Below are 69,869 nucleotides of genomic sequence, written 5' to 3' on the forward strand. Positions count from 1 at the left end.
GTTTTTCCTTAGTGATGGCTCAACCTGCAAATCTGAGGCTTTCTCCAAGTTTCTGCTCAGCCCGTTCTCCTCCCACCACTTCCCAGCCCCGGCTCAAACATGGTGAATAGTTGGCACTGCTGGGAACCAGGTGAAGGGAAGAGGGGAAAAAGTAAATCCAAGGGGTGGAGGGTCCAAGGGTCCTGGCCCCTGTCTTAGCTGTATCCATTCCCGTGCTGTCAAAATAAACTCACATAGATGGAAAAGATGGATGAGTTTGGAGGCACCCAAGCCCTTTAAGGGGGTCCATCTTTTCCCATACTTGCTTTACTTGAATTCAGAGTGGGAAAATAAGTGTCTTTTCCTTCTGCATGTCTCCATCCTGCCTGTCAGGCACCTGGCAGGATGCAGACCCACCATCAAGCTGCTGATTTAGCCAAGACAGCCCAAAACACCTAGCAGAAGCTCTTCCGACAGCTTTCTCCTCAGCGCTTTTTGCCATGCCCAGCAGCTGGTACTCTCGGATCTGCTGTGGCCACCCTAAAAAAAAAAAAAAAAAAAAAAAAAAAAGACCCGGGTGCACCGTAAAAAAAAGCCCTGGGCCTGCCTCTCCAGGGGTGCCAAGGTCTGGAGCTGGTGGTCCCCACCAGCTGGGATGCTGCCTCTTCCCCACCAGGACGGATGGGATCTGCTTATCCTCCTGATGATCAGAAATTTACATCCAGTCATTTGACATGACGAATGCTTATCAAACACCAAGGAACAACGGGGTACATCCCCAAACCCCTCTCCAATGCCTGTTTTCCCACCGGATGCTGCGCTTTTGCGAAGGCACCTGCACAGTACCTGGGCATCACAGCACCCACCTGCCTCTGCCTCCAACAAACCCTCCCAGGAATGACCCCGAGCCTGGTGTGAGCCCTTGGAGCCTTATTCTGACAGCAAAACTTGGCGATTTGTCTCGTCCAGTCCAGGCCGAGCCACACAGCCCCACGGTGCATGGGGTTTTCCCATACCTGGGAGGGCAACTGCACTCTCCAGGGGCTCCTTCAGCTTCTTTCCCCCCTCCACCAACACAGCGTCAGCTCAGTGAGCCCGGGGGCAGCCCAAGGCAAGCGCCTCAGATGATGAGCAAGGCCAGGGCTGCACAAAACCCCTGGATGTGGGGGCAAAATGGCTTGTCCCCCCTTCCCCGGTGCCCACACCAGCCCCTCGGGGGAAGCACACAAACCTGCTGGAGACCCTCCGCGGTCACTGTGACCCGTCCCTGCTGTGCCATGAGCCATGCCACTCCAGGGGTGTTTTACCACCCGCGTCCCCTGCAGCAGCGGGTATTGACGGACTCTTTTACGCCATCCCCTCTGGCTGCCTTTTTACCAGGCAGCTCCCTCGAGCCTTATTCTGGGGGACAATGCACAGAATCCCTGCAACGTCAGGAGAAAAGGCTGCCGGGGTTAGGGATTGGGGGGCTTTTACCAAAATGGGAGGTTCCCTGTGGTTTTGGCTGCCAGGTTGTGTTGCAGTTTGGCTTTTTCCTCCAAGCCCTGTCTCCCGGAGGGCCGAGACTGCAGAGGGGTTGCTGCCTTTAATGGGAACAAGTAGAGGTCAGCTTCTAGCCCTGCAACACCACACACGCTGGAGCGGCCCGGAAAGGAAAGGCTCCATAAAAGGAGCACTAAATACTGGATTTTGGTTCATTTCATGATTTTTCCAGGGTCTTATGACCATGCAGTCAGCATGGTGCTGTGAGCAGAGAGTTTGCAGGCAGAGCTGCTCCACCAGCCAGGGTCAGCTGGTGGATCATCAACCAGAAACACAAGTGGGTTAGTGATAGGAGGATGCTTGGGAAAAAATGCATCTGCCCAGACATGCTGGCACAAGGCAGGAGGGCTACTGTCCCCGTCCCACCACCCTGTGGGCTCTGCAGTCCCCGTAGTCAAAATATAGGAAGGATAACCCCAGTCCTCCCTTCCAGATGGGGTCAGCTGGAAAACACACAAGGGTCCTGACAACCCCCAACCCACGGTGTCCCATGAGGGACAGGGCAGGTGGTGCCCGGCTGTCCCCTTCTGCATCCTGGGAGGATGATGGGTCCAGCACACAGACGCTCCCGAGCCGGCATCGGGGCTGTGGCTGGTGTCACAGCAGTTTCCCACATCTCCTTGGCCCTCCATGTCCATCGTTAAGGACCCCCAGGAAAATGGGCACAAGCAGATCCAGGGTGCCTAAGAGGTCACCCCTGCAGCCCACGAGCAGCCTGGCAATAACCAAGACAATCAGCGTTTCAGGGTGGCTGTAAAGACCAAGTTCTGCCAAAAATTCCCGACCGAGGATTTCTTGCTCTTAGCCCAGAGCAGACCTTGGCACTCGGCGATTAACCGTTGAGTACCGTCCTTGGCACAGGCACAGAGAAACAAATCCTTACCGCTTTCTACAACGCCGTGCGGCATGCACAGCCTGTGTTTTGAGAGAGACTTAAATGAGAACGGTTTGTGGTTATTTGGTATAGGATCTTTCGTATTTTTGAAAATAAGCACGTTCCTTGCAAAGAGAGTCTGAGGAGCATTAACAAGGAGCGGGCAGGGGATGAGGGCGAGCCCCGGAGTTGGTCCTGCCACAGCATCCTTGTTCCGTGTCCCTCTTATCGCTCCGAATCGTGGCCGACCGCGGCTCCCCCGGCAGCGGAGGGGCTCGGAGACGGGCAGCAGGGAGGGAGGGCACAGGGACCCACCGGAAAGGATACTGCGGGCTATTTTTATTCCATTTTTACCGACAGATTTTAAAAGCCTTGCTTTAAAAGCCCAGGAAATATCTTTTGATTCTGTGTTCCTACAGCACCGGTGAGCTCTGGCTCCTGCATCCAGGGTCCCACCAGATGAAGACTGGTCCTCAGCGGCGTTGCTCCCCCAGCCCGGCCGCAGGGTGGATGGGGCAGAAGCTTTTGCCCAAGCAAAACCTCCTTTTCCTGATGCCAGAGCAGAGCCTTCACATCAATAAGAGCTGGCAGAGAGCTCTTTAAGGCTCGAGCACGATGCACCTCTACCCAAAGAGCTGCCCACTGGGGCACCTCATGAACCAAACTCAGCCGCTTGACGGCGTTTTTAGCAGGGCCTTTCCGACTATAGTCCCTTCAATGACAAAAATTCACCACTGAAAGGATCCAGAGGGAAGCCCCTCTTCGAGCAGCTCCTGGGAACGGGGCAATATAGACTGGCAACCCCCAGCAGGGCAGTCAGACGTGGAGGAAACCACCCCAACCACGTTTTGGACAAGCCCCTCTCAACACTTAAAAACTCCCCAACACACGGCACCCTGCAAACACCCAGGAAAAAAAAAAAAAAAAAAAGCGGTGGAGATTTGAAAAGCAAAAGATTTGAGGAGGCTTTAGAGCCAAGGACCCCCCAGAGCACCCATCTCCCCACGTCGGGGACCCACAAGAGTTTTGCTCCCACCAGGCTGGGGACTAGGGCGACATGAATCTCCAAAAACCCCTGACAGTCTCCCATCACCGCAAGACCCTTTGAAAGCACACAGTGCTCTTCCCTGCAACTTGCCAAGACCACGTGGCATCGGTTTGCTCCTACGCCAGGAGCGTGTTTCCGGCGTAGTGTGACATCGGTATGATTCACAACTGGTTTCACTGGGAGAATCCGTCTCCAGGGGAAAGCAAAACCCAGGCTAACTGAAAACAAACGCTGGACGCAGCACCACCGGCATTAGCCCTGCCTTGTGGGGAAACTGAGGCACGGGCTTGCCTGACTCCTTGAGCACAGGTCTCATGACACTGGTACCGCTAGGTGCCCTGCAAACTGCGTCACGGCATCTCAGCAAGCACCCCTCCCCTGCTGACCTCAGCACACAGCTCGCTGGGTGACGTCACCCAGCGCCACAGCAGCCTCCACCCAGCCCAGGCCAGAGGTGGCCGCTCGGCCACTCCAGATGTGCAGGTGCCGCGTCAGCGGCGGGATGAGGCAGGGCCTGAGGGCTCAGCACGTCCCACCCCATGGGGCTCGGCAGCGAACCACGGAGCGAGGAGAGCGCCCCAAAACTCAGCCTGTCGCAGCGGCAGAAAGCAGGGCAACTTTCTGGATAGGGGACAGGGTGTCCCCTGGAGACGGGGTGTCCTCAGGGCACCGTGGCATCTTTAAACCACTTTAACACAGGCAAGAGGGAGGCGTGATGAAAACGGCCCCTCCACTCCCAGCAGGGCGATGGGCGCCCAGCGAGCCCTGCTCCAAGGACTGCCTCGCGTTTATACATCCCAGTGTCATCGAAAGGGGCTAATAACAGGAGGCTACCGAAAAGCACTCGAGCCGGTCACCTCCGCTGCGGCTGGGCGCGCTGAACACCCTGCCACGGTGCTGCCAGGAGCTGCCCCACAGCTGGGGGGCAGAGCAATGGGCATCGGGGCTGGGACCCACGCGAAGCCCCAGCCCAGTTTCAGGGACTGGTAAAGCTGGGGGCGGGGCGCAATCTCCCCACCAGGACACCGGGAATGCGGTGGGTCCCTGTCCCTCCATCTGGGGACAGAGCAGAGGAGGGGAGGGGATGGGGAGGGAGGGAATAATTTCGGGGGCGGAGGGGGGGTGTGCAGTGAAAAGCAAGAGGGAATCGCAAGTAACCCACACAGGCAAATCCCCCTTGATTTCCTAAGGCTGGGGAGGAGAATAAAAGCGAGGGGCAGCGATTTGCGGCGGGGGAGCACTCACCGCTCGTGGAGGAGGTCAGGCAGTGGAAGACGCTACCGGAGGTGCAGTTCTGCCAGAGGTGCGCCGTGTGCCCGCCGTTCACCAGCCATTGCTGCAAAGAGACGCAGCCCCGTGAGCAGCGCCCTGGCAGGAGGGGGCAGGCAGCCGTGTGCCCCCCGCCAGGGCTTCGGCACCCAGCAGCCCCAGGGCGTACCGGCCGGGGGCTCCCAGGCACATGCTTTTCCACAGAAAAGGGGTTTGGAAAGGAAATACTGATAGTTGCTTTTAGCCGCTTTCACCCCAACGGCAGAAAAAACACAGAAGCTCTTTATTCTCTTTAAACACGGACCAAGTCCCGCACGGGACGCGCGCTTCCCTCCCCTCTGCCGTCCTCGCCCAGCGCCGGGCCGGGCTATTTGAATGGTTCCACGTGATTTCTAACGACTCGCAAGATTTATTTTTTTTTTTAACGTCTTCTAGTACTATGACCACCCAAAAAAAAACAAAATAAGAAAAAAAAAATTAAGGGAAAGAAGAACCTGGTGAAGCAAGCCTGGAACTCACCAGCTCTACAAAACTGCTGCCTTAAAACCAAGGCAAACCTCTTCCTAAGTAGATGACGTGTTAACTGGGCTCTGGACCGAGAACGGTGCTGGGAACCCTCTGTGCAGCATCCAACCCTCCATCTTCCCACTGCTTGCACAGCTTAAGCCTTGAACATCGCCAGGAGGAGCCCATGGGGGTGGGGAGCGAGAGGCTGTGCCCAACGCACAGCCCCAGAGGAGCAGAGCTGGAGAGCAAAACTGCTGGTGCTGAGGAGCCAGTGCCCAAACCAGTCCCGTTTCAAGGGGTTTTGCTCAGACTGGCTGTACTGGTCCTGTGGCCTGAAGCCCGTTAGCAGGTGGAGCTCCTTTATGAAAGGGGAGTGTGGCGTCACCCCCACCGAGGGTCTTTTGGGTGCTCTATGATGTGACATGGGGACGATGAGGAGATGGCCTTCAACAGCCCTCTCCTCTGGACTGATGGGGATGTCCTGAGCACCCGCTGCCGCACACAACCAAGCGACCCCCCCCATTACACCTGACTGACCCACCCCCCCAGTGACACCTGACAGCACAAATACGGAAAAGAGCTTTCTGTGCAAAATTCTCCAAATCCCACCGTTAGGAAGACCAGCAGCCGGCAAGTAACAATTCCTGCTAAAAGCCAGGCTGGAAAATAAACCAAAAATAAAAACACCACCTTCTGGTTTTGCCATGCCCTAACCCCCCCGGCGGCCGCTCCCTGCCTCGCTGGTACCCCGGTGCCGCAGGAAAAGTCCGTACTTACGCTGACGATGGTGGAGACGAAGAGGAGCACCAGCACGGTGACGTGGAGCACGATGATCCCCAGCAGCAAAAGCAGCATCTTGGCGGCCCGGATGCCCCCGGGGATCCCCCAAGCTCCCCCCAAGCCCGCTCACCGAGGGGCTCCCTCAGCCCCTCTCCTCCGAAGGGGGGGCTCCCATCCCTCTCCCCGAGGGCAGCGTGCTCCTCGGCAACCCCGGCGGGGGGGTGTGTGTGTGTGTCTATCTCGGTGCATCTCAGCCGAGGGGCTACCCCGGCCCCCCTCTGCCGGGATGGAGGGTCCCCTGCCCACCTACCCATGGGGACCACCGGGGGTCATTCTGCCGGTCCCTCTCCCCAGGGGGGGCTTTCCCTGGCCCATCTCCCCTGGCGACCCCCGCAGAGGACGGCTGCGGGAAGGAGGGGGAGCCACCTATCTAGGCCCATCTCCCCCCGGGTTGGGGGGGGTGTTCTTCTCGACCGATCTCCCCTTGACACCCCCAACAGGGGCTTTCTTTGCCCCTCTCCCGCGCCGGGGTGTGTGTGGGGGGGCTTTCCCCAGCCCATCTCCCCTGGCGACCCCTGCATAGGGTGGGAGTGGGGGGAGCGTCTATCTCGGACCATCTCCCCCGACAGCTGCTCCTGCCCCTCTTCTGCAGGGGGGGTCTCCTCGGCCCATCTCCCTCCGGCCCCCCCAGCAGGGGCTCTCATTGCCCTTCTCCTCCCGGAGGCGGGGGGGGGGGCCGCTTTCCCCAGACCATCTCCCCTGGGGACCCGCGGAGAAGGAAGGACGGGCTGCCCTGAGCCCTCTCCCTACAAGACCCCCGTAGGGGGGGTGTCTCCTCGGCTTATCTGCCCTCGACACCCCCAGCAGGGGCTCTCATTGCCCTTCTCCCCCGGGAGCGGGACGGGTGGGGGGGGTCTTTCCGCAGCCCATCTCCCCGCGGAGAAGCAGGGAGGGGCTGCCCCGACCGCTCTCCCTAGAGGACCCTCGCAGCGGGGGGACGGGGGTGCGCTCCCCCCTCCCTCTCCCCTGTGGACCCCCCGGAGGGTCTCTCTGGCCCTTCTCCCCATCGAGAGCCCTTCCCTTCCCTTCCCTTCCCTTCCCTTCCCTTCCCCTTCCCCTTCCCCTTCCCTTCCCCTTCCCGGCGGAGCCCGCAGCAGCCGCCCCCCTCCCGGGCCGGGCCGTACTCACGTCGCGGCGGAGCCGAGGGGCGCGGGGCGGCAGCGGCGGAGCGGAGCGGGCGGCGGCGCTGACAAGTTTCCCCTTTAACCGGGGCCACGGCCCCGCTGGCGGCTGCGGGACGGGGAGGGCCCTGCCGCGGCGCCCGGCCGCTCCTCCTGTAAATGCGGCAGCGCCCCGGCCCCGCCAGCACCCACCCCCCCTCCGCCGGCCCCCCCCAGCCGGGGGTCACTCCCTGCCCCATCCCCGTCCCCGCACACAGGCGCGGCCGATCCCGCTGGCTCAGCGGGGGGATTTTTTTGTTTGTTTTTGGGTTTTTTTTGGGCGGGGGGCAACCATCCCTCTTTGCTTCCCCAGCCAGGACCCCCAGCTTCCCCATCGTGGACGGACCCCCCCCCTCCCCGCCCCGGGGGGGCTGTGCCGGGGGGCGGCTCTGCCCCGTTCCGCTCTCCGGAGCGGCCGCGGGTGGGGGGCGGGGGCGGGGGGCGCAGCACGGCGGGGTGCGGGGCTGTAGGAAGCCCGGGGTGCCGGAGGCGGCCGGTGGCCGGCGGCTGCAGCCGCGTGTGTTGCTGAGCAGAGAAGTGAGTTCTGGTGAGGGCTGGCAGGGAGCTTCCCTCCCCCGGGGATGCTCGGGGAGGGGGACGCGGTCAGCGAGGAGGTGACACGCAGAGGACAGAGAGCTCCGCTGCACCGGGTGGCCCCCCACGCCCCGGCGGAGGCGGTTCGTGTAGCCTCAGCCAGGGATCCGTGGGGCGGGATTTGGGGAACGGGCTGTGCTGCAGTCGGGGGCAATGTCCCCTCTGGTTTACACGGTGCGGCTGCGGCCAGGAAAGTGACACCTCTGCAATTTGCTCCCGCGATGGGCAATGGGCTTCTGGCTCCGGGGGCTGGGGCTTTTTTGAGCGCTTGAAAAAGCCGAATCCTGTGGGACTGAGCAACCTTTCACTAAATGGAGATTTTCCGAAATGCTGGAGGACTTAGGTGCTGGGAGCAGAAGGGGTGGCTGCACTCCGGTACGGCAGCCTTCGCTCATCCCTCAACCCCAGCTAATCTGTTGAAATCAACCTCACGCGCAGACCTCCCCCATAGTCCCCGCAGGAGACCTGCGCACCCCTGGGAGCCCTGAGCGCTAGCACCTGCCTCCCCGTCACCTTTCCCCATCACCTCTGCCCCTCTTCACGCACCAGCTCCGAACTAGTCCTGCTTGCTGAGACGAGAGAACTCGGCATCCAGCCACCAAAACTGCAAATCCTGGGAGAAAGAGGGAGAGAAGCGTGCTTGGCTCCCTCCTCCTGGCAAGCACAGGCGCGTTCCCTGCAGCATGGGCTCTGGCTCCTCCGCGCTGGTGTTAAGTGGTCCCGTCACACACATCGGCCAGCAAGTGGGAGTTCGGAGCGCTCTATGGGGATGGGGGGGGAGATGGGCCAGCGGCTGAAATGAGCCCCCCCCCGGCCTCCCACCGTGCTCGAGCCCCTGGTTCCGTACATGCCTGCCCGCCCCGCCGCGATGCTGCCGAGCCAAACTCTGCTCTAGCAGCGCCGGCTCTGCCTTGTGCAGGTTTGTCCAGCCTGGTTTCGAAGGAGGCAATTTGCCCTTCCCTCTGAAAAATACCCCACCCATTTCTGTGCCACCCCCCCTGCCCCCTGTGACACTGCTGCCTGCCATCGCAGGCATCGCCGGCAGCCAGTGCCATCCGTGACTGCAAGCCCCAGAGGACTAAAACATCTGGACCAACATCAGTCCATTCCTCACTAACGAGGCTATTTCGGGCTGTCTTGCCTCTGCGGGTTGAGCTGTCTGCTGCTTTCAGAGCAGAAGGAGCCGCCGCGCTTGGGGCTGCGCAAACACAGGGCGAGAAGGGTCTTGTCCCCAAGGACTGCCACCCAACCTGCCGTTAGAGACCATCTTCTGAGTCGGGTTTGTAGGGCTGAGCTCTCGGCGGCTGTGTTTCTCTGGATAAATTATCTGACCCGCTTCCCCAAAAGCAGAGCAGGGAGATGCACAGCAGTGACAGGCAGCCGGGGGGCGTGGGGGGGCACGTACGCACCCGAGCTCCTCCGTGAACGTGGGAGAGCAAACCCACTTTGGTTCCAGCTCTGAAAACGCTGCCAAAAGCAGCTTTTTAAGCGCCAGAGAAACACCTGAAACTCCAATCAGGGCAAAGAGTAGCCTGCGGGTAATGAAGCCTGTCTTGGCGGAGAGTTGCGGATTAGAAACGGAGGAGGAAGCCCAGAGAGAAGAGCACATCAATCCCGTGCTCCTCAGACACTCCTCTTCTTGGAAAGGTGCATCATCCAAACGGAGCAGGGCTTTGGAAAACCATCTGCTGAGTACGTGCCATCACGGCAGCTCTGGTGCCGGGGGACCGGGATGCTCCAGGGAGTTCATCTGAAAACACGGGAGGCAAATCTGGAGGTGCCGGATGGCGCCTCTGGGCCAGAAGGAGGTGAGAAAGCAGGGTGTTCACAGCAGAACCCTGGGCATCAGACGGCATCGCCTTCCCGGCACAGGCCAGGGAATTGCACCCTGCTTCCCATCGAGGGGCTCGACGGCTGCCCGGCTTCCCCAGCTCCGTCCGAGCGTGGCTAGCAGTGGTCACCGCCTAAATACAGGCAGGCGCCACAAGAAATTTGAAAAATCTTTTGTGTACAAACAAGATTTGCCACAGGCTGCGCTGGGAATACTGGAAGATCAACGGGTTTTATAAACACGGGGTAAAAACCAGAAAAAGTGGATTTCTCACTTTGAATCTCTTCCACGGGATCCCTTAAAATTCTTGCAATGCTTCAGCTTGAATTTCTAGAATAAAATAATGAGAATTTAGGAGGGAAAGTGGGTTTTATAGCAATTCAAGGGGCTCGGATCTAATCTGACAAGGCAGTGACGGACTTTGAGGGCTTTGCTGAAAAGGGTCGAAGCCTCGTTTAACCGTGTCTGCGGCATCACCTGAACCAGCACATCATGGGCTCGGCCGCCATCGGTCCAGCGTACACGTACACCACCCCCTTCCCCAGGCCAGGCGAATGAAACCGCTCTGAAAACAAGCATTTTCAAACGACACCAAAGGACAACTTTTTCTCCGTGTGTCTTCTCGGGTGCCCCATCCCTGGAGGGGTTCAAGGCCAGGCTGGACGGAGCTTGGAGCAACCTGGGCTGGTGGGAGGTGTCCCTGCCCAGGGCAGGGGGTGGCACTGGATGGGCTTCAAGGTCCCTTCCAACCCGAACCATTCTATGGTCCTACGATTCTTGTGGATTAACTTCTTTAACCCCCAGATTTTGCTCTGTCATCACAATTTTAGGGACTCGCTTCCAGTTCCTTACCCTGAGACCATTGGCAACAGAGGACTTGAAATGCAACGGGCAAAAGGGCAGAAATCTGGAAACGGGGAAAATAAAAATAAAAAAAAAAGATCCTGGTTTCAAACATCTGTGCTGCTAGGGAAATAAGGAGAGCAATATACGGTTTGACTCGCATTGTACGGAGAACCGATAGTGCTCCCCCAAACAACGCAGTTCCCATCCGTCGCTGAGTCCAGTCGGTGACTTTCCCAGTGCCTGCTGGTGACGTGATCTCATCCTCGGAGCTTGATACAGTTTATATATATGGTATATATTTCATTTTACTTTTTTTTTATTTTATTAATATTTCATTAAAGTAGTTTAGTCCCTTCTAAACTCCTAATTCTCTTTCTTTCTCTCCCTCCTCTCCTTGGGGGTGGGGGAGAGCATCTATCGTTCATCTCACCGGCCCAAACCACGATAATAATTCTATAAAAATACAGAGAGAAATAACTCTCTGAATAAGTCTTTCCAGCCGAAGGCCTGGGGGAAGGCTCTCCACCCCGAGAGCACGTCCCCAGCTGGCAGCGAGCGCGGAGGGTGCCAGGATCTCCCCCTTTGCCCAGCTCCGGGAGGTGCCGGGGGGGAGGCGGGTGCCGTGCCCCGGGAAGGATGCTGCTGCGGGTTACCAAGCCCCACGGCTGCCCCACGGCAGGGCTGCGTGGGGCATGGGCCTTTGCTGCAGCATGAAATGCTGTTTGGATCAAATTGCACTGAGGGAGAGTGGGTTTTTTTACCTTTTCTGGTCAAACTGGTGGAATGGCGATCTGAAAAGCCATTTCAAGGAGAAAAAAAAAAGACAGAAGGGGAGACATTCAAGTTCAGCAAACTTCTAAAACAAGAGCCCTAATACATCTTGGAGACATTTACTTACTTTTCCTGACATTTGTTTTCCACCAAACCAAGACGAATTCATAAAATGTTGGAGTCCCGTCTGCATTCATGCCCCAAGACCCGACTTCATCCAACTTTTTCCCTTTCACCTCCAAGCCAGTTGTCATCACTGATAGAGTCAGGCTGAAATCCCTGGAGAAAATCCCACTGGCTTCAAGGAAACCAAAATTTACCCACTGATTCCAAAAGCCAAAAAACCAAAAACCAACCGAGGTTCCCAGCTGGGACGTGACTCTGTGTCAGGACACACTCAGATACTTCCAGAAACTGGGATTTGTGCTCGTCTCCTGCGTGTTGACAGCCAACCCCCTGCCAGCTCCTTTGTTGAACCTACCGAGGATACCGATCTAAACCAGCTTTTTGCTCAAGCTCTTGAGTTTTAGACTTTTGGCTTCAGCAGTGCCAGGTCTGGCCCCTTTTTCGGTCTCCTCCAGGGTCCCGAGAGCGGCCGCCGATGCTCCGAGGGTGACGATGCTCCGTCCCCTGCAGCTGCCGGCTGAGGGACACGGCGGATGCTGCAAGTCTGCACGGGCTCGAGGAACAACTGGAACAAGCTCATGTGAAACAAATCCACGGGGGGATATTAAATTCAAGGACAGCCCTGGCAGCTCAGGAAGTCCTTGAGATGCTAACTGCTGGAAGCTGGGAAAGTAGACTGGGAAAGTATCACAGGGTGCTTGCCTTCTTTTGGTGCTTTTATCCAAGCATCTGCTGTTGGCTCTGTCAGAGGCTGAATGTGGGGCTCGCTGCACTTTGCTCTGAGCCAGCACAGCCATTCCTATGATCCTACACTGCCCAAATTTTCCTTACCATTTTGCCAAAGTTTTCTCCCTTTTTTCTTTTTTTTTTTTTTCATAAAAGCAATGAGTTTGGTTATTTTTTTCTTAACCGCTGATACTGTTTTGGGAATTCTCTCTCCCTCAAGCCGGATAATATGCCTTAGTTATGCAATATCCTGTTAACATGTTTTGTGGCAAGCTTTGATTTCACCCAAATTCATATCAGACTCCTCCAGGACATTCTCTCCTTCTTCGTTTCTTAGGCAACAAGAAGAGGTATGGCCCTTGGATTACTACCCATTCCTGTTCTCCCGTGTGGGTGGCAATGAAGCCACACGTGTAATCCAAGGGGTCTCGATCATAGGATCATAGGATTGCCTGGGTTGGAAGGGACCTTTAAGATCATCAAGTCCAACCATCAACCTAACGCTGCCAAAACCATCACTAAACCATGTCCCTCAGCATCCCATCTAGCCATCTTTTAAGTACCTCCAGGGCTGGTGACTCAAACACTTCCCTGGCAGCCTGTTCCAATGCTTGATAACCCATCAAAGGAGACTTCAGGGCCTTGGGATGGTTGGTAAGGGAATCTGGGAGGCAGGTTATTTTTTCCTCTCCTCCCAGTTGCGGGCAATGACATTGGAAGGAACAGGTGGGACCAGCCTATTAATACGTGGCTCCGTGGCTGGTGTCATCAACACCATTTTGGGTTTTATGGTAATGGGATGGCATACACGGCACCAGGCTTGCTGGTGTCAGATGGGGTTCACCTCTCATAGAATCCAAGACTCATAGAATGCGTTGGGTTGGAAGGGACCTCTCAAGGGCATCTAGTCCAACCCCCCTGCAGTCAGCAGGGACATCTTCAACTAGATCACGTTGCTCAGAGCCTCATGCAGCCTGGCCTTGAATGTCTCCAGGGATGGGGCCTCCAACCCCTCTCCGGGCAACCTGGGCTAGTGTCTCCCCACCCACCTCCAAGGGGGAAGAGGGTCTTTGCTCAGGAGGTAGCGGGGCTCATTGACAGAGCTTTAAACAAGGCTTGAAGGGAGAGGGGGACAATATCGGGCTGTCCCTGTGGGACGAGATGCCAAGGTTGGAGGGACGGGGTGCCAGCGAGGGCCTGTTGCTCTGAGATGCGCTGGTGATGCTGCCTCACACTTGAAGTCTTGGAGAGATGAGCCGGGGGCTCCTGAGGTCACAGGAGCCAGGAGGGAAACACCAGTGCAATACCCCAAAGGAATCAAGGGGTGTTCCTGGAAGAAGGTGGTATTTGAAAAGTCATGGCATCAGGTGAAGTCCCCGGGGACTGGAAAAAGGGAAACATTGCACCCATTTGTAAAAAGGGTTTAAAGGAGGGTACGGACCTGTCGGCGTCACCTCTGTGGCTGGGAAGGTCATGGGGCAGATCCTCCTAAAAGCCACGCTAAGGCCCATGGAGGACAAGGAGGTGGTTCGAGACATGGCTTCACCCTGTGCTTTTTCCACATCAGACTCCAAAGGAGGAGGACACGACACTTTTTCTCCTAAAATCACAGACCGAATGGGTAGGAATGAATCCCCGTGGGTGGATTTACTCTTAGTTGCATCCAGGATATTTTCAGTTACTTTCTGGCACGCCGTGAAAGAGCAGTGGAAAGAGAAAAACCAAAGGGAAAAAAAAAATACTCCTGCTAGACCATGTGACATGCAAAGTGATAATTTAATTTCTAGCCAGGCTTCCATCAGGAAGTGGAAAGTTAATCATGTACTATTTAAAGCATATTGACAAAACTGATAACTCCGGTAAGGGATGCCGTGGGGTGGGCTGAGCCCAGCCTAGATGGGACCCAGCAGCCGCGCGGTGCTGGGAAAGGTCTTGCGCATCGCCATGCACTTCTCCTCATCGATGAACAGGGAGTTGGCTTTGACGGCCAGGTCGTGCTGCAGGACGGCCTTGGCGCGAACCAGCATTTGCAAGGTGTCCTGGCTGTCTCTCAGCTGCTGCTGAAGAGTCTGCACCGTCCCATGGATGTCACGGACCTCGTTGACAAGGCTGGAAAACAGCAAGGAGCCCTCATTAGAAGTCCTCTCACGTGAGTGGTTTCTAGCATGGCGTTGCTGATGGGCCCCTGGGGCATGGGTTTTCCCCCTTCACCGCGCTCAGTGAACATCTGCTCGAAGGCTTCGGCAACGCGCAGCCGCGTCTGCCAGAGCAGGTGGTGCCACCAAGCAGAGGGACGAGCAGCTGTGGTTTCCCGTTCCTGTTTGGTTTTGTGGCTTTCTTGGCTCCCCCTCCTGGATTTCCCCGGGCAAGGGTCCTCCCCACACCCACGGGTGCACACGCAGCGAAAGAGGACAGCTGGGAGAGGCTAAAAGCGAAGGTGAAACAAGTGGAGGATGGAACATAGGACGGCGTGAGAGATGCTAAACCGGCTCTGGGGCTGGGTTTAAATTGCTTTGAAAAGGCTTCCCAGGGAGCCTCACCCAGCGGGCTGCCAGGAGGAGGTGTGAAGTTCAGGGTGCCTGATCCTCCCCAGCCCCTCGGGGTGCAATGCCAAAGAGCTCCCTCTGTCCTTGACAGGATTTCCAGTGTCCCCAGGGGAGGTGAGCACAGCCCTCACTGCTTCTCCCTGTGGTGCACAGAATCCCAGGCTGGCGGGGCTTGGCAGGGACCTCTGGAGATCACCCAGTCCAACCCCCTGCCAGAGCAGGGTCACCCAGAGCAGGTGGCACAGGAACGCCTCCAGGCGGGTTTGGGATGTCTCCAGAGACGGAGACTCCCCCACCTCTCGGGTCAGCCTGGGCCAGGGCTCTGCCACCCTCACAGCAAAGAAGTTCCTCCTCCTGTTTAGGTGGAACTCCCTATGCTCAAGTTTGTGCCCGTTACCCCTTGTCCTGTCCCCGAGCACCACTGAAAAGAGCCTGGCCCCATCCTCCTGACACCCCCCCTTTCAGTATTGATAAGCGTTGAGAAGGTGCCCCCTCAGGCGTCTTTTTTCCAGCCTGAAGAGACCCAAATCCCTCAGCCTTTCTTCACAAGAGAGGTGTTCCAGTGCCCTCATCCTCTTGGTAGCCCTTTGCTGTCCCCTCTCCAGCAGTTCCCTGTCCTTCTGGAACCGGGGAGCCCAGCACTGGACACAGCACCTTGCACAGCAGCTGCACCCTTGCGGTTACCCAAAAGGAAGGACCTAAGAGCTCTCAGCATGAGCCTGTTGGAGAGTAAAGGGCTTGTCCTTCAAACCTGAGCCCATCCAGCCGCCGGGAAGCAGGCAGGAGAGAAGACGGGGTTGACGCAAGTAGGAAAAATCCAGCCCCTCATGGGGTGGCATCAGGCCGCCCCCGGCCATGGGGTACAGCCTCCGTTGTGGGCGCAGAGCTCTCCCAGCACCCAAAGGCTGGGATACCCGCTCATTGCTTTTGATTATGTCGATGGACTTCTGGAAGGACTCTTTAGGGAAAAGAACCAACCCCCCATGATTAATTTTGTCATCCAGCGATGCTCCCGAGTGCTACCACCCGTGAGCCCTCGAGGTCCCCGCCGGCCCCGCGCTCCTGCCTTACCGCAGCTGGGCAGTGTCCCGGCACAGCTCCATGTTTGGCCTCCGAGTGCGCTGGTCCAGCCGGGTCTGAGCCACCTTTAATGGAGGCCCCTGGTCCCTAATGGCCTTTTGGATGGCTTCTATATTCCTCTCCGTCTGGAATATTTCCTGCACTGTCTGGCGTAAGAAAGAAACACATGCATAAATTTAAAAAATATATTCTCCAGCGGCAACGGGATTTCCCTTTTCTGCCATCCATCTGCAGAAAAAAACCAAGTTCAATTAGCAGACCCCGGGCTCAGACTGCTCTCACTCTGCCATAGATGGAGGCACAGATCCAGCAGCCATTTCTCTGCGGGGAAAAGCCTCTCTTTGCTCTTGCTGTTCCTTCAGAGGAGGTTTTGGAGCAGTGATGGATCTACTGAATTACCCGCTCCCCAAAATTACTGCTTGCAGGAACTGATCATCCATCACTAGCAACTAACAGAGGGCAGGTTTTTGGTGGATGCTCGCTGAAGGATGTGGCACCAGCCCGCGATGCTGCAAGCCCAGTTTCTACTCGGTTAATCTGTGCCGAGCACTTTTCAGGCAGCTTTCCATGAGAGCCAGTGGTGCGAGCCTGCTGCCCATGGCTGATCTCCACTTCATCTGCTTGGCGGAGCAAACACACCGATACCTGTGCAGCAACCACAGAGTGCTGAGACCGAAAACACGTCCTTGGAGGAGCAGCAAAGCTGCAAACCCCACAGCAGACACCCCAGCAGAGTCCCAGTAAAGCCCTTCTGCAGGGCAGCCAGCGCCTCTGAAGTAACTAGCGCTGATGCAAGTAGCGCTGGCATTTTCTGCTGGAAATCCCTGTGCTAGCAGGCTGTCAGCTGGGATGAGCAACGGGCAGTATTCCTTGGGATGAAATTACACTGCCAACTCGTCCTGCTCCAAGAAGAAAGTCCCCAAGAAAGCTGGGCAGGGGCTGTTTGCAAGGGCATGTAGTGAGAGGACGAGGGGCAATGGTTTAAACTAGAGCAGGGCAGGTTTAGATGAGACATTAGGCAGAAGTTCTTTGCACTGATGGTGGTGAGACACTGGCCCAGGTTGCCCAGAGAGGTGGGGGAGGCCCCACCCCTGGAGACATTCAAGGTCAGGCTGGATGAGGCTCTGAGCAACCTGATCCAGTTGAAGATGTCCCTGCTGACTGCAGGGGGTTGGACTAGGTGGCCTTGAGAGGTCCCTTCACACCCAACACATCCTATGACTCTATGATTCTAAATGATGCTATAACCAGGTTCTTGTGGTGACCGTTCCTCTGCTGGGGCCAGGTCTGCGTGGAGGTTCGTGCTTTGGAGGTGTCACCGGGAAGTGACAGTGTCACACCAAAAGGGAGGGGTTGAGGCTACCTTGGCCAGGTGGGTCTGAATCTTTCTCTTGGCATCGGCCGTCTCGGCGATGCGGTTGGTGAATGCGACGTTCACGGCGTTGAACTGCCGCCACATCTGGCTGTCCGTCACCGCCAGCAGGTTCTCGATGTCATCCCGCAGCTTGGCGGAGGCCGCCCGCTCGCTCTGGGAGCGGAGGATGTTGTCGTTGGTGAACTTGGCCCAGGACTGCGGCACCGAGATCCTGGCGGGGAAAAGGAGAGGCCCCCGGTAAGCTGGATGTGGGCAGGCATGGACCCTGCCAGGGAGCAGCGTGGATTCACTATAGCTTAAATCTACACTTTTAATTGGACTGTATGTCATAGTTTAACCCCAGCCAGCAGCCAGGACCACGCATGCGCCGGTGCAGTTCTCCCCCTTCCCCCCAGAAGGGAGAAGAGGGAGAAAAGGAGGGGAAAGGGAAAGGGAAAAACACGTGGGTGGAGATAAGGACAGTTTAATAGAACAATAATAGAAACGAACAGTAATAATAATAGTAATAATAATAATAATAATAATAGTAATAATAATGAGAGAAGTCACTCTCACCACCCAGTGAACTGGCACCTTCCCGAGCCCCGACCGCATATTCCCACCCCGCACCAACCCCCATTTATATCCTGAGCATGGCATCTATGGTACGGAATATTCCGTTGGCCTTTCCCTTGTTCTGCCTATGCTCCTCCTCACTTCTATGGGAAGCTGAAAAGAGTCCTTGCAAAGTATAAACATCGCCTAGCAACAACTAAGACACATCTTTGAAAATATGCATAAACTTAGTGAGCTGTTTCAGCAGAGGTGCTCCGCTGAATTAATTGGCAGGCTGATCTCTCAACCCCTGGTAGAATGTTTAATGAGGTGGGACTGGCTTTCACCCTCTGGATGTTTGGCATCCAACTGTCAGCAGAGGGTTGTGCTCCCTTTCCGGGGAGCGGAGAGAAATGACCGCTCTGAGGGAGGTGTCTCCAGACCGGATGGATCTGGGTTGGGGACAAGCAGCTCCCTGCCAGGGAGAGGCACCGCGTATCCTGGGGACAGCTTGCTGCTGGGGACCGACAGCGTGCACTCACGTGGCATCGACCTGCTCCACCCCTCGGTAGTAACTGATGCCGTGGGAGGTGTTCATCAGGTGGTGGCACCTGTCGTCGATCCGGTGGGCCACCTGCTTGTTGGCCAGATCCTTCTCCAGGTTGTGCTGGGCCGCCCGGTTGGACCTTCAACATGCAAACAGCAGCCATCGGTGGGGACGTACGGGTGGAATGGCTTCCTCCCCGTTCCACTCCCCACAGCAGCTCCCGCCCGCCCGCGCAGCTCTGTCCTCCCACGAGCATCACCGCCCGCATGCCATGGAGCCTCCATGGGCTTTATGCCTGCGGGGTGTGGGGAGAGACAGGCTTCTTCTGGGGGTTCACATCTGCTGGGGTTCTGCTGGGCTTCTGCTGTGACCACAAATGCACATCAGCCCTACGACATGAGAGAAGGAGCTCGTCCTTACGTGATCTGGGCTTTGGCCTTGTCCAGGACCTGCTGCATCTTCTCCTGGCACGACCTGATGACATCGACTTCCTGGGCAAAGGCAAAAGAGGACCCCATCAGTGTCCATGCTCACTCGTCCTGGTCACACTCCTCCCCTTGGACCTCTCCAACCCTGCACACAGCAAGAACTTGCCTGCTTGCCTTCCTGCCCAAAGCAAACAGGCAGGAAAACTCGCAGCTGAGCCTGCGCCCAGCGCCCTGGAGGGGACAGAAGGGTGCTGTGGCTGCAGCCACGGCCTTTGCGTTCCCTTTCAGGGTGGGTCAATAAGGATTTTTTCACCTTGACCTCAGTGTCAAGCGGTGGTTAGTCCCACTGCACGGACAGGGATACATCCTGGTGTGGAGAGGCAGAGCGGTTCCCTGGACCACTACACACCTCCATCCCCAGATCAGCACCTGCCCTTTTTGCTCCCAAAATGTTTTCCTCCCCAGGAGGAATCCCATCCGTACGGGACAAGAGGAGATGGACTTGACTTCGGTGTAAATGCCCAGGCTGAATTTCTGAGACACATTCAGCTCCACCGGAGGAAGTGTGTTGCTCTCAGCTCACTTGACTTCAGCACAAACCCATTGCCTTTGTGAAGCTCCGGCTGCTGGAGGCAGGTGATCAGTGCTCCAAATCCCATAACTTTGAAATACGGTGAAAATAGCTTCAACGCATGATCTGAGTTGCCCAACTTACTGTTAAGAGCTGTTCCTCCACGTTGTCATGGACCAGGTCGATGCCCATCCTCTTCTCCCGGTGAAGTAAGCACTCCTGAGCGACCTGTTGGGGACACGCCATCACCGCTGGCTGCAGGGGCAGGGCTCTCTATGGGGACCGTCCCCATCTCCAATAATGTAAGAAAAGAAATTCTAGCTGGGCACGGAGATGACAAGAGGGGGAAAAAAGTGGCCCGGGGCAGCTGGTTTAGCTGACAAGGAGCAGGCGAGCTGCAACATCAGCATTAAACCATCATGAGGGAGCAGACGTGTCCCTGGTGCAGCCACAGCTGAAACGGGGGACCTGTGTCAGCCTTGACGCCCACCTCGCCAGAGCCTCGTGGTAAGACACGGGCTTTTGTCTCCCAAATCAGGACTCTGGATGTACCGCGTCTAAAAATATTGAGTTAAGCAAACGCAGCTCTGACGTGCTCAGCCTGTGCTGATAGGGGATCCAGCAGATGGCAAGGGGGGTTTGGTTACTACTAACTTAACTAATGGCCTCTTAATAACAACTTTCTAGACGTTCCGGAGCTGCAGTGAAACTTAATGAGACGTTTGAAGGGCTGCAGATGTTTCAGCAGTAGGCTACAGCTTGCAGCGCGCCGGGACGGGTGCTTACCCGGAGAGGGGCGTCCGCCTCGGCCAAGGCTCTCTCCAGCCTGGTCTTCACCTCTGTGAGCGCGTTGGTCTCCCCGATCACCTCATCTAGCTCGTGGCAGAGCTCCGATTTCCAAAACGCGATGTCATTGGTGCGCACTCCCAGGTTTTTGCTGCTTTCCACTTGCGTTTTCTTGGTCTGCTGATATTTGTGGTCAATGATGCGGGAGGTATCGGCTCTCAGGCGCTCCGCGTTCTTCTGGGAGGTCTCCGACTCCCTGTAATTGGTCACGTTGGACTTGTACCAGTCTTCAGGGTTGTAGCGGGTGAAGACGGTCGTTCTGGTGGAAACAGATGGAAGCTTCTCGCTGGCAGTTATCCCCTGGGAACTCTTGGAAAAGGCAGCCAAAGTTGGTTTGCTGGCAGCCGTTTTGTAGTAGGTGCTGGGCATCCAGGGGAGGCTGTAGCTCTGAGGCAAGGGGCGGTAAGGAAATCGGTTCTTATAGCTTGACGCCGTGGTGTGGATGGCAGGGAGAAACCTGGTGGGTATGGCTCTGGGATGGGCGAACTTTGCTGGTAAGGGAGAGCCGACAGACTCCATGCTCGACCGCTGCTATTCGTGTGTCCCGTCCGTGTCCTGCACAGAGGAGGAGAGAGAGGACAACCTCAGCAACCTCCTGCACTTGCCTTACTTCTTACAGCAACACCCGCAACTGCAAACACAAACAGCGACGCACAGAGCGCCCTCACAGCGCCTGAACAGGCCTAAACCCCTTGAAAACAAATCCCTCCTGACAGCATCCCAAACATTTGTATATAAAAGCGTTTGACTTTGTTGTTAGTATCTAGCATCAGGTCTTGGAATGCGGAGAAAAACAAATCACGGCCGTAAGGAGAATGACAGATACCGTGCCTTCCTTTTCCTTAAATCTGTCAATCCAGTCAAACTGGAGTTGCTCCTTCTCTGCTGTTCCTTTGTTTCTTTTGGCTGGCGTATCTGCTGATCTTCTGATACTCCAGAGGTCATTTTCTCTGTAAAAGTTCCATTCCCAGCCCCGAGAGCTGCGTCCCTTTTGGACACACATCTGCTACCGGCCCAGCGCCATTTGTGGGTGGGTGAGGGACTCCATCCTCACCCCCTCTATCTTCCCTTGCCTTAAATGCTGGAGTGAGGAGCCTGCAGGTGAGCTGAGCTTTGCAGGACTATATCCAAATTTGAGCCCCCCACACCCCTATTTCAGCCTCAAAAGAGGGGCCGCCTCTTGCCTTGCAAAGGAGGAAAGGTGTCGATGGCTCACCTGGTGTAAGATCAGTGTGCGTGGGAAGGAGATGGCCCACAGTCTTTTCAGAGCGCTTGGGAAACACCAGCCTTGCAGTAGCCCTAGGAGGAATGGCCACACATGAAGATTTTGCTACCAAGAATTGCATATTGTCCTCTCCAGCTTGAGGCTGTCAATCGATGGTTATCAGCAAGATAAGGCAGGGGGCCACCAAACACACCTCATCTGAGGACAAACACTCCGGAGGGGTACGTGGTGCTCGGTACGAAGCTCTTGTGAGGTTACAAGTGTCACCCACGGGCAGGAATAAGTCCCTCAATACGGCTGTTGTAGCCAGCCTGACGTGTCCTTCCCCTAACACCGTCCCGTCCCCACTGCTCCCAGCCTGGCTCGGAGCCCCAGGGGAAGATGAGGACACGGGTGTGCTACAGCAAGATCCCTGATGGGAGTGGCTGTGGCACAGGCAGCGGGAAACTCACACCCTCAAATTTAGCAGAAAAAAAAGCTTTCGGAAACACGACCCTCCGAGGCAGTTTGGCAGAACCGAGGACGAAATGTCTGCGCTCAGGTCCAACAGAAACCACCGTGTGTGCCGCTTCCCACAAACCGCTCCCTTCAGCCCTTTTCTCCCGCCTAGGGATAAATGACGGCGCTTTCCCTAGCTCCGTGCCGCTTTATACCTGAGAAACGGCCTTGGGAGGGTGGGAGGCAGCTTCCCTGGCTCCCACCCCCACAAACAAACTCTGCCCTTTCAGACACTGACAGACACACGTTTAGGAAAGGGAGGGAAAAACCCACTTTGTGCCATCCCTGAACACGGACACACGACAGGAGCCCCCGACCACCTCATCCGGGTACATTTAGAGGACAGAAGAGATATGGAGGGGGATTAGGAGAATGACCTGTTTTTTCCCTCCCAGTTCAGGGACATACTCACCCTGCAGAGGCTTGGGGGTGTGCGGGGGGGGCTGCTACTCAGTGCTGTGCTGTCAGGTTGGGTGGCAGCACTGCCAGACACTGCAGCATCCCCAGTGCCCTCTGTGTCACAGAACCAGGGCAGCGTTGCCGCTGGCGCAGGGTGCTCAGTAACCGGGTTCTACGCGGGCAACTCCCTGCAGCCGCTCTGGCAACCCGATGCAGCCGCTGGGCAACGCATTGCTGTGGATGGGCAAGCCGGGGCCAGCCCTGGGCAAGAAAATACCCTCACATGGCATCCTAGATCCTGCCCTGGACAACCTACTGCCCTCCATGGGCAGGTTTTGCAGCCCCTGGGCAACCAGGTGCAGCTTTTGGGCAACTGTTGAGTGGCTTAGTCATATAATTTGGTTTTCCGTAGTCCTGCAAGAAGCAGGGAGATGGACTCGATGATCCTCATGGGTCTTTCTCGACTTGAGACGTTCTATGATCCTATGAACTCACGGCCCTCAGTGGGCAACCCAGTGCCACCCCTGGGCAAGTCAGTGCAGACTGCGTGCATCCTAGTGCCTCTGCTGGGCAACTTGATCCCTTGCCTGGACAACCCCCAGCACCGTCAATGGGCAACCCAAATCTAGCTTGCTTACTGATGTTGATAGCATTCGGCATGCTACGTTGCAAAATCGAGCGGCTGTTGATTTTTTGCTGTTAGCTCAGGGTCATGGATGTGAAGGTTTTGAAGGTATGTGTTGTATGAACCTTTCCGACCACTCATCATCCATTCATAAGCAGTTACGGGAGCTGAAGGATAACATGTCCAAATTAAAAGTGGTCAAAAACGGTTTCGATGATTGGTTAAGCTCGTGGGGTATAACGGGATGGTTATCAGATTTACTAAAGCAAGGGCTCATGCTATTGTTGGTTATATTATTATTGATTATGGCAGCCTCGTGTGTTCTCCGCAAAGTGACTGACATGATAGAAAATGCCATGCATAAGGTCTGGCTGGCTCAAGAAGAAAAAGGGGGTATTGTAGGAATGTATCTGAGAGAAAATGGCCATGTGAGCCAGCCTCCCTACGGTGAGAGATTAGATTAGGAGCAAAACAGGCGGTAGAAGATGGAATTAGTACATGGGAAAAACGGGAACTGAGAAGGTAGAAAACATGTTGTGCTAATGACTAAGCAATTTACTATGCGAATTCTTGTAACCAATCTGATGTGTGAACGAACTGCATGCACAGCGCGTGGACAGTGTAACTCGCTGATCAGAAATAAGTGAGTCACATGTACGGCTACAACACAGGGTATAAAAGATGATGATCGGTGCTTAATAAACGGCTTCTGTTGATTCACATTGGATCGTCTGGAGTCCAGTTATTTCTCCTCAACAGGGTGCGGGAGGAGAAGCCATGCTCTCTGCTAAGACACTAGGGGAACCCACTAGCAGGGTTTGACCAGCCACATTTTAACCAAAAGAGGCAGAAAATGCCAGCGACGACACTGTGAGCACCCGGAGATCTGCGGAAAGGTCTGAAAGTCCATTCAGTCCCTGGCCAGATGAGAGAGAGCTTCACCTGGAGCTGCTTCTGGACTTTCTCATGGGATCTTTTGAGAGAGGTCCCAGCCCTAGCTCTGTCCCAGCATCAGTGACACCTCCAGCATCTGAGCTGATCCCATCCCTGCTACGAGTCCCTCTTCACCAGCAGCAGCCGAGGGAGCACAGCCGCCAGCATGGCCACCGTCAAGATGAGCTGGACGGCGAGGGCGATGGGCGACTGGCAGCATTTCACCCCCAGGGCTGAGCTGGATGACACCGAGCTTCATGATTCCGTTCTGCTTCTCCTCCCCAGGGAGCTGCAGTCCACATCCACCAGTGGCATCCCATGGTCACTGATGACAAAGATGTGGGCTTCCCGTGCCAGCTCTCCTGGGACCCCCTGCGAGTCCATGGGGCTGTTCCCCGTGCTGCAGCACCGGCCGGAGCTCTGCACCGGCATCACAAAATGGCTGGGCACCACCAAGGTGTTGCTGGCCTCCAATTTGGTCAGATGGGACAAGGAGGAAGGTGACAGAGGCATCTCCAGGGCCCGGAGGTTGGTGCCTGCCTTGGGCGGCCATAGAGCCGCCTTCTTGCTGAGGAAAGTCACGTAGCGGCAGATGGGCAGATGCTGCTGCTCTGGACCTGGCCGTCAAGCTTGGCGGAGAGCAAGCACTTCACCAGGCAGTCGTGGCAGAAGGTGTGCCCGCAGCTGAGCTGGCGGTGCATGGCCTCCAGCGGGTGGAACTTCTCGTAGCACACGGGGCACTCGGCCGGGGGTCCCTCCTTGCTGGACGAGGCCTCAGACATCCCTGCTCTGTCGGCCACAGGCGCTCCCCAGCTGCGAGGAAGAGGCACGATGGGTTAATAAGGTTGAAATGATAAGCATGATCCATCTCTTCATCTCTCCTCCTCCTCCCTGCTCTCTTGCTTTTGCCCTCTTGCCCCTAACAGATGCAGTTGACAGCTACTAGGCATCCTCTCAACAAGACAGGCCATTTTCAGGAGCATTACGCCTCTCAGTGTGGCCCTTGGGGCAAGAGAGAGATGATGGGAGGACCCCAACTCCAGAGCCAGCGGGGGCAACAATCCCCGGCTGCAAAATCACATGCATGAGCCCCTGGATGGACGTGCTCAGCACGTGGTACAGATAAAGCAGGTTCAGCTTGTGTCAGGAGTGCCTCCGTGCACTGCTGCCAGCTCCAGGTGCACGGGAGGTGGGAACTCCCATCCCACAAAGAAACCTGCCATGGAAAGGGAGATGCTCCCATCCCAGGGGACACAGAGGGGCCAGCGGGAGCAGGGGGAGGCCAGGGCAGTGGGACAGGTGGGAGCACAGGACCCCCCGGGGATGGAGAGGGGGCGTGCTGGACCCGGGGCAGGCAGCGAGCACCCACGCCAGGCTCCTTCCAGGCTGCTGGAGGATGTCCCAGGCTGGTGGCCAGGCCACAGCCATCTCCAAGCTGTGCTCCTCACGCCGGAGCATGGTGCGGTCAGCAAGCCCCGGAGCCCGGCGTCTCCTCTTAGTCAGAGCGGGGAGGGCAGAGCCCAGCCATCCCGCCTGGCCCCTGCCCCAGCCTGGGGCGCCAGGGGGAGCGCGGGGCCGCTGGCATCCCCAGACCCGCGTCTGGGCTGGGTCTGAAGCTCTGCCGTGCGTCTCCCAGGGCAGGGAGCATTCATGCGGCGGCTCAAGGAAGGGAGAGGGGAGCGGGAAGAAGGGAGAGAGGAGAGGGGAAAAGGGAGAAGGGAGCGGGAGATGGGTGAAGGGCGGAGGAAGAGAGGAGAGGGGAAAGGGGAGAGGAGAGAGGGGAGAGGGGAGGAGGGATGCTCAGCTCAGCTCCTTTCTCTTAAAACTGGAGCTTCATAAAACCTGCAGGTTTTTCCAGACCTTGCAGCATTGTCAGACCCGACCCAACCTGCACCCCTTTTCTCACGCATGACTGTGCCCATGGGCATCCTCACAGCTGTCTCTGGAGGTTTTGCCATCCCCTCCTTGGCTGACCTCCTCTTCCTTGGGAGCCATCCCCTGCGCCAGGACGGTCACAAGAACACAACAAACCATCCCCTCCCAATCAAAGAGAAGAAAGATGCAGGCTCCTGCTCTGCTTTAAGAGGGATCAGGGACTTGGTCCCCCAACGTGCTGCAGAAGGAGACCCTGACCCTGTGCACCAGCTCCTCTGTGCCCCCAAAGCCCCCTTACCTGCTGCAGGGCACCAGGGCAGGAGCCCCTCCATGCACTCCACTGCTGTCCCCAGAAGCAGGGCTGGCCGTGCCCCAGCACCGAGCACCAGCTGGGGAGAGGACTGGGACACCTATATAACACGGAGGTGTTGGCTGCGCGTGTCATGCGGGCGCGTTGCGCAGAAGCTGGAGCAGGGACAGGGCCAGCTCCCGGGGACTGAATGCGGAGGAACTCGTTCCCCGTTTTAAAGGCCTGATATTTGCCTGGTTGGCCAGGGAGGGGGCGAGGAGCCAGTGTCAGGCGTCGGAGGGCAGGGACAGGCAGCACGGTCCTGCCTGCTTTCCCTCATGTGATGGGCACCTGTAGTCGGGCTCATCCCTGAGCTCAAACCCCAATGAAACAGTCGCTAAAGGGGATGTCGGGAGCCCAGAATCCCTCTGTTGCTGCAGAGCAGGGTGACCGGCAGCACCCTGCACCAGGGCTGGGCTCCTGCCAAACAATTCTTGCCTCCAGCCACCACAGCTCCCTGTTCCTCGCCCTGGCCACATCTTCATCCCTACGCCCCCTCCCCTCCTCATCCCCCAAACACTCCGCACTCCAGCCCTGCGCTCCCCGCCCTACACCGTCAGACGCTCACCCAAGCACCGGTGTGGCAGCACACAGCCCAGCAAACACACTCCAGCAGGCTCGAGGGCCACTGCTGCCTTGAACCTGCCCTGGAGGGGGTTTCCAGCATCTTTGGGAACTGCAGTCCAGGCAGCGGCAGGAGCCCTGTGGGCTCAGGGCAGGCAGAAGGCCCGAGCTTGGCCATCTCAGCAGCCGCAGGTGGCTCATGAGTCACTGTTTGGCCAGGTGCCGGCTGGAAACACACGTAAAGAAGGTTCCCTGTGGCCTTACATGTGTCCCAGGGTGCTGCCCATCCCTCGCTCGACCCCCAGGCGAGAAGCTGAGAGGTGTCTCCCCTGCAAAGCCTTGAAAAAACTGCCACGGGGTGGGTCACTCCTCCCACAGTCTCGACTCTTTCCAGCCACCCCTGCCACCCCTCAGCCCGGCCAGTGGCCACGGGGCTGCCAGCCCACACTCAGGCTTGCTGAGCGGCTCCACAGGGATGTGAGGATGAGATTCCCAGAGCAGGCACAGTGACCCCAAGGCGCCCCGCCTGCACGCCTTCCCCAGCTCTGGCTGTGGCAGTGCAGCCACGGGACCTGGATTTGAACCATCAAGGGGCCCCAATGGCCTGGAGGGCCTGGAGTCTCCATCATGGAAAGCCTTCCGGAGAACCCTGACATAGCGGGGAGTCTTGCCTTGGGGCAGAGAGATGCTCCGCACAAGCATTCCCAGCCCTGTGGTCCTCCAGCCCCAAGAAGATGCCCAGGGCTCTGCAGGATCCGTGGGGCAGGCAGAAGAGGAGATGCACCTCTGACACCCAAACCCCAGTGAGATGGGCCATGGAGGTCCTCTATGGGCAGGAGGGGTGGTTTCGTGCGGCTGGCTGTCGCGGCACGGCTGCAGGCGTGGGCAGCAGTATCAGTCGCTCGTGGGTGCAGCGGTTGCAGCAGTTACAACATGGGGCTGGTTTCTGGAAGGAGCAGGGGAGGTGCAGCCCCGCCGAGCCGTCCCGTGCACTGGGGCAGCTGCCAAAAGAGAGCACCCATGGTGGGAGACATGCCCCGGGGGTGATGTCTCAAGCCGTGAAGCCCTGTCCCTCGCTGGAAGGAGACCCGGAGCATGTCAACACCTTCCACACCCCCCGCTTAAGATCAGGGACCAAGCCACTCCACTCGTTATCCCAGTTTTCTTGGGATGGTCCAGAAATTGAGGCTGAAACCTCTCCAGACAGATCGTGCCGGGGCTGAGGTTGCACAGTCACCCCTGGGGTAGGCATCCCCATCCCCCTCCCTGGGCCCTCCTTGAAGCTGCTGGAGGTGCCAGGGTTGCACCCACCGACATCTCCATTGCTGAATGAGTGATCTGGGCCAGCGAGAGCAGATTTGGGGCAGCTGAGCATCTCCCCAGCTTCAGTTTGCTCTCTGCCAGCACCAAGGCGGGGTGGAAATTCCTGTTTCCCATACTTTGAATGCTCCCCGCCGTTGGAAACTATGAGCTCACGGCTCTATACATAGGCACTGGAAAAACGAGTCTGCCTCCCTTTGCCGCTTTGACCACGCCAAAATCAAAGGGATTTTGGCATATCACAGCCCTGGCTCTGTGAGCACTTTCGTTCTTTCCTGGGCATGGCTTTTCTCGCTGCCTTTGCCCCACTTCCACATGCAGCAGCATCTTTCCTGAAGGACGGGATTGAGTCTGCTGGTGCTTGAGGGAGAAGAAACCAGTTTCAGGAGCAAAGCAAGTCCCTATACGCTGCCTGTGTGTTTTTCTCCGGCTTTAAGCAATGCAGCTCACGGCCAGTGTTTCAGCCCCCTCAAACCCAGTGCAGGGTCAAGGTCTCCAGGATCCTTTTATCCAAGCAAGAAGGCAGCATCAGGCTCAGCTTCTCTCCAGGGACCACAGCTGGGACCTTCTCTGCTCTGGGGTTGGTGGCTTCCAGGGAACAAGGGACATTCTGACCCAGAAGAGGACACGGCCCTCCCTACAGGCGGGGGTGGCCGGGGGTCCCTTCACTAAAACTGCGATGGCTTTTGGGCAGAGCTCTGCAGCCTTTTGCAAGGACAAGAGGATGCTGCAGACAGCCCTTGTCTTCCACAGCATCACCCCAACTTCCCACTGTCACCGACCAGGTGGGGAGGAGGGAAAATAATATTAGATATAGTTACGTGAAAGTGCTTATTTTCAAAGCACATTTAAAGCCAGAAGATCGAACTATATGTGAGCCTGGTGCCAGGCAAATACTCACTATAGGTCTCCATATTTCCATAACAAATCCATGCTGCACTTCTCCAAATCATAAGAGATGAAGCAGGGACATTTCCAATGAGCAGAGACGTGTCCTCCATCCCTTCTCTCAACAAGGGCGAGGATCCCGGTGAGAAAAATCATGGCTTTATTCCTGACGGCAAGATGCACGCGCGGAGCTTTGCCATGCAGCCACAACCCATCCACATGGCTGGTGGCTGCTGGAAAGGATGGGCTGGCTGAAGTGTCCCTCACCTGGGTAGACCTGCCCCATCCATCCCACGACACGGCCAGTCCTCCCAAACTCCCCCAGGTTTTTCCTTAGCGATGGCTCAACCTGCAAATCTGAGGCTTTCTCCAAGTTTCTGCTCAGCCCGTTCTCCTCCCACCACTTCCCAGCCCCGGCTCAAACATGGTGAATAGTTGGCACTGGTGGGAACCAGGTGAAGGGAAGAGGGGAAAAAGTAAATCCAAGGGGTGGAGGGTCCAAGGGTCCTGGCCCCTGTCTTAGCTGTATCCATTCCCGTGCTGTCAAAATAAACTCACATAGATGGAAAAGATGGATGAGTTTGGAGGCACCCAAGCCCTTTAAGGGGGTCCATCTTTTCCCATACTTGCTTTACTTGAATTCAGAGTGGGAAAATAAGTGTCTTTTCCTTCTGCATGTCTCCATCCTGCCTGTGAGGCACCTGGCAGGATGCAGACCCACCATCAAGCTGCTGATTTAGTCAAGACAGCCCAAAACACCTAGCAGAAGCTCTTCCGACAGCTTTCTCCTCAGCGCTTTTTGCCGTGCCCAGCAGGTGGTACTCTCGGATCTGCTGTGGCCACCCTAAAAAAAAAAAAAAAAAAAAAAGACCCATCTGCACCGTAAAAAAAAGCCCTGGGCCTGCCTCTCCAGGGGTGCCAAGGTCTGGAGCTGGTGGTCCCCACCAGCTGGGATGCTGCCTCTTCCCCACCAGGATGGATGGGATCTGCTTATCCTCCTGATGACCAGAAATTTACATCCAGTCATTTGACATGACGAATGCTTATCAAACACCAAGGAACAACGGGGTACATCCCCAAACCCCTCTCCAATGCCTGTTTTCCCACCGGATGCTGCGCTTTTGCGAAGGCACCTGCACAGTACCTGGGCATCACAGCACCCACCTGCCTCTGCCTCCAACAAACCCTCCCAGGAATGACCCCGAGCCTGGTGTGAGCCCTTGGAGCCTTATTCTGACAGCAAAACTTGGGGATCTGTCTCGTCCAGTCCAGGCTGAGCCACACAGCCCCACGGTGCATGGGGTTTTCCCATACCTGGGAGGGCAACTGCACTCTCCAGGGGCTCCTTCAGCTTCTTTCCCCCCTCCACCAACACAGCGTCAGCTCAGTGAGTCCGGGGGCAGCCCAAGGCAAGCGCCTCAGATGATGAGCAAGGCCAGGGCTGCACAAACCCCCTGGATGTGGGGGCAAAATGGCTTGTCCCCCCCTCCCCGGTGCCCACACCAGCCCCTCGGGGGAAGCACACAAACCTGCTGGAGACCCTCCGCGGTCACTGTGACCCGTCCCTGCTGTGCCATGAGCCATGCCACTCCAGGGATGTTTTACCACCCGCGTCCCCTGCAGCAGCGGGTATTGACGGACTCTTTTACGCCATCCCCTCTGGCTGCCTTTTTACCAGGCAGCTCCCTCGAGCCTTATTCTGGGGGACAATGCACAGAATCCCTGCAACGTCAGGAGAAAAGGCTGCCGGGCTTAGGGACTGGGGGGCTTTTACCAAAACGGGAGGTTCCCTGTGGTTTTGGCTGCCAGGTTGTGTTGCAGTTTGGCTTTTTCCTCCAAGCCCTGTCTCCCGGAGGGCCGAGACTGCAGAGGGGTTGCTGCCTTTAATGGGAACAAGTAGAGGTCAGCTTCTAGCCCTGCAACACCACACACGCTGGAGCGGCCCGGAAAGGAAAGGCTCCATAAAAGGAGCACTAAATACTGGATTTTGGTTCATTTCATGATTTTTCCAGGGTCTTATGACCATGCAGTCAGCATGGTGCTGTGAGCAGAGAGTTTGCAGGCAGAGCTGCTCCACCAGCCAGGGTCAGCTGGTGGATCATCAACCAGAAACACAAGTGGGTTATTGATAGGAGGATGCTTGGGAAAAAATGCATCTGCCCAGACATGCTGGCACAAGGCAGGAGGGCTACTGTCCCCGTCCCACCATCCTGTGGGCTCTGCAGTCCCCGTAGTCAAAATATAGGAAGGATAACCCCAGTCCTCCCTTCCAGATGGGGTCAGCTGGAAAACACACAAGGGTCCTGACAACCCCCAACCCACGGTGTCCCATGAGGGACAGGGCAGGTGGTGCCCGGCTGTCCCCTTCTGCATCCTGGGAGGATGATGGGTCCAGCACACAGACGCTCCCGAGCCGGCATCGGGGCTGTGGCTGGTGTCACAGCAGTTTCCCACATCTCCTTGGCCCTCCATGTCCATCGTTAAGGACCCCCAGGAAAATGGGCACAAGCAGATCCACGGTGCCTAAGAGGTCACCCCTGCACCCCACGAGCAGCCTGGCAATAATCAAGACAATCAGCGTTTCAGGGTGGCTGTAAAGACCAAGTTCTGCCAAAAATTCCCGACCGAGGATTTCTTGCTCTTAGCCCAGAGCAGACCTTGGCACTCGGCGATTAACCGTTGAGTACCGTCCTTGGCACAGGCACAGAGAAACAAATCCTTACCGCTTTCTACAACGCCGTGCGGCATGCACAGCCTGTGTTTTGAGAGAGACTTAAATGAGAACGGTTTGTGGTTATTTGGTATAGGATCTTTCGTATTTTTGAAAATAAGCACGTTCCTTGCAAAGAGAGTCTGAGGAGCGTTAACAAGGAGCGGGCAGGGGATGAGGGCGAGCCCCGGAGTTGGTCCTGCCACAGCATCCTTGTTCCGTGTCCCTCTTATCGCTCCGAATCGTGGCCGACCGCGGCTCCCCCGGCAGCGGAGGGGCTCGGAGACGGGCAGCAGGGAGGGAGGGCACAGGGACCCACCGGAAAGGATACTGCGGGCTATTTTTATTCCATTTTTACCGACAGATTTTAAAAGCCTTGCTTTAAAAGCCCAGGAAATATCTTTTGATTCTGTGTTCCTACAGCACCGGTGAGCTCTGGCTCCTGCATCCAGGGTCCCACCAGATGAAGACTGGTCCTCAGCGGCGTTGCTCCCCCAGCCCGGCCGCAGGGTGGATGGGGCAGAAGCTTTTGCCCAAGCAAAACCTCCTTTTCCTGATGCCAGAGCAGAGCCTTCACATCAATAAGAGCTGGCAGAGAGCTCTTTAAGGCTCGAGCACGATGCACCTCTACTCAAAGAGCTGCCCACTGGGGCACCTCATGAACCAAACTCAGCCGCTTGACGGCGTTTCTAGCAGGGCCTTTCCGACTATAGTCCCTTCAATGACAAAAATTCACCACTGAAAGGATCCAGAGGGAAGCCCCTCTTCGAGCAGCTCCTGGGAACGGGGCAATATAGACTGGCAACCCCCAGCAGGGCAGTCAGACGTGGAGGAAACCACCCCAACCACGTTTTGGACAAGCCCCTCTCAACACTTAAAAACTCCCCAACACATGGCACCCTGCAAATACCCAGGAAAAAAAAAAAAAAAAAAAAGCGGTGGAGATTTGAAAAGCAAAAGATTTGAGGAGGCTTTAGAGCCAAGGACCGCCCCAGAGCACCCATCTCCCCACGTCAGGGACCCACAAGAGTTTTGCTCCCACCAGGCTGGGGACTAGGGCGACATGAATCTCCACAAACCCCTGACAGTCTCCCATCACCGCAAGACCCTTTGAAAGCACACAGTGCTCTTCCCTGCAACTTGCCAAGACCACGTGGCATCGGTTTGCTCCTACGCCAGGAGCGTGTTTCCGGCGTAGTGTGACATCGGTATGATTCACAACTGGTTTCACTGGGAGAATCCGTCTCCAGGGGAAAGCAAAACCCAGGCTAACTGAAAACAAACGCTGGACGCGGCACCACCGGCATTAGCCCTGCCTTGTGGGGAAACTGAGGCACGGGCTTGCCTGACTCCTTGAGCACAGGTCTCATGACACTGGTACCGCTAGGTGCCCTGCAAACTGCGTCACGGCATCTCAGCAAGCACCCCTCCCCTGCTGACCTCAGCACACAGCTCGCTGGGTGACGTCACCCAGCGCCACAGCAGCCTCCACCCAGCCCAGGCCAGAGGTGGCCGCTCGGCCACTCCAGATGTGCAGGTGCCGCGTCAGCGGCGGGATGAGGCAGGGCCTGAGGGCTCAGCACGTCCCACCCCATGGGGCTCGGCAGCGAACCACGGAGCGAGGAGAGTGCCCCAAAACTCAGCCTGTCGCAGCGGCAGAAAGCAGGGCAACTTTCTGGATAGGGGACAGGGTGTCCCCTGGAGACGGGGTGTCCTCAGGGCACCGCGGCATCTTTAAACCACTTTAACACAGGCAAGAGGGAGGCGTGATGAAAACGGCCCCTCCACTCCCAGCAGGGCGATGGGCGCCCAGCGAGCCCTGCTCCAAGGACTGCCTCGCGTTTATACATCCCAGTGTCATCGAAAGGGGCTAATAACAGGAGGCTACCGAAAAGCACTCGAGCCGGTCACCTCCGCTGCGGCTGGGCGCGCTGAACACCCTGCCACGGTGCTGCCAGGAGCTGCCCCACAGCTGGGGGGCAGAGCAATGGGCATCGGGGCTGGGACCCACGCTAAGCCCCAGACCAGTTTCAGGGACTGGTAAAGCTGGGGGGGGGGCGCAATCTCCCCACCAGGACACCGGGAATGCGGTGGGTCCCTGTCCCTCCACCTGGGGACAGAGCAGAGGAGGGGAGGGGATGGGGAGGGAGGGAATAATTTCGGGGGCGGAGGGGGGGTGTGCAGTGAAAAGCAAGAGGGAATCGCAAGTGACCCACACAGGCAAATCCCCCTTGATTTCCTAAGGCTGGGGAGGAGAATAAAAGCGAGGGGCAGCGATTTGCGGGGGGGGAGCACTCACCGCTCGTGGAGGAGGTCAGGCAGTGGAAGACGCTACCGGAGGGGCAGTTCTGCCAGAGGTGCGCCGTGTGCCCGCCGTTCACCAGCCATTGCTGCAAAGAGACGCAGCCCCGTGAGCAGCGCCCTGGCAGGAGGGGGCAGGCAGCCGTGTGCCCCCCGCCAGGGCTTCGGCACCCAGCAGCCCCAGGGCGTACCGGCCGGGGGCTCCCAGGCACATGCTTTTCCACAGAAAAGGGGTTTGGAAAGGAAATACTGATAGTTGCTTTTAGCCGCTTTCACCCCAACGGCAGAAAAAACACAGAAGCTCTTTATTCTCTTTAAACACGGACCAAGTCCCGCGGGGGACGCGCGCTTCCCTCCCCTCTGCCGTCCTCGCCCAGCGCCGGGCCGGGCTATTTGAATGGTTCCACGTGATTTCTAACGACTCGCAAGATTTTTTTTTTTTTTAACGTCTTCTACTACTATGACCACCCAAAAAAAAACAAAATAAGAAAAAAAAAATTAAGGGAAAGAAGAACCTGGTGAAGCAAGCCTGGAACTCACCAGCTCTACAAAACTGCTGCCTTAAAACCAAGGCAAACCTCTTCCTAAGTAGATGACGTGTTAACTGGGCTCTGGACCGAGAACGGTGCTGGGAACCCTCTGTGCAGCATCCAACCCTCCATCTTCCCACTGCTTGCACAGCTTAAGCCTTGAACATCGCCAGGAGGAGCCCATGCGGGTGGGGAGCGAGAGGCTGTGCCCAACGCACAGCCCCAGAGGAGCAGAGCTGCAGAGCAAAACTGCTGGTGCTGAGGAGCCAGTGCCCAAACCAGTCCCGTTTCAAGGGGTTTTGCTCAGACTGGCTGTACTGGTCCTGTGGCCTGAAGCCCGTTAGCAGGTGGAGCTCCTTTATGAAAGGGGAGGGCGGCGTCACCCCCACCGAGGGTCTTTTGGGTGCTCTATGATGTGACATGGGGACAATGAGGAGATGGCCTTCAACAGCCCTCTCCTCTGGACTGATGGGGATGTCCTGAGCACCCGCTGCCGCACACAACCAAGCGACCCCCCCCATTACACCTGACTGACCCACCCCCCCAGTGACACCTGACAGCACAAATACGGAAAAGAGCTTTCTGTGCAAAATTCTCCAAAATCCCACCATTAGGAAGACCAGCAGTCGGCAAGTAACAATTCCTGCTAAAAGCCAGGCTGGAAAATAAACCAAAAATAAAAACACCACCTTCTGGTTTTGCCATGCCAGAACCCCCCCGCCAGCCGCTCCCTGCCTTGCTGGTACCCCGGTGCCGCAGGAAAAGTCCATACTTACGCTGACGATGGTGGAGACGAAGAGGAGCACCAGCACGGTGACGTGGAGCACGATGATCCCCAGCAGCAAAAGCAGCATCTTGGCGGCCCGGATGCCCCCGGGGATCCCCCAAGCTCCCCCCAAGCCCGCTCACCGAGGGGCTCCCTCAGCCCCTCTCCTCCGAAGGGGGGGCTCCCATCCCTCCCCCCGAGGGCAGCGTGCTCCTCGGCAACCCCGGCGGGGGGGCGTGTGTGTGTGTGTCTATCTCGGCGCATCTCAGCCGAGGGGCTACCCCGGCCCCCCTCCGCCGGGATGGAGGGTCCCCTGCCCACCTACCCATGGGGACCACCGGGGGTCATTCTGCCGGCCCCTCTCCCCAGGGGGGGCTTTCCCTGGCCCATCTCCCCTGGCGACCCCCGCAGAGGACGGCTGCGGGAAGGAGGGGGAGCCACCTATCTAGGCGCATCTGCCCCCGGGTTGGGGGGGTGTGTTCTTCTCCACCCATCTCCCCTCGACACCCCCAACAGGGGCTTTCTTTGCCCCTCTCCCGCCCCGGCGTGTGTGTGGGGGGGCTTTCCCCAGCCCATCTCCCCTGGCGACCCCTGCGTAGGGTGGGAGTGGGGGGAGCGTCTATCTCGGCCCATCTCCCCCGACAGCTACTCCTGCCCCTCTTCTGCAGGGGGGGTCTCCTCGGCCCATCTCCCTCCGGCCCCCCCAGCAGGGGCTCTCATTGCCCTTCTCCTCCCGGAGGCGGGGGGGGGGGCCGCTTTCCGCAGCCCATCTCCCCTGGGGACCCGCGGAGAAGGAAGGACGGGCTGCCCTGAGCCCTCTCCCTACAAGACCCCCGTAGGGGGGGTGTCTCCTCGGCTTATCTGCCCTCGACACCCCCAGCAGGGGCTCTCATTGCCCTTCTCCCCCGGGAGCGGGACGGGTGGGGGGGGTCTTTCCGCAGCCCATCTCCCCGCGGAGAAGCAGGGAGGGGCTGCCCCGACCGCTCTCCCTAGAGGACCCTCGCAGCGGGGGGACGGGGGTGCGCTCCCCGCTCCCTCTCCCCTGTGGACCCCCCGGAGGGTCTCTCTGGCCCTTCTCCCCATCGAGAGCCGAGCCCTTCCCTTCCCTTCCCTTCCCTTCCCTTCCCCTTCCCCTTCCCCTTTCCCTTCCCCTTCCCCTTCCCCTTCCCCTTCCCCTTCCCCTTCCCGGCGGAGCCCGCAGCAGCCGCCCCCCTCCCGGGCCGGGCCGTACTCACGTCGCGGCGGAGCCGAGGGGCGCGGGGCGGCAGCGGCGGAGCGGAGCGGGCGGCGGCGCTGACAAGTTTCCCCTTTAACCGGGGCCACGGCCCCGCTGGCGGCTGCGGGACGGGGAGGGCCCTGCCGCGGCGCCCGGCCGCTCCTCCTGTAAATGCGGCAGCGCCCCGGCCCCGCCAGCACCCACCCCCCCTCCGCCGGCCCCCCCCAGCCGGGGGTCACTCCCTGCCCCATCCCCGTCCCCGCACACAGGCGCGGCCGATCCCGCTGGCTCAGCGGGGGGATTTTTTTTTATTTGTTCTTGGTTTTTTTTTGGGGGGGGCAGCCATCCCTCTTTGCTTCCCCAGCCAGGACCCCCAGCTTCCCCATCGTGGACGGACCCCCCCCCTCCCCGCCCCGGGGGGGCTGTGCCGGGGGGCGGCTCTGCCCCGTTCCGCTCTCCGGAGCGGCCGCGGGTGGGGGGCGGGGGCGGGGGGCGCAGCACGGCGGGGTGCGGGGCTGTAGGAAGCCCGGGGTGCCGGAGGCGGCCGGTGGCCGGCGGCTGCAGCCGCGTGTGTTGCTGAGCAGAGAAGTGAGTTCTGGTGAGGGCTGGCAGGGAGCTTCCCTCCCCCGGGGATGCTCGGGGAGGGGGACGCGGTCAGCGAGGAGGTGACACGCAGAGGACAGAGAGCTCCGCTGCACCGGGTGGCCCCCCACGCCCCGGCGGAGGCGGTTCGTGTAGCCTCAGCCAGGGATCCGTGGGGCGGGATTTGGGGAACGGGCTGTGCTGCAGTCGGGGGCAATGTCCCCTCTGGTTTACACGGTGCGGCTGCGGCCAGGAAAGTGACACCTCTGCAATTTGCTCCCGCGATGGGCAATGGGCTTCTGGCTCCGGGGGCTGGGGCTTTTTTGAGCGCTTGAAAAAGCCGAATCCTGTGGGACTGAGCAACCTTCCACTAAATGGAGATTTTCCGAAATGCTGGAGGACTTAGGTGCTGGGAGCAGAAGGGGTGGCTGCACTCCGGTACGGCAGCCTTCGCTCATCCCTCAACCCCAGCTAATCTGTTGAAATCAACCTCACGCGCAGACCTCCCCCATAGTCCCCGCAGGAGACCTGCGCACCCCTGGGAGCCCTGAGCGCTAGCACCTGCCTCCCCGTCACCTTTCCCCATCACCTCTGCCCCTCTTCACGCACCAGCTCCGAACTAGTCCTGCTTGCTGAGACGAGAGAACTCGGCATCCAGCCACCAAAACTGCAAATCCTGGGAGAAAGAGGGAGAGAAGCGTGCTTGGCTCCCTCCTCCTGGCAAGCACAGGCGCGTTCCCTGCAGCATGGGCTCTGGCTCCTCCGCGCCGGTGTTAAGTGGTCCCGTCACACACATCGGCCAGCAAGTGGGAGTTCGGAGTGCTCTGTGGGGATGGGGGGGGAGATGGGCCAGCGTCTGAAATGAGCCCCCCCCTGGCCTCCCACCGTGCTCGAGCCCCTGGTTCCGTACATACCTGCACGCCCCGCCGCGATGCTGCCGAGCCAAACTCTGCTCTAGCAGCGCCGGCTCTGCCTTGTGCAGGTTTGCCCAGCCTGGTTTCGAAGGAGGCAATTTGCCCTTCCCTCTGAAAAATACCCCACCCATTTCTGTGCCACCCCCCCTGCCCCCTGTGACACTGCTGCCTGCCATCGCAGGCATCGCCGGCAGCCAGTGCCATCCGTGAGTGCAAGCCCCAGAGGACTAAAACATCTGGACCAACATCAGTCCATTCCTCACTAACGAGGCTATTTCGGGCTGTCTTGCCTCTGCGGGTTGAGCTGTCTGCTGCTTTCAGAGCAGAAGGAGCCGCCGCGCTTGGGGCTGCGCAAACACAGGGCGAGAAGGGTCTTGTCCCCAAGGACTGCCACCCAACCTGCCGTTAGAGACCATCTTCTGAGTCGGGTTTGTAGGGCTGAGCTCTCGGCGGCTGTGTTTCTCTGGATAAATTATCTGACCCGCTTCCCCAAAAGCAGAGCAGGGAGATGCACAGCAGTGACAGGCAGCCGGGGGGCGTGGGGGGGCACGTACGCACCCGAGCTCCTCCGTGAACGTGGGAGAGCAAACCCACTTTGGTTCCAGCTCTGAAAACGCTGCCAAAAGCAGCTTTTTAAGCGCCGGAGAAACACCTGAAACTCCAATCAGGGCAAAGAGTAGCCTGCGGGTAATGAAGCCTGTCTTGGCGGAGAGTTGCGGATTAGAAACGGAGGAGGAAGCCCAGAGAGAAGAGCACATCAATCCCGTGCTCCTCAGACGCTCCTCTTCTTGGAAAGGTGCATCATGCAAACGGAGCAGGGCTTTGGAAAACCATCTGCTGAGTACGTGCCATCACGGCAGCTCTGGTGCCGGGGGACCGGGATGCTCCAGGGAGTTCATCTGAAAACACGGGAGGCAAATCTGGAGGTGCCGGATGGCGCCTCTGGGCCAGAAGGAGGTGAGAAAGGGGGGATGTTCACAGCAGAACCCTGGGCATCAGACGGCATCGCCTTCCCGGCACAGGCCAGGGAATTGCACCCTGCTTCCCATCGAGGGGCTCGACGGCTGCCCGGCTTCCCCAGCTCCGTCCGAGCGTGGCTAGCAGTGGTCACCGCCTAAATACAGGCAGGCGCCACAAGAAATTTGAAAAATCTTTTGTGTACAAACAAGATTTGCCACAGGCTGCGCTGGGAATACTGGAAGATCAACGGGTTTTATAAACACGGGGTAAAAACCAGAAAAAGTGGATTTCTCACTTTGAATCTCTTCCACGGGATCCCTTAAAATTCTTGCAATGCTTCAGCTTGAATTTCTAGAATAAAATAATGAGAATTTAGGAGGGAAAGTGGGTTTTATAGCAATTCAAGGGGCTCGGATCTAATCTGACAAGGCAGTGACGGACTTTGAGGGCTTTGCTGAAAAGGGTCGAAGCCTCGTTTAACCGTGTCTGCGGCATCACCTGAACCAGCACATCATGGGCTCGGCCGCCATCGGTCCAGCGTACACGTACACCACCCCCTTCCCCAGGCCAGGCGAATGAAACCGCTCTGAAAACAAGCATTTTCAAACGACACCAAAGGACAACTTTTTCTCCGTGTGTCTTCTCGGGTGCCCCATCCCTGGAGGGGTTCAAGGCCAGGCTGGACGGAGCTTGGAGCAACCTGGGCTGGTGGGAGGTGTCCCTGCCCAGGGCAGGGGGTGGCACTGGATGGGCTTCAAGGTCCCTTCCAACCCGAACCATTCTATGGTCCTACGATTCTTGTGGATTAACTTCTTTAACCCCCAGATTTTGCTCTGTCATCACAATTTTAGGGACTCGCTTCCAGTTCCTTACCCTGAGACCATTGGCAACAGAGGACTTGAAATGCAACGGGCAAAAGGGCAGAAATCTGGAAACGGGGAAAATAAAAATAAAAAAAAAAGATCCTGGTTTCAAACATCTGTGCTGCTAGGGAAATAAGGAGAGCAATATACGGTTTGACTCGCATTGTACGGAGAACCGATAGTGCTCCCCCAAACAACGCAGTTCCCATCCGTCGCTGAGTCCAGTCGGTGACTTTCCCAGTGCCTGCTGGTGACGTGATCTCATCCTCGGAGCTTGATACAGTTTATATATATGGTATATATTTCATTTTACTTTTTTTTTATTTTATTAATATTTCATTAAAGTAGTTTAGTCCCTTCTAAACTCCTAATTCTCTTTCTTTCTCTCCCTCCTCTCCTTGGGGGTGGGGGAGAGCATCTATCGTTCATCTCACCGGCCCAAACCACGATAATAATTCTATAAAAATACAGAGAGAAATAACTCTCTGAATAAGTCTTTCCAGCCGAAGGCCTGGGGGAAGGCTCTCCACCCCGAGAGCACGTCCCCAGCTGGCAGCGAGCGCGGAGGGTGCCAGGATCTCCCCCTTTGCCCAGCTCCGGGAGGTGCCGGGGGGGAGGCGGGTGCCGTGCCCCGGGAAGGATGCTGCTGTGGGTTACCAAGCCCCACGGCTGCCCCACGGCAGGGCTGCGCGGGGCACGGGCCTTGGCTGCAGCATGAAATGCTGTTTGGATCAAATTGCACTGAGGGAGAGTGGGTTTTTTTACCTTTTCTGGTCAAACTGGTGGAATGGCGATCTGAAAAGCCATTTCAAGGAGAAAAAAAAAAGACAGAAGGGGAGACATTCAAGTTCAGCAAACTTCTAAAACAAGAGCCCTAATACATCTTGGAGACATTTACTTACTTTTCCTGACATTTGTTTTCCACCAAACCAAGAAGAATTCATAAAATGTTGGAGTCCCGTCTGCATTCATGCCCCAAGACCCGACTTCATCCAACTTTTTCCCTTTCACCTCCAAGCCAGTTGTCATCACTGATAGAGTCAGGCTGAAATCCCTGGAGAAAATCCCACTGGCTTCAAGGAAACCAAAATTTACCCACTGATTCCAAAAGCCAAAAAACCAAAAACCAACCGAGGTTCCCAGCTGGGACGTGACTCTGTGTCAGGACACACTCAGATACTTCCAGAAACTGGGATTTGTGCTCGTCTCCTGCGTGTTGACAGCCAAGCCCCTGCCAGCTCCTTTGTTGAACCTACCGAGGATACCGATCTAAACCAGCTTTTTGCTCAAGCTCTTGAGTTTTAGACTTTTGGCTTCAGCAGTGCCAGGTCTGGAGACCTTTTTCGGTCTCCTCCAGGGTCCCGAGAGCGGCCGCCGATGCTCCGAGGGTGACGATGCTCCGTCCCCTGCAGCTGCCGGCTGAGGGACACGGCGGATGCTGCAAGTCTGCACGGGCTCGAGGAACAACTGGAACAAGCTCATGTGAAACAAATCCACGGGGGGATATTAAATTCAAGGACAGCCCTGGCAGCTCAGGAAGTCCTTGAGATGCTAATTGCTGGAAGCTGGGAAAGTAGACTGGGAAAGTATCACAGGGTGCTTGCCTTCTTTTGGTGCTTTTATCCAAGCATCTGCTGTTGGCTCTGTCAGAGGCTGAATGTGGGGCTCGCTGCACTTTGCTCTGAGCCAGCACAGCCATTCCTATGATCCTACACTGCCCAAATTTTCCTTACCATTTTGCCAAAGTTTTCTCCCTTTTTTCTTTTTTTTTTTCATAAAAGCAATGAGTTTGGGTTTTTTTTTTCTGAACCGCTGATACTGTTTTGGGAATTCTCTCTCCCTCAAGCCGGATAATATGCCTTAGTTATGCAATATCCTGTTAACATGTTTTGTGGCAAGCTTTGATTTCACCCAAATTCATATCAGACTCCTCCAGGACATTCTCTCCTTCTTCGTTTCTTAGGCAACAAGAAGAGGTATGGCCCTTGGATTACTACCCATTCCTGTTCTCCTGTGCGGGTGGCAATGAAGCCACAACGCGTAATCCAAGGGGTCTCGATCATAGGATCATAGGATTGTCTGGGTTGGAAGGGACCTTTAAGATCATCAAGTCCAACCATCAACCTAACGCTGCCAAAACCATCACTAAACCATGTCCCTCAGCATCCCATCTAGCCATCTTTTAAGTACCTCCAGGGCTGGTGACTCAAACACTTCCCTGGCAGCCTGTTCCAATGCTTGATAACCCATCAAAGGAGACTTCAGGGCCTTGGGACGGTTGGTAAGGGAATCTGGGAGGCAGGTAATTTTTTCCTCTCCTCCCAGTTGCGGGCAATGACATTGGAAGGAACAGGTGGGACCAGCCTATTAATACGTGGCTCCGTGGCTGGTGTCATCAACACCATTTTGGGTTTTATGGTAATGGGATGGCATACACGGCACCAGGCTTGCTGGTGTCAGATGGGGTTCACCTCTCATAGAATCCAAGACTCATAGAATGTGTTGGGTAGGAAGGGACCTCTCAAGGGCATCTAGTCCAACCCCCCTGCAGTCAGCAGGGACATCTTCAACTAGATCACGTTGCTGAGAGCCTCATGCAGCCTGGCCTTGAATGTCTCCAGGGATGGGGCCTCCCCCACCTCTCTGGGCAACCTGGGCCAGGGTCTCCCCACCCACCTCCAAGGGGGAAGAGGGTCTTTGCTCAGGAGGTAGCGGGGCTCATTGACAGAGCTTTAAACAAGGCTTGAAGGGAGAGGGGGACAATATCGGGCTGTCCCTGTGGGATGAGATGCCAAGGTTGGAGGGACGGGGTGCCAGCGAGGGCCTGTTGCTCTGAGACGCGCTGGTGACGCTGCCTCACACTTGAAGTCTTGGAGAGATGAGCCGGGGGCTCCTGAGGTCACAGGAGGCAAGAGGGAAACACCAGTGCAATACCCCAAAGGAATCAAGGGGTGTTCCTGGAAGAAGGTGGTATTTGAAAAGTCATGGCATCAGGTGAAGTCCCTGGGGACCGGATAAAGGGAAACATTGCACCCATTTGTAAAAAGGGTTTAAAGGAGGGTACCGACCTGTCGGCGTCACCTCTGTGGCTGGGAAGGTCATGGGGCAGATCCTCCTAAAAGCCACCCTAAGGCCCATGGAGGACAAGGAGGTGGTTCGAGACATGGCTTCACCCTGTGCTTTTTCCGCATCAGACTCCAAAGGAGGAGGTTGAGACACTTTTTCTCCTAAAATCACAGACCGAATGGGTAGGAATGAATCCCCGTGGGTGGATTTGCTCTTAGTTGCATCCAGGATATTTTCAGTTACTTTCTGGCACGCCGTGAAGGAGCAGTGGAAAGAGAAAAACCAAAGGGAAAAAAAAATACTCCAGGTAGCCCATGTGACATGCAAAGTGATAATTTAATTTCTAGCCAGGCTTCCATGAGGAAGTAGAAGGTTAATCATGTACTATTTATAACATATAGGGAAAACTGATAACTCTGGCAACGGATGCCGTGGGGTGGGCTGAGCCCAGCCTAGATGGGACCCAGCAGCCGCGCGGTGCTGGGAAAGGTCTTGCGCATCGCCATGCACTTCTCCTGGTCGATGAACAGGGAGTTGGCTTTGACGGCCAGGTCGTGCTGCAGGACAGCCTTGGCACGAACCAGCATTTGCAAGGTGTCCTGGCTGTCTCTCAGCTGCTGCTGAAGAGTCTGCACCGTCTCATGGATGTCACGGACCTCGTTGACAAGGCTGGAAAACAGCAAGGAGCCCTCATTAGAAGTCCCGTCACGTGAGTGGTTTCTAGCATGGCGTTGCTGATGGGCCCCTGGGACATGGGTTTTCCCCCTTCACCGCGCTCAGTGAACATCTGCTCGAAGGCTTCGGCAACGCGCAGCCGCGTCTGCCAGAGCAGGTGGTGCCACCAAGCAGAGGGACGAGCAGCTGTGGTTTCCCGTTCCTGTTTGGTTTTGTGGGTTTCTTGGCTCCCCCTCCTGGATTTCCCCGGGCAAGGGTCCTCCCCACACCCACGGGTGCACACGCAGCGAAAGAGGACAGCTGGGAGAGGCTAAAAGCGAAGGTGAAACGAGTGGAGGATGGAACAAAGGACGGCGTGAGAGATGCTAAACCGGCTCCGGGGCTGGGTTTAAATTGCTTTGAAAAGGCTTCCCAGGGAGCCTCACCCAGCGGGCTCCCAGGAGGAGGTGTGAAGTTCAGGGTGCCTGATCCTCCCCAGCCCCTCGGGGTGCAATGCCAAAGAGCTCCCTCTGTCCTTGACAGGATTTCCAGTGTCCCCAGGGGAGGTGAGCACAGCCCTCACTGCTTCTCCGTGTGGTGCACAGAATCCCAGGCTGGCGGGGCTTGGCAGGGACCTCTGGAGATCACCCAGTCCAACCCCCTGCCAGAGCAGGGTCACCCACAGCAGGTGGCACAGGAACGCCTCCAGGCGGGTTTGGGATGTCTCCAGAGACGGAGACTCCCCCTCCTCTCGGGGCAGCCTGTGCCAGGGCTCTGCCACCCTCACAGCAAAGAAGTTCCTCCTCGTGTTTAGGTGGAACTCCCTATGCTCAAGTTTGTGCCCGTTACCCCTTGTCCTGTCCCCGGGCACCACTGAAAAGAGCCTGGCCCCATCCTCCTGACACCCCCCCTTTCAGTATTGATAACCATTGAGAAGGTGCCCCCTCAGGCGTCTTTCTTCCAGCCTGAAGAGACCCAAATCCCTCAGCCTTTCTTCACAAGAGAGGTGTTCCAGTCCCCTCATCCTCTTGGTAGCCCTTTGCTGTCCCCTCTCCAGCAGTTCCCTGTCCTTCTGGAACCGGGGAGCCCAGCACTGGACACAGCACCTTGCACCGCAGCTGCACCCTTGCGGTTACCCAAAAGGAAGGACCTAAGAGCTCTCAGCATGAGCCCGTTGGAGAGTAAAGGGCTTGTCCTTCGAACCGGAGCCCATCCAGCCGCCGGGAAGCAGGCAGGAGAGAAGACGGGGTTGACGCAAGTAGGAAAAATCCAGCCCCTCATGGGGTGGCATCAGGCCGCCCCCGGCCATGGGGTACAGCCTCCGTTGTGGGCGCAGAGCTCTCCCAGCACCCAAAGGCTGGGATACCCGCTCATTGCTTTTGATTATGTCGGTGCACTTCTGGAAGGACTCTTTAGGAAAAAAAAGCAACCCCCCATGATTAATTTTGTCATCCAGCGATGCTCCCGAGTGCTACCACCCGTGAGCCCTCGAGGTCCCCGCCGGCCCCGCGCTCCTGCCTTACCGCAGCTGGGCAGTGTCCCGGCACAGCTCCATGTTTGGCCTCCGAGTGCGCTGGTCCAGCCGGGTCTGAGCCACCTTTAATGGAGGCCCCTGGTCCCTAATGGCCTTTTGGATGGCTTCTATATTCCTCTCCGTCTGGAATATTTCCTGCACTGTCTGGAGTAAGAAAGAAACACATGCATAAATTTAAAAAATATATTCTCCAGCGGCAACGGGATTTCCCTTTTCTGCCATCCATCTGCAGAACAAAACCAAGTTCAATTAGCAGACCCCGGGCTCAGACTGCTCTCGCTCTGCCATAGATGGAGGCACAGATCCAGCAGCCATTTCTCTGCGGGGAAAAGCCTCTCTTTGCTCTTGCTGTCCCATCAGAGGAGGTTTTGGAGCAGTGATGGATCTACTGAATTACCCGCTCCCCAAAATTACTGCTTGCAGGAACTGATCGTCCATCACTAGCAACTAACAGAGGGCAGGTTTTTGGTGGATGCTCGCTGAAGGATGTGGCACCAGCCCGCGATGCTGCAAGCCCAGTTTCTGCTCGGTTAATCTGTGCCGAGCACTTTTCAGGAAGCTTTCCATGAGAGCCAGTGGTGCGAGCCTGCTGCCCATGGCTGATCTCCACTTCATCTGCTTGGCGGAGCAAACACACCGATACCTGTGCAGCCACCACAGAGTGCTGAGACCGAAAACACGTCCTTGGAGGAGCAGCAAAGCTGCAAACCCCACAGCAGACGCCCCAGCAGAGTCCCAGTAAAGCCCTTCTGCAGGGCAGCCAGCGCCTCTGAAGTAACTAGCGCTGATGCAAGTAGCGCTGGCATTTTCTGCTGGAAATCCCTGTGCTAGCAGGCTGTCAGCTGGGATGAGCAACGGGCAGTATCCCTTGGGATGAAATTACACTGCCAACTCATCCTGCTCCAAGAAGAAAGTCCCCAAGAAAGCTGGGCAGGGGCTGTTTGCAAGGGCATGTAGCGAGAGGACGAGGGGCAATGGTTTAAACTAGAGCAGGGCAGGTTTAGATGAGACATTAGGCAGAAGTTCTTTGCACTGAGGGTGGTGAGACACTGGCCCAGGTTGCCCAGAGAGGTGGGGGAGGCCCCATCCCTGGAGACATTCAAGGCCAGGCTGGATGAGGCTCTGAGCAACCTGATCCAGTTGAAGATGTCCCTGCTGACTGCAGGGGGTTGGACTAGGTGGCCTTGAGAGGTCCCTTCCCACCCAACACATCCTATGACTCTATGATTCTAAATGATGCTATAACCAGGTTCTTGTGGTGACCGTTCCTCTGCTGGGGCCAGGTCTGCGTGGAGGGTCGCGCTTTGGAGGTGTCACCGGGAAGTGACAGTGTCACACCAAAAGGGGGGGGTTCAGGCTACCTTGGCCAGGTGGGTCTGAATCTTTCTCTTGGCATCGGCCGTCTCAGCGATGCGGTTGGTGAAGGCGCCGTTCACGGCGTTGAACTGCCGCCACATCTGGCTGTCCGTCACCGCCAGCAGGTTCTCGATGTCATCCCGCAGCTTGGCGGAGGCCGCCCGCTGGCTCTGGGAGCGGAGGATGTTGTCGTTGGTGAACTTGGCCCAGGACTGCGGCACCGAGATCCTGGCGGGGAAAAGGAGAGGCCCCCGGTAAGCTGGATGTGGGCAGGCATGGACCCTGCCAGGGAGCAGCGTGGATTCACTATAGCTTAAATCTACACTTTTAATTGGACTGTATGTCATAGTTTAACCCCAGCCAGCAGCCAGGACCACGCATGCGCTGGTGCAGTTCTCCCCCTTCCCCCCAGAAGGGAGAAGAGGGAGAAAAGGAGGGGAAAGGGAAAGGGAAAAACTCGTGGGTGGAGATAAGGACAGTTTAATAGAACAATAACAGAAATGAACAATAATAATAATATTAATAATGAGAGAAGTCACTCTCACCACCCAGTGAACTGGCACCTTCCCGAGCCCCGACCGCATATTCCCACCCCGCACCAACCCCCATTTATATCCTGAGCATGGCATCTATGGTACGGAATGTTCCGTTGGCCTTTCCCTTGTTCTGCCTATGCTCCTCCTCACTTCTATGGGAAGCTGAAAAGAGTCCTTGAAAAGTATAAACATCGCCTAGCATCATCTAAGAGACATCTTTGAAAATATGCATTAACTTAGTGAGCTGTTTCAGCAGAGGTGCTCCGCTGAATTAATTGGCAGGCTGATCTCTCAACCCCTGGTAGAATGTTTAATGGGGTGGGACTGGCTTTCACCCTCTGGGTGTTTGGCATCCAACTGTCAGCAGAGGGTTGTGCTCCCTTTCCGGGGAGCGGAGAGAAATGACCGCTCTGAGGGAGGTGTCTCCAGGCGGGATGGATCTGGGTTGGGGACAAGCAGCTCCCTGCCAGGGAGAGGCACCGCGTATCCCGGGGACAGCTTGCTGCTGGGGACCGACAGCGTGCACTCACGTGGCATCGACCTGCTCCACCCCTCGGTAGTAACTGATGCCGTGGGAGGTGTTCATCAGGTGGTGGCACCTGTCGTCGATCCGGTGGGCCACCTGCTTGTTGGCCAGATCCTTCTCCACGTTGTGCTGGGCCGCCCGGTTGGACCTTCAGCATGCAAACAGCAGCCATCAGTGGGGACGTACGGGTGGAATGGCTTCCTCCCCGTTCCACTCCCCATAGCAGCTCCCGGCCCCCCGCGCAGCTCTGTCCTCCCACGAGCATCACCGCCCGCATGCCATGGAGCCTCCATGGGCTTTACGCCTGCGGGGTGTGGGGAGAGACAGGCTTCTTCTGGGGGTTCACATCTGCTGGGGTTCTGCTGGGCTTCTGCTGTGACCACAAATGCACATCAGCCCTACGACATGAGAGAAGGAGCTCGTCCTTACGTGATCTGGGCTTTGGCCTTGTCCAGGACCTGCTGCATCTTCTCCTGGCACGACCTGATGACATCGACTTCCTGGGCAAAGGCAAAAGAGGACCCCATCAGCGTCCATACTCACTCGTCCTGGTCACACTCCTCCCCTTGGACCTCTCCAACCCTGCACACAGCAAGAACTTGCCTGCTTGTCTTCCTGCCCAAAGCAAACAGGCAGGAAAACTCGCAGCTGAGCCTGCGCCCAGCGCCCTGGAGGGGACAGAAGGGTGCTGTGGCTGCAGCCACGGCCTTTGCGTTCCCTTTCAGGGTGGGTCAATAAGGATTTTTTCACCTTGACCTCAGTGTCAAGCGGTGGTTAGTCCCACTGCAGGGACAGAGACACATCCTGGTGTGGAGAGGCAGAGCGGTTCCCTGGACCACTACACACCTCCGTCCCCAGATCAGCACCTGCCCTTTTTGCTCCCAAAATGTTTTCCTCCCCAGGAGGAATCCCATCCGTACGGGACAAGAGGAGATGGACTTGACTTCGGTGTAAATGCCCAGGCTGAATTTCTGAGACACATTCAGCTCCACCGGAGGAAGTGTGTTGCTCTCAGCTCACTTGACTTCAGCACAAACCCATTGCCTTTGTGATGCTCCGGCTGCTGGAGGCAGGTGATCAGTGCTCCAAATCCCATAACTTTGAAATACGGTAAAAATAGCTTCAACGGATGATCTGAGTTACCCAACTTACTGTTAAGAGCTGTTCCTCCACGTTGTCGTGGACCAGGTCGATGCCCATCCTCTTCTCCCGGTGAAGTAAGCACTCCTGAGCGACCTGTTGGGGACACGCCATCACCGCTGGCTGCAGGGGCAGGGCTCTCTATGGGGACCGTCCCCATCTCCAATAATGTAAGAAATGAAACTCTAAATGGGCACGGAGATGACAAGAGGGGGAAAAAAGTGGCCCGGGGCAGCTGGTTTTGCTGACAAGGAGCAGCTGAGCTGCAACATCAGCATTAAACCATCATGAGGGAGCAGACGTGTCCCTGGTGCAGCCACAGCTGAAACGGGGGACCTGTGTCAGCCTTGACGCCCACCTCGCCAGAGCCTCGTGGTAAGACACGGGCTTTTGTCTCCCAAATCAGGACTCTGGATGTACCGCGTCTAAAAATATTGAGTTAAGCAAACGCTGCTCTGACGTGCTCAGCCTGTGCTGACAGGGGATCCAGCAGATGGCAAGGGGGGTTTGGTTACTACTAACTTAACTAATGGCCTCTTAATAACAACTTTCTAGACGTTCCGGAGCTGCAGTGAAACTTAATGAGACGTTTGAAGGGCTGCAGATGTTTCAGCAGTAGGCTACAGCTTGCAGCGCGCCGGGACGGGTGCTTACCCGGAGAGGGGCGTCCGCCTCGGCCAAGGCTCTCTCCAGCCTGGTCTTCACCTCTGTGAGCGCGTTGGTCTCCCTGATCACCTCATCTAGCTCGTGGCAGAGCTCCGATTTCCAAAACGCGATGTCATTGGCGCGCACTCCCAGGTTTTTGGTGCTTTCTGCTTGCGTTTTCTTGGTCTGCTGGTATTTGTGGTCAATGATGCGGGAGGTATTGGCTCTCAGGCGCTCCGCGGTCTTCTGGGAGGTCTCCGACTCCCTGTAATTGGTCACGTTGGACTTGTACCAGTCTTCAGGGGTGTACTGGGAGAAGACGGTGGTTCTGGTGGAAACAGAAGGAAGCTTCTCGCCGGCGGTTATCCCCTGGGAACTCTTGGAAAAGGCAGCCAAAGTTGGTTTGCTGGCAGCCGTTTTGTAGTAGGTGCTGGGCATCCAGGGGAGGCTGTAGCTCTGAGGCAAGGGGCGGTAAGGAAATCGGTTCTTGTAGCTTGACGCCGTGGTGTGGATGGCAGGGAGAAACCTGGTGGGTATGGCTCTGGGATGGGCGAACTTTGCTGGTAAGGGAGAGCCGACAGACTCCATGCTCCACCGCTGCTATTCGTGTGTCCCGTCCGTGTCCTGCACAGAGGAGGAGAGAGAGGACAACCTCAGCAACCTCCTGCACTTGCCTTACTTCTTACAGCAACACCCGCAACTTCAAACACAAACAGCGATGCACAGAGCGCCCTCACAGCGCCTGAACAGGCCTAAACCCCTTGACAACAAATCCCTCCTGACAGCATCCCAAACATTTGTATATAAAAGCATTTGACTTTGCTGTTAGTATCTAGCATCAGGTCTTGGAATGCGGAGAAAAACAAATCACGGCCGTAAGGAGAATGACAGATACCGTGCCTTCCTTTTCCTTAAATCTGTCAATCCAGTCAAACTGGAGTTGCTCCTTCTCTGCTGTTCCTTTGTTTCTTTTGGCTGGCGTATCTGCTGATCTTCTGATACTCCAGAGGTCATTTTCTCTGTAAAAGTTCCATTCCCAGCCCCGAGAGCTGCGTCCCTTTTGGACACACATCTGCTACCGGCCCAGCGCCATTTGTGGGTGGGTGAGGGACTCCATCCTCACCCCCTCTATCTTCCCTTGCCTTAAATGCTGGAGTGAGGAGCCTGCAGGTGAGCTGAGCTTTGCAGGACTATATCCAAATTTGACCCCCCCACACCCCTATTTCAGCCTCAAAAGAGGGGCCGCCTCTTGCCTTGCAAAGGAGGAAAGGTGTCGATGGCTCACCTGGTGTAAGATCAGTGTGCGTGGGAAGGAGATGGCCCACAGTCTTTTCAGAGCACTTGGGAAACACCAGCCTTGCAGTAGCCCTAGGAGGAATGGCCACACATGAAGATTTTGCTACCAAGAATTGCATATTGTCCTCTCCAGCTTGAGGCTGTCAATCGATGGTTATCAGCAAGATAAGGCAGGGGGCCACCAAACACACCTCATCTGAGGACAAACACTCCGGAGGGGTACGTGGTGCTCGGTACGAAGCTCTTGTGAGGTTACGAGTGTCACCCACGGGCAGGAATAAGTCCCTCAATACGGCTGTTGTAGCCAGCCTGACGTGTCCTTCCCCTAACACCGTCCCGTCCCCACTGCTCCCAGCCTGGCTCGGAGCCCCAGGGGAAGATGAGGACACGGGTGTGCTACAGCAAGATCCCTGATGGGAGTGGCTGTGGGACAGGCAGCGGGAAACTCACACCCTCAAATTTAGCAGAAAAAGAAGCTTTCGCAAACACGACCCTCCGAGGCAGTTTGGCAGAACCGAGGACGAAATGTCTGCGCTCAGGTCCAACAAAAACCACCGTGTGTGCCGCTTCCCACAAACCGCTCCCTTCAGCCCTTTTGTCCCGGCTAGGGATAAATGACGGCGCTTTCCCTAGCTCCGTGCCGCTTTATACCTGAGAAACGGCCTTGGGAGGGTGGGAGGCAGCTTCCCTGGCTCCCACCCCCACAAATAAACTCTGCCCTTTCAGATACTGACAGACACACGTTTAGGAAAGGGAGGGAAAAACCCACTTTGTGCCACCCCTGAACACGGACACACGACAGGAGCCCCGACCACCTCATCCGGGTACATTTAGAGGACAGAAGAGATATGGAGGGGGATTAGGAGAATGACCTGTTTTTTTCCCTCCCAGTTCAGGGACATACTCACCCTGCAGAGGCTTGGGGGTGTGCGGGGGGGGCTGCTACTCAGTGCTGTGCTGTCAGGTTGGGTGGCAGCACTGCCAGACACTGCAGCATCCCCAGTGCCCTCTGTGTCACAGAACCAGGGCAGCGTTGCCGCTGGCGCAGGGTGCTCAGTAACCGGGTTCTACGCGGGCAACTCCCTGCAGCTGCTGTGGCAACGCGATGCAGCCGCTGGGCAACGCATTGCTGTGGATGGGCAAGCCGGGGCCAGCCCTGGGCAAGAAAATACCCTCACATGGCATCCTAGATCCTGCCCTGGACAACCTACTGCCCTCCATGGGCAGGTTTTGCAGCCCCTGGGCAACCAGGTGCAGCTTTTGGGCAACTGTTGAGCGGCTTAGTCACATGATTTGGTTTTCGGGAAGTGGAATAATTACTAAATTGGCCAAGAATACAAAAATACAGCGTTGTTCACACAGTAAGGAAATCATAAAATCCAGAGGCTTCTGAGGTAGAATACAGCCGCAGCTGGCACGCGAAGAATGCAATATCTGTGATTCCCTGTACTAGGTTGTTTGCAAAACTACACGAGGGATGGAATGGAACTGTGTGGAGTTTTGCAGGACGCAAAAAAGGATTAGACACAGTTAAATTGGGCCTGTTAGAAACTTCTCTACCTTTGCCTCCCTCTAAAATTACCAACGTCCGACAGCACCCACTGCCTGCAGCTGCACTTGCAGGAGCAGACGGGGTGGCATCAGATTTAGAAAAAAGAAACATCATTAAGAGCACTCACTCGCCTTATAATTCACCGGTGTGACCAGTAAAGCAACCAACCGGGCAATGGCGTTTCACAGTAGATTACGGAAAGTAAATCGCCAACACTGCACCCCTGACCGCTGCGGTTCCGAATATCGCGGAAATTGTGACAATGATAAAAGGAGCTGCCCGTCCTTGGATGGCTGCCTTAGATGTAAAAGACATGTTTTTTATGATTCCCCTCCTTGAGCAGGACAAAGCGCGGTTTGCATTCCCGTGGAAAGGAGCCCAATATATTTTAACCGACTTCCACAAGGGTACGAGCATTCCCCCACCATTGCTCCTAATGCTTTAGCTAAAGTGCCATCAGAGATTCCTGTTTCACAGGGATGTACGGTATACCAATATATTGATGACATCCTAATAGGGGAAGAGAGCCAAGAAAGTGTACAAGACATGATGCAAAACATCCGACAAACATTATCGGATTTAGGATTGGAAATTCCAGACGCAAAGTGTCAGGGACGTGCAGAGGAAGTTAAATTCCTGGGGGTCTGGTGGATTAAGGGAGCTGCTTCTGTCCCTCAGGATACCCTGAAAAAAACAGAACATGGAGAGAATCCTTCCAGCACGAAGGAGTTACAGCAAGTTCTGGGAACTTTAAGTTATTGCCGTAAACACATCCCTGGCTTTTCCATCATTGCTCGCCCCCTTTATTGGTTGCTGAAAAAGGGTAGATCCTGGGAGTGGACGGAACAACATACTGATGCGCTGGAATTGCTAATAAAGGAGCTAAGGTTATTCCAACAACTTGGCCCCATCCCTCCAACTGACCCTGTCCATGTGGAATGGGGCTTCAGTGAACATGGTTCTCATTGTAACTTGTGGCAGAAGGGACCAGCAGGACCGGAGAGACCATTAGAATTTAGCTCTCACTCCTTCAATGATACTGAGAGCAGATATTCAGACCTTGAGAAGGGTTTACTGTCCCTGGTGCGAGCATTGCAACGAGCAGAGCAGATAAGGAGAGAACAAAGCGTGGTTGTTCGGGGCCCTTTTCGTCTCCTAGATGTGGTCCGTCAAGGGACAGCACCACCAGCCGGCACTGCCCCGAAAGCCACACTTCGAAAGTGGTATGCTTATTTCGAAGGCATTAATGAAATCATGCCAGTCTCTGAAGGCAGTGTTAAAGTATCCAAGCTCCAGAAGGATAGAGATGGTGCCCTATTGTTCCAATCCCCACCAAACAGACCATCTCCAATCCAAGCAGCACCTCCTCTGAAAGAAGGCAGCGATCTTACAGGAGTGTGGTTTACTCATGCGTCGTCTCACCGTGAGAACAATAAGTGGAAATACAAAGCCGTAGCACTGGAAGTAGCAACGGTGGAAAGAGCAATTGAAACAGGAGAAGGTAGCGCGCAAGTAGGGGAACTCAGAGCTGTCCTACTAGCTGCACGACATGGGGCTACTCACATTTACACTGACTCATATGCTGTTTTTAAAGGAGCCACTGAATGGATCGGACACTGGGCAGCCAACGATTGTCAGGTGAACAGAGTCCCAATTTGGGAGACAGATAGTTGGAAGCAACTGTTAGAAGGAGGAGTCAGAGAGCATTGCACATTGGTTGGGTAAAAGGTCATGATCGTTCGAACTCGATCACTGCTCAGTTCAACCAACAGGTAGATAGCCTCACGCGGCTGCAGCACATTGACATTGTAGATGATGGTGGGGAATGGGAACGCTTACTCGAATGGTTACGTGTTAAGCGTGGCCACACAGGCCGTGCTGATGTGTATCAGGAAGGACTAGCCCGGGGGTGGCCTGTATCAGCTGAACTGTGCGAACAAGTAGTAACTGCCTGTTCACAATGTCGCCTACGGCTCAATAAAGATCATCCGAGTAAGGCGCCTCCCTTACCCATTCGGGACAAGAAACCGTTGTGGCATTCCTGGCAAATTGATTGTATTGGGCCCTTGAGATCATCAGGTGAGAAAAGAGACGTCCTAGTAGGAGTGGAGATTATCTCTGGCCTCACTATGGCCACCAGCTTCAAATCAGCTACCGGGGACAACACAGTGAAAGGCCCACAAGGGTGGTACAGCACCCTTCCCCTTCCTGAGGCAATCCAAAGTGATAACGGTTCACACTTTACCGCTACGGTGGTACAAGATTGGGCCAAAGAAGAAGGGATTCGATGGGTATTTCATACTCCCTGTTATCCTCAGGCTAATGGCATTGTTGAATGCACCAATGGATTGGTTAAGCGTTTTGCAAAAGCTCATGAACCTGGTTGGCATTTGCGATGGGATGATGCCACCTATCAATTCAATAACAGATGGAGTGGAGATGGCTGTCCTAAAATGAAAGCTTTCTGTGTATCTGCCAATATCATCACTCCAAAAGTTCCCAATGAACCAGGAAAATACCTAGGACAATTTCAGCCTGGGCAACCTGTGTTAGTGAAAATGCCTCAAATTGGCACAGTACCAATGGTGCTAGCTACTCCCCAAAATCCCCATGCATGGGAAGCCAAAGACTGTTCAGGGAAGATACACCGGATCAGCACCCGGTGGATCTCGCCCTCTTTTTGACCCTGTCGCTCAAAGAAGACCGAGCAGATTCCCTTTTCTTTTGTGTCTTACAGGAACCTTAGATGAACTGTACGTGGACAGACGAACTGTTGCCACCTCACAACGACTGAAGAGAGATGTGACTGGTATCTTAGGAACAGGACTGGGAGTCTTAAATAGTATAGATACTTGCAAAGAAACTAGTCACAACTACTAGTGATCTAGACAAATTAAAAGATCCTCTACAGTCCTCTCGATCAGCATTGGGAAATCACCAATGGCTTTTATCGAATATATTGCCTCAGTGGGAAGAAACAGGTGAAAAGGACCATCAGCTGATCACAAATGCACTTGGTACAACCCAAAACAATGTTTCTTTGGCTCTTAGTTGTATCCAAGCCCAAGTGTGGATGTGTAGGAATGTATCTGAGAGAAAACGGCCATGTGAGCCAGCCTCCCTACTGTGAGAGATTAGATTAAGAGCAAAACAGGCGGTAGAAGATGGAATTAGTACATGGGAAAAACGGGAACTGAGAAGGTAGAAAACATGTTGTGCTAATGACTAAGCAATTTACTATGCGAATTCTTGTAACCAATCTGATGTGTGAACGAACTGCATGCACAACGCGTGGACAGTGTAACTCGCTGATCAGAAATAAGCGAGTCGCGTGTACGGCTACAACACAGGGTATAAAAGATGATGATCGGTGCTTAATAAACGGCTTCTGTTGATTCACACTGGATCGTCTGGAGTCCAGTTATTTCTCCTCAATCGAACACAGTAGAAGCAGCCGGCCAAGGGAGGGGATTGTCCCGCTGTGTTCAGCGCTGGCGCGGCTTCACCTGGAGCACTGTGTGCGGTGCTGGGCCCCACCATTGGAGAAGGATGGGAAGGTCCTCGGATGGTGCAGAGGAGGGCAAGCAAGGTGGTGACAGGGCTGGAAGGCATGTCCTCTGCGGAGCGTCTGAGCGCTGGGGGTTGTTCTCGTCTGGAGAGCAGGAGGCTGAGGGGCGAGCTCGTGGCTCTGTGCAGCTTCCTGAGGAGGGGACACGGAGAGGGAGGTGCTGAGCTCTTCTCCCGGGCATCCAGGGACAGGATGCGTGGAAATGGCTCAAGGCCGCACCAGGGGCGATTCAACCTGGGCATTAGGAAGTGTTTTTCCACCAAGAGGGCGGTGAAACCCTGGAACAGGGGTCCTCGAGAGGTGGTTGGTGCCCCAAGTCTCTCTGTGCCCAAGAGGCACTTGGACAATGCCCTTAAGAACACGCTTTAACTCGTGGTGAGCCCTGCAGTTTGGGTTCTGGTCTTTCTCTTCCCTTTTCCTCCTTCTCTGGCGCAGAGCAGCTCCCTGCGGCCCCCGAGAGCTGCGGGCGGTGGCGGTGCAGCTGCTGCAGGGGACGGGAGTTTTGGGTGCAGGAGGGTGCTCGGGGCGGGGGGTTGGGAGGCCGGACGCGGAGCAGCAGCGATGCCGGGAGCTGCGCCAGGCCCTGCCGAGGCCAAGGGGACTGCGCCCACCTGGGGCCCGCAGCAGCTCCCCCCACCCCGGTGGCGTCCCTGGGGCTGCCCTGGGGCAGGGGCTCAGCCCCCGACGCCGGGGGTGCCCCGTCGGGGACCGGGGACCTCCCCCCGCACCTTCTGCGCACCGGACCCGCAGAGGGGCGGCCGCTGCCCAAGGGCGCCCTTGGCTGCGTTGGCCCCGGGCTGTGGAGCTGGGAGGGGGAACGGGCAATAAAGAGCTGGGGTTTCCAGGCACTTTTGGCCCCTGACGTGATTTCTTTGTTTGTTTCTTTCCTTATTTCCCCCCTGGCTGGTGTCGGGGCTGCCCAAGGTGCAGGCCGAGGAGGGGAGGAGGGTCCCTGCCCGGCCGGCAGCTCCCCCCTGGCCGTTGTGGGGGTGATTTGGGGTGATTGGGCAGCGCAGGGAGGCAAAGCCGGGCTGCGGAGCCGTGGATGGGGGTGATTGTCCCGAGGCTTTGGGGGCTTTGCCCCGAGCCCTGTCCCCGCAGGAGGGGACGCTGGCCGGGGTCCAGCCGAAGGCCTGGCAGCCCTTGTGGTCGTGTGTGTCCGTCCCCTCGCGCTCCCCAAGGTCTGTCCTTGTCCCAGGGGCTCCGTGCTGCTTTCTGCGTGGGGCCGTGTCCGTGGGTCCTGCGGGGACCCGTCTGTCCTGGCTGCCCCTGGGGAAGGGGACAGGGGAGTCCCCCCCCGCCACTGCCACCCCACTGGTGGTGACTCGGCCCTGGGGGGGGCTTGGTGCCCTTCGGGGTCCCATGTGGGGCTGAGGCACCTGGTGGGGGCCGATTCCCGCTGTCCCCCGTGCTCCCTCCCCTCCCAGACAGGCACGGAGCGGGGCTGGAGAAACAACTTTTAATGGAAAAACACAAGAGAAAAGGCCCTATCGAAGCTACTCTAACCCCCCCTCCCTCAAACGCACCCCCCTCCCCTAAACACATCCCTCACCCCAAATACACTGCCCACCGCAACCTTTAATGGAAAAACACAGGAGAAAAGGTCCTATCGAAGCTACTCTAAACCCCCCTCCCTCAAAGGCACCCCCCTCCCCTAAACTCACCCCCCCATCTCTCAAAATACACTACCCCCCCTTTAAATATACCTGCCTCCCCTAAACACACCCACCTCCCCAAACACCCTGCCCGCTACAACTTTTAATGGAAAACCAGGAGAGAAAAGGCCCTATCGAAGCTACTCTAACCCCCCCTCCCCTAAACATGTCCCTCTCCCCAACCCCCCCAAACACACCATCCCTCCAGATACAGTCCCCTCCCTTAAATCTGCCCCCCACCCCCCTCTCCTAAATACAACCCTCCCCCCACCCCCTAAATGCACCCCCCCTCTGCCCCCCATCATCTGCGTCTCCTCGCTGGGGGGCGTCTCTTCCCCCCCGCCACCCCCGGCCTGTCCGCCAGAGCCCTGCGCTTCCTGGGTGGCAGCGACGGGGAGCTCGTCCCCCGCTTCGTCCCGCGCTTCCCTGCCATGGTGGGCTGGGCTGGCGGCAGCTCCATCCCCGCGTCCCCACACGGCTCCTGGGACTTTGTCCTGGAGAAGATATCTTCCAGGACAACAACGGCCTTCCAGGTCACCTCCATGCCGAAGTACTTGACCGGCACCTCCTGGGGCACTGCAAGGTGGCCGGCCGTGTCCCCGAGGGCTTGGCTGTGGGGGACAGCAGAGGGGCTCCTGGGGACACCGCTCTCAAGGTGGCTGTCCGCGTCCCCGAGGGCTTGGCTGTGGGCGACTGCAGAGGAGCTGCTGGGGACGTCGCTCTCTTTCCCGTAGAGAAATTCTTCCAGGATACAGGCACCCTCCAGGAGCTCCTCCATGCTGCAATCAAGCATCAGCAGATCCTCGGGCAGCGAAAGAGAGTCGATGTCGCAGACCGGGGCGGCTTCGCCGGTGCCACCAGGGTCAGAGTCCAAGAGCCTCAGGGCCTCCTTGAGAGACACTGCGTGGGGCACGGCGAGGTGGCCGGCCACGTCCCCGAGGGCTTGGCTGTGGGGGACAGCAGAGGGGCTGGTGGGGACATTGCTCTCGGAGGAGTTGTCGCTGCTCGAGGAGGTGTCACTCTTTAGGGAGATGCTGTCGTACTCTGAGATGTCCTGCTCTGAGTAAGTGATGTTCTTTGGGGAGAAGGTGAGCTCTGGGGAGATGTCTCTCTCAGAGGAGATGTCGCTCCTTGGAGAGATGTTGCTCTTTGGGGAGCTGATGGTGCTCCAGGAGATGTCGCTGCCCAGGGGTGTCTGCGCGGAGGAGGCCCTGCTGGAGCTGTTGGTCTCTGAAGACCATTCCTCTGCATTCTCAGAGGCAGGGATGGAGGTTGGCAGCTCGGTGGGTGCTGGGGCCACCACTCTCCCCTCTCTGCCAGTGCCACCGCGGTCCCCAGGCCTGGTGATGCTGGTGTCAGGGTCCTGGCCATCCTCCACTGCCTCCGGGGAGGAACCCAAGAGCCTGAGGGGCTCTTGGGGGAGCATCTCCTCGGTCACGTCAATGTTGGCATCCGCGTCGCCAGGAGCTTCTTTGTGGGGGACAGCAGCGGGTCTGGTGGGGGGGACGCAGGCGCCCATGGGGACGCGGCTGACAGGGGGTGCCCCCACAGGGGTGGCCTTGAGGTGCTGGCGTCCGGGGATGGAGGTGAGCAGCAGCGTGGGGGCTGCGGGCACCCCTGTACCCTGGTGGCTGTAAGCTGGGAACTGCGTCGCGTGGGGCGGTGGATGTTGTCCCTGGGGGGTGCCCGGGGCTGCCAAGGCCGGGAGGGTCCCGCAGCCCCTGGGGCCCCACAGGGCAGCGCCTGGTGGAGCAGCGGCGCCGTGGCCGAGGGTGGCGGTGGCTGGCGCAGGCCCATTGGTGGTGGTCCACTCAACGTGGAGGAGACGGGGGTCGTCGCAGCAGCAGCCGCATGGGGCCCTGTGCAGCCCTGTGTGGGTAGGAAGGAGCCGTGGTGGGCCGGGGGCACCCTCCAGGGCACCCGCCGAGCCGCCCCCCATGGCCATCAGGGCGCTGATGGTGTCAGGGTGGCAGAGGGGACAGGGGTGCCATACCTGGTGGTGGGGCCTGTGGGGCTGCCCCCAGTGGGGGTGCCCAGGCTGCAGGGAATGGCTGCTGCTGCCCGGGCAGTGGGAACAGGGTGGCTGCGCCTGGAAGAGAGACAGGAGCCATGGCCGGTGGTCACCTCCTGCGCTCTCGTCCCCGAGAGGTGGCCCCAGGTATTGGGGAAATTCTCAGGAACTGGGATTCACTGGGCAGGCGAAGGCAGGGACACTCAGCCGGGCTTGCTGAGCCCCCGTGCCAGAACTGCTGGGGGGGAACAGGGGAGGTGGGATGGAGAGGGGAGGGGAAGGCCGAAGGTGCCCAGGGTTCTTGGGTGCCCAAAGGTGTTGGGGTGGCAGAGGAGACAGGGGTGCCATACCTGGTGGTGGGGCCTGTGGGGCCGCCCCCACTGGGGGTGCCCAGGCCGTGGGGAAGAGCAGCTGCTGCCCGGGCGGTGGGAACAGGGTGGCTGCGCCTGGAAGAGAGACAGGAGCCATGGTCACCTCCTGCACTCTTGGCCCCGAGAGCGTCCCCGGGCTGTGGGTCGGGGTCTGTCCCTGCCTTTGGGGTAGAAGGTTTGTGGGAGCACGAAAGCCTGAAGGCTCTGGGGCACTGGGGGAGCACGGGGGCCGCACAGTGGGAGCCACGGAGGTGGCAGCGCCATGGTGGGTCCCCTCAGTCTCTCCGCTGCTAAGGACTCTTTGGCGTCTCCAGGATGGAATGTTGGGGCTCCCTGTGCTGCGCCCCCTCCCAACGGCCCCCCCAACAGCCCCCCCAGCTCCTGCTGGGGAGGGAAGGGGCTCGGGGGGGCTGAGGGCCTGCAGCCCCTACGGGCGGCTACCGGGGGCTGTGGGTGCAAGTGCCTTTGGCTGGAGCCTTGGTGTGTTCCCAGAGCTGGGGTGTCCTCGGGGTGAGTGGGGCTCGGTGGGACGGTCCGACGGCTGGGGGACTGTGCTGGAGGTGCCGGGCTGGCCCAGGGGGGTGGCAGAGCAGGGGTGGAGGGGTCGCACCGTACCCAAGGGAGAGGTTTGATGGTCCAGCCACGATGGTGCGGTGGGGGTCTGCGACCCATCGCCCAGCCAGGATGCCGGCACTGAGGCCGTGAGTCTCTGAATCTCTAGGGGATGAGGAGACACCTCTGTGTCAGGAGCCCTTCTCCTTCTGGCAGATTTCATCTTCCCAGACAGCATCTGGGAAGCCCCTGGTGCTGTGAGGAGCAGGGCTGGGCAGTTCCTGCAGTTTGTGGGAGATGGGAACTTCTTGTCAGCAGCGCTCGGGGGCCAGCGAGGAAAGATGTCCTCCGAGACATGGTGGTTGTGAGCGGAGAAGGACTCGTGGGAGATGGGAAGGTCTCGGCTGCAGACATCATGAAATGGTTGAGTTTCAAATTGTCAGAAAAAGGGTGGGCAGAGTTGCTCCCCTGGATTTTGGGAGCTGAATGCCCCATTAGGAAGGTTGCTGGTGATCCCAAACTGGGAGGAGCTGTTGAGTCTGTTGAGGGCCAAGAGGCCTTGCAGAAGGCTCTAGATGGCTTGGAGCGTTGGGCAATCCTGAGCGGCGTGAACTTGAACCAGTCCAAGTGCCGCGTTCTGCAGGTGATAGGGAGGGAGGGAGTAACGGCGGCCCCAGTGGGAATGGGGAGGGGGCGTCTGGGGAGGAGCCCTGCAGAAAGGGGTGTGGGGGTGGTGAGCAGCTCAGGAGGAGCCAGCAGTGTCCCCTGGCACCAAGAGGGCAAGTGCACCGTGGAGGGCATCAAATGTAGGAATGTGTCTGAGAGAAAACGGCCATGTGAGCCAGCCTCCCTACTGTGAGAGATTAGATTAAGAGCAAAACAGGCGGTAGAAGATGGCATTAGTACATGGGAAAAACGGGAACTGAGAAGGTAGAAAACATGTTGTGCTAATGACTAAGCAATTTACTATGCGAATTCTTGTAACCAATCTGATGTGTGAACGAACTGCATGCACAGCGCGTGGACAGTGTAACTCGCTGATCAGAAATAAGCGAGTCGCGTGTACGGCTACAACACAGGGTATAAAAGATGATGATCGGTGCTTAATAAACAGCTTCTGTTGATTCACATTGGATCCTCTGGAGTCCAGTTATTTCTCCTCATGGATGCAATCTATGACAGCCACAATCATAAGGGAAGGTGAACAAGGCACCTTGCCCACTGAAGTCCAAAAAGTAATATGGGATAACGCAATTGAGCTTGAGAAAAAATTTCAATCCTGGTGGTATCTGGTTAATTTCCCCTACGATCCCACTGAGAGCAAGGCCACAGCTTTTGTCTTAACGATACGCAATGCCTCAGTGTACACCATATACCCAGTCATCACCCTGGGGTTGAATCACCATGGAGCCATACTCCATCCAGTAGGGCACAGAGTGTGGGCACAACAAAATGAGAAGAAATGGCAAACTGTTGATGTTGAAGCATGCACTTCACGAGATCAACAAGGATTCATTTGTGAAAGTAATACTCTCAAGGCACAAGACATTTGTCTTGACACCAACCAGAATGTTTGTCACTTTGAGATACATCCCGATGAAACCCCAGAAACTGTGCTTCTATATGTTGGGAAAGGGTGTGTTTGCTGAGGTCTCCCTGTACTCTTGTATGCGTAGATGACATAGCAGTAGATAGAAGTAATCACTCAAATCTTTGTGTTTGTAACTTTACTAACGTCATTGGATGTGACTTCAATTCTTCAGCTCCTGTTACGTCTTTTCAATTGCTACAATCTAATTACACGTTGATTCGAGATTTGCTGCCCTCCCCTATTGGAATGAATCTCTCACTAGTGAAGAAGTTGCTGCAACATGATGAATTGAAGCGATTGTTGAAAGAGGCCCAAGAAAATGGACAAAGAATTCTGATTACTGTCCATCGTGATGTTGAAGAAATACACCACGTACTGGAAAGGGTCAAGAGAGATGGGGGACAGGAATGGTGGGACAGCCTTTTTGGATGGTCACCAACAGCTACAGGACTTTTGAACAAGATGCTCCATCCTGTTGTCGTTTTACTAGTACTCACTGTATTGTGCTTTGCTTTGACAATTGTTTTGTACGTTTGACTTTGGATTATGATGAAAAGCTTAACTCACTTAATCACCCCACAAGGTGTATTTGCACTTGATATTCCTCGCCACAAGAGGACATGTGATATTCCCCATCAGTATTGAGTATCGTGGAGCTTGAGTGACGGTAGTCATGGGGTGGATTATGTGGAAGAATTACTAAATTGGCCAAGAGTGCAAAAATACAGCATTGTTCACACATGAAGGAAAGTCCTAAAATCCAGAGGCTTCTGAGGTAGAATACAGCCGCAGCTGGCACGCGAAGAATGCAACATCTGTGATTCCCTGTACTAGGTTACTTGCGAAACTACAGGAGGGATGGAACGGAACGCACTTGTTCCGTGGCCTTCCCTTGTGACGAATAGCAGATATGGGGACGAGATGGTACTACGGAACAGATAAGCGGCCTACACGCTACCCGAGCCAACATTTCGTCAAATGTTGATGAAATGCTGTCCTTTGCGCGAACTTTGCTCACTACAATGTACCAAAACACACCTCCATCCCGGAGACTACCCGCCCCGTGAGGTGCGAACACTCCTCCTTGAGTACATTAATCATACTAAAAGTACGTATGACTAAAGTCACTCAAACTCCACTTTGAAGATAAAAAAATAGTCTAAAAATAGCCCAAGAGAGAGGGGATGCCAGGGAAGACACCATCGCGAAGAATTCCCTTGCTGATTTACGGGATCAGTCGACGGGCTGAGCCTTTCTTCCCCTGCATAGGGACGCCTTTGGGTAAGACTTCGATGACACCGAGTGCTTTCTCGGGGACTTTAGAAATTTCTCTAGAGAATCTCTACCCTACATTTATAGCCAGGCTGGATTGCTTATAATATTGTCGCGTGTTTTGTATACTTAACAATATCTTTATTTGCACGTGCTTTGCAGACAGTGTATTTATCACCGGCAATCCTAAAGAACCTGTATATCTGTTGTTTAAATAAACGGCGCTGTTTAAGTAGCCAGTCATTTCGCTTTCTCACTGAACGCGACCAAAGACTAGAGAGAGGCCGTGCTGGTTCAGGAGCAGGACTAGACTGAAGGTGCAGTCCACTATTAGTGTATCCAAATCGTAAGAGTTTAACACATATTAAACGCGACTGGACTGATAGTGCTGGATTGGACATCACGCAGAATTTAAACCCAGACGCACCTGGCCTCCCACCTGGGTGAGGAGTTTTAGAACGCAAGGGGGTTTATCTTCTGCCAAAACCGCTTGTCCCCTTTTCACGCAACAAGGTACTCCTGCAAGGAGCAGGGAGATGGACTCGATGATCCTCATGGGTCTCTCTCGACTTGAGACGTTCTATGATCCTATGAACTCACGGCCCTCAGTGGGCAACCCAGTGCCACCCCTGGGCAAGTCAGTGCATCCTAGTGCCTCTGCTGGGCAACTTGATCCCTTGCCTGGACAACCCCCAGCACCATCAATGGGCAACCCAAAGAGCCCTTGGGCATCCGAGTGGCCCCCCTGGGCAACCAAGTGCCACCCCTGGGCAAACTGGTGCCCTCATTGGACAAGGCGGTGGCAGCAGTGGTGCTGCTGGGCCAGCCCGTGGGCGAGCAGAGGGCTCGCTGGGGCAGGCAGGTAGACCATGGTGGGGGTGCTGGTGAGGAGATGCACGGTGTCCCCAGCAGCCCCACCACGGCACAGCCTCTCGCAGCACCAGGGCACCGTGCACCAGTGACACTGGGAACTTCTCCTGGGAGAGGGTCCTTCCCCACTTATTTCAGGCTTTAGCCTGAGAAAAGGCATTGGAAGAGGAGGAGCCCAGCCCAGCCGGGGGTGGTTAGCACAGCTGCTCCCCCTAACCCAAGGGGCTTTCTCTCCAGCTTCTGAAAATACCCATCAAGTCTGCTGCCATGACCTCTGTGTCCCGCTTTATCCAGAGGAAACATTCTCATTGGCTTCATTTTACCGCTTTAGATGAACTGTGAGCTGTGTGAATGGCTCGTGCCAGGCTGACACCTCTGTCTTCTCATAGCTGTTTTCCGTCGCCTCTCCTTTTCCCAGCTCTTGCAGCTGCGGACCGAATCACAGAATCATAGCATTGCCCAGGTTGGAAGGGACCTTTCAGATCATCGAGGCCAACCATTGACCCAACACTGACAAAAACCATCACTAAACCCTATCTCTAAGCACCACGTCTGCCCATCTGTTAAATCCCTCCAGGGATGGTGACTCCACCACTGCCCTGGGCAGCCTGTTCCAGTGCCTAAAACCCTTTCAGTGCCAAAATGTTTCCTCATATCCATCCTAAACCTCCCCTGGCGCAACTTGAGGCCGTTTCCTCTTGTCCCATGGCCTGTTCCTTGGGAGAAGAGACCGACCCCCCCCGGCTACCCCCTCCTTTCAGGGAGCTGCAGAGAGCGAGAAGGTCTCCCCTCAGCCTCCTCTTCTCCAGGCTGAACATAACCAGCTCCCTCAGCTGCTCCTCACCAGACTTGTACCCCAGACCCCTCACCAGCTCCGTCGCCCTTCTCTGGACACGCTCCAGCCCCTCAGACCATACCAACATGTTTTACAGCTTCTCGTGAGCGCAGTGACACCCTGCCCCAGCGCTCCTGCTTTCTGTGCGCACACACACACGGAGCCGGCCTCCACGGGAAAGCCGTGCCTCTGCTGCCAGAGATCTGAGAGAAAAGATGGCTCAAACTCTTTTGCGTATACAAAGGTTTTCTTAGGCAACAAAAAGAGGTATGGCCCTTGGATTACTACTCATTACTGTTCTCCCGTGTGGGTGGCAATGAAGCCACAACGCGTAATCCAAGGGGTCTTGATCATAGGATCATAGAATGGTCTGGGTTGGAAGGGACCTTTAAGATCATCAAGTCCAACCATCAACCTAACACTGCCAAAACCATCACTAAACCATGTCCCTCAGCATCCCATCTAGCCATCTTTTAAGTACCTCCAGGGCTGGTGACTCAAACACTTCCCTGGCAGCCTGTTCCAATGCTTGATAACCCATCAAAGGAGACTTCAGGGCCTTGGGACGGTTGGTAAGGGAATCTGGGAGGCAGGTTGTTTTTCCCTCTCCTCCCAGTTGCAGGCAATGACATTGGAAGGAACAGGTGGGACCAGCCTATTAATACGTGGCTCCGTGGCTGGTGTCACCAACAGCATTTTGGGTTTTATGGTAATGGGATGACATACACGGCACCAGGCTTGCTGGTGTCAGATGGGGTTCACCTCTCATAGAATCCAAGACTCATAGAATGCGTTGGGTTGGAAGGGACCTCTCAAGGGCATCTAGTCCAACCCCCCTGCAGTCAGCAGGGACATCTTCAACTGGATCACGTTGCTGAGAGCCTCATGCAGCCTGGCCTTGAATGTCTCCAGGGATGGGGCCTCCCCCACCTCTCCGGGCAACCTGGGCCAGGGTCTCCCCACCCACCTCCAAGGGGGAAGAGGGACTTTGCTCAGGAGGTAGCGGGGCTCATTGACAGAGCTTTAAACAAGGCTTGAAGGGAGAGGGGGACAATATCGGGCTGTCCCTGTGGGATGAGATGCCAAGGTTGGAGGGACGGGGTGCCAGCGAGGGCCTGTTGCTCTGAGACGTGCTGGTGACGCTGCCTCACACTTGAAGCCTTGGAGAGATGAGCCGGGGGCTCCTGAGGTCACAGGAGCCAGGAGGGAAACACCGGTGCAATACCCCAAAGGAATCAAGGGGTGTTCCTGGAAGAAGGTGGTATTTGAAAAGTCATGGCATCAGGTGAAGTCCCCGGGGACTGGAAAAAGGGAAACATTGCACCCATTTGTAAAAAGGGTTTAAAGGAGGGTACGGACCTGTCGGCGTCACCTCTGTGGCTGGGAAGGTCATGGGGCAGATCCTCAAAAAGCCACGCTAAGGCCCATGGAGGACAGGAGGTGATTTGAGACATGGCTTCACCCTGTGCTTTTTCCACATCAGACTCCAAAGGAGGAGGACACGACACTTTTTCTCCTAAAATCACAGACCGAATGGGTAGGAATGAATCCCTGTGGGTGGATTTACTCTTAGTTGCATCCAGGATATTTTCAGTTACTTTCTGGCACGCCGTGAAAGAGCAGTGGAAAGAGAAAAACCAAAGGGAAAAAAAATATACTCCTGCTAGACCATGTGACATGCAAAGCGATAATTTAATTTCTACCCAGGCTTCCATCAGGAAGTAGAAGGTTAATCATGTACTATTTATAACATATAGGGAAAACTGATAACTCTGGCAACGGATGCCGTGGGGTGGGCTGAGCCCAGCCTAGATGGGACCCAGCAGCCGCGCGGTGCTGGGAAAGGTCTTGCGCATCGCCATGCACTTCTCCTGGTCGATGAACAGGGAGTTGGCTTTGACGGCCAGGTCGTGCTGCAGGACCGCCTTGGCGCGAACCAGCATTTGCAAGGTGTCCTGGCTGTCTCTCAGCTGCTGCTGAAGAGTCTGCACCATCTCATGGATGTCATGGACCTCGTTGACAAGGCTGGAAAACAGCAAGGAGCCCTCATTAGAAGTCAAATCACGCGGGTGGTTTCTAGCATGGCGCTGCTGATGGGCCCCTGGGGCATGGGTTTTCCCCCTTCAGTGCGCTCAGACTCACTCGGACCCCCCCTGTTTGTGGCAGATCCATTGGGAAGCTGAGGACAGAGCTCCTCGGGGTCTCGACGAGGAGGCACGGTGAACGTCTGCTCGAAGGCTTCGGCAACGCGCAGCCGCGTCTGCCAGAGCAGGTGGTGCCACCAAGCAGAGGGACGAGCAGCTGTGGTTTCCCGTTCCTGTTTGGTTTTGTGGCTTTCTTGGCTCCCCCTCCTGGATTTCCCCGGGCAAGGGTCCTCCCCACACCCACGGGTGCACACGCAGCGAAAGAGGACAGCTGGGAGAGGCTAAACAAAGGATGGAACAAAGGATGGCATGAGAGATGCTAAACAGGCTCTGGGGCTGGGTTTAAATTGCTTTGAAAAGGCTTCCCAGGGAGCCTCACCCAGCGGGCTGCCAGGAGGAGGTGTGAAGTTCAGGGTGCCTGATCCTCCACAGCCCCTCGGGGTGCAATGCCAAAGAGCTCCCTCTGTCCTTGACAGGATTTCCAGTGTCCCCAGGGGAGGTGAGCACAGCCCTCACTGCTTCTCCGTGTGGTGCACAGAATCCCAGGCTGGCGGGGCTTGGCAGGGACCTCTGGAGATCACCCAGTCCAACCCCCTGCCAGAGCAGGGTCACCCACAGCAGGTGGCACAGGAACGCCTCCAGGCAGGTTTGGGATGTCTCCAGAGACGGAGACTCCCCCACCTCTCGGGGCAGCCTGGGCCAGGGCTCTGCCACCCTCACAGCAAAGAAGTTCCTCCTCGTGTTTAGGTGGAACTCCCTATGCTCAAGTTTGTGCCTGTTACCCCTTGTCCTGTCCCCGGGCACCACTGAAAAGAGCCTGGCCCCATCCTCCTGACACCCCCCCTTTCAGTATTGATAAGCGTTGAGAAGGTCCCCCCTCAGGCGTCTTTCTTCCAGCCTGAAGAGACCCAAATCCCTCAGCCTTTCTTCACAAGAGAGGTGTTCCAGTCCCCTCATCCTCTTGGTAGCCCTTTGCTGTCCCCTCTCCAGCAGTTCCCTGTCCTTCTGGAACCGGGGAGCCCAGCACTGGACACAGCACCTTGCACCGCAGCTGCACCCTTGCGGTTACCCCAAAGGAAGGACCTAAGAGCTCTCAGCATGAGCCTGTTGGAGAGTAAAGGGCTTGTCCTTCAAACCTGAGCCCATCCAGCCGCCGGGAAGCAGGCAGGAGAGAAGACGGGGTTGACGCAAGTAGGAAAAATCCAGCCCCTCATGGGGTGGCATCAGGCCGCCCCCGGCCATGGGGTACAGCCTCCGTTGTGGGCGCAGAGCTCTCCCAGCACCCAAAGGCTGGGATACCTGCTCATTGCTTTTGATTATGTCGGTGCACTTCTGGAAGGACTCTTTAGGAAAAAGAACCAACCCCCCATGATTAATTTTGTCATCCAGCGATGCTCCCGAGTGCTACCACCCGTGAGCCCTCGAGGTCCCCGCTGGCCCCGCGCTCCTGCCTTACCGCAGCTGGGCAGTGTCCCGGCACAGCTCCATGTTTGGCCTCCGAGTGCGCTGGTCCAGCCGGGTCTGAGGCACCTTTAATGGAGGCCCCTGGTCCCTAATGGCCTTTTGGATGGCTTCTATATTCCTCTCCGTCTGGAATATTTCCTGCACTGTCTGGAGTAAGAAAGAAACACATGCATAAATTTAAAAAATATATTCTCCAGCGGCAACGGGATTTCCCTTTTCTGCCATCCATCTGCAGAAAAAAACCAAGTTCAATCAGCAGACCCCGGGCTCAGACTGCTCTCACTCTGCCATAGATGGAGGCACAGATCCAGCAGCCATTTCTCTGCGGGGAAAAGCCTCTCTTTGCTCTTGCTGTCACATCAGAGGAGGTTTTGGAGCAGTGATGGATCTACTGAATTACCCGCTCCCCAAAATTACTGCTTGCAGGAACTGATCGTCCATCACTAGCAACTAACAGAGGGCAGGTTTTTGGTGGATGCTCGCTGAAGGATGTGGCACCAGCCCGCGATGCTGCAAGCCCAGTTTCTGCTCGGTTAATCTGTGCCGAGCACTTTTCAGGAAGCTTTCCATGAGAGCCAGTGGTGCGAGCCTGCTGCCCATGGCTGATCTCCACTTCATCTGCTTGGCGGAGCAAACACACCGATACCTGTGCAGCCACCACAGAGTGCTGAGACCGAAAACACGTCCTTGGAGGAGCAGCAAAGCTGCAAACCCCACAGCAGACACCCCAGCAGAGTCCCAGTAAAGCCCTTCTGCAGGGCAGCCAGCGCCTCTGAAGTAACTAGCGCTGATGCAAGTAGCGCTGGCATTTTCTGCTGGAAATCCCTGTGCTAGCAGGCTGTCAGCTGGGATGAGCAATGGGCAGTATCCCTTGGGATGAAATTACACTGCCAATTCATCCTGCTCCAAGAAGAAAGTCCCCAAGAAAGCTGGGCAGGGGCTGTTTGCAAGGGCATGTAGCGACAGGACGAGGGGCAATGGTTTCAACTAGAGCAGGGCGGGTTTAGATGAGACATTAGGCAGAAGTTCTTTGCACTGAGGGTGGTGAGACACTGGCCCAGGTTGCCCAGAGAGGTGGGGGAGGCCCCATCCCTGGAGACATTCAAGGCCAGGCTGCATGAGGCTCTGAGCAACCTGATCCAGTTGAAGATGTCCCTGCTGACTGCAGGGGGTTGGACTAGGTGGCCTTGAGAGGTCCCTTCCCACCCAACACATCCTATGACTCTATGATTCTAAATGATGCTATAACAAGGTTCTTGTGGTGACCGTTCCTCTGCTGGGGCCAGGTCTGCGTGGAGGGTCGCGCTTTGGAGGTGTCACCGGGAAGTGACAGTGTCACACCAAAAGGGAGGGGTTCAGGCTACCTTGGCCAGGTGGGTCTGAATCTTTCTCTTGGCATCGGCCGTCTCGGCGATGCGGTTGGTGAAGGCGACGTTCACGGCGTTGAACTGCCGCCACATCTGGCTCTCCGTCACCGCCAGCAGGTTCTCGATGTCGTCCCGCAGCTTGGCGGAGGCCGCCCGCTGGCTCTGGGAGCGGAGGATGTTGTCGTTGGTGAACTTGGCCCAGGACTGCGGCACCGAGATCCTGGCGGGGAAAAGGAGAGGCCCCCGGTAAGCTGGATGTGGGCAGGCATGGACCCTGCCAGGGAGCAGCGTGGATTCACTATAGCT

At 56.6% G+C, this 69,869-nt stretch overlaps 2 protein-coding genes and 1 pseudogene across 2 annotated transcripts in view; all 3 read right to left on the reverse strand.

Moving 5' to 3' along the window:
* Positions 1-14,020: 14,020 nt before the first annotated feature.
* Positions 14,021-20,559, reverse strand: LOC134523249 (tektin-3-like; the record flags this gene model as incomplete). The annotated part of the gene is made up of 7 exons (XM_063351958.1): positions 19,981-20,559; positions 19,339-19,422; positions 18,616-18,686; positions 18,191-18,334; positions 17,103-17,325; positions 15,731-15,885; positions 14,021-14,222 (listed from the first exon to the last, which is right to left on the reverse strand). Coding segments are annotated over exons 1-7 (1,458 nt in total), but the record flags the coding sequence as incomplete, so codon positions are not given.
* A 3,002-nt stretch (positions 20,560-23,561) lies between these two features.
* On the reverse strand, positions 23,562-35,075 carry LOC134523522 (RING finger protein 222-like; annotated as a pseudogene).
* Positions 35,076-66,411: 31,336 nt separating this feature from the next.
* Positions 66,412-69,869, reverse strand: part of LOC134523550 (tektin-3-like) — a gene marked incomplete at its 3' end in the record, with an annotated part of 6,436 nt that continues 2,978 nt past the window's right edge. The window contains exons 5-7 of the mRNA XM_063352552.1: positions 69,561-69,783; positions 68,189-68,343; positions 66,412-66,613 (exon numbers count right to left, since the gene is read on the reverse strand). Coding sequence (XP_063208622.1) covers positions 66,412-66,613; positions 68,189-68,343; positions 69,561-69,783 — 580 coding nt within the window. The remainder of the gene's footprint in view (positions 66,614-68,188; positions 68,344-69,560; positions 69,784-69,869) is intronic.

Source organism: Chroicocephalus ridibundus, chromosome 14 (genome assembly GCF_963924245.1).
Source record: "Chroicocephalus ridibundus chromosome 14, bChrRid1.1, whole genome shotgun sequence".
NCBI lineage: Eukaryota > Metazoa > Chordata > Aves > Charadriiformes > Laridae > Chroicocephalus > Chroicocephalus ridibundus.